Consider the following 64,179-nt stretch of genomic DNA (forward strand, 5'->3'; position numbering starts at 1 on the left):
TGTTGTAACTCAGTAATCCGATTAAGACTATTTACCTTTTAGTTTCTCTAAGGCCTCAGAAAGTAGAGTATGGTTACTCCTTTCTACTTCTTCAATGCGTTCTAGTAAATCATGTTCATGACTTACTAATTTCAACTGTTGCTTCTTCCTCTGTCTGTGAACAGAGTTCTCGAATCTAATTAAGGGATTGATTTTTACGGATAATTCTATGTACCATGAATAAACACAAAATCTTCAGATTTTAGCATAAAGTCTTTAGATTTTTAGCATAAAAAAGCATAAATCCAGTACAAGTATTAAACAATTAAATATTCAAGTTTTGGGATCCTAGGGAGCTATTGCAAATAATCTTATGGGTAGAGAGTTAGGGCAAAGTCAAGTTTGAGTTTGGGAATTTATCACCAATTGGCTCTATAAAAATCCCCACCTTTTATATAATATCAAAAATAAATTAAAAAATAAATTTGTCACCGTACAAGAATTAATCCTGTCCCACTTGACAAGAAGAAGACTTGGGGAGGGATTATGCCAAGTATAACAAACACATCGGATATTGAGATATAATAGTCTTCGAATCAATGAACTCCACATGAAATAATGCGAGGCTATGTAGTTTCAAGCCTTGTGCTACATTTGGAGTAAGCATAGTCCCCATCCAGAGATATTTATAGATGAATGGGATTAATATATTAAGCTAGATTCGAAGAGGAATACATCATATGATATATTTTTTGCGTAATAATTTATTTCCCAATAATAAAAGTGTGAACCAAGTTTAAAATTTTTTAATTGTGTATTTTTTATTTTGTCCTTGATTTGTACACACTTGTTAAATTATGTGAGGATGCATTTGTAAAATCAATTATTATTGTAAAGTCAAAATTGACAAATTGTGTGAATATTAGATAAGGATCAAGTTGCCAAAAAAATTGAAATATCAAAATACTTTAGTTTTTATTTTTTTGTAGATAAATGTGAACATATTTTTTCTACAAAAATATTAATAAAATACTCATCCAGTTTTCTAAAAGATTGAAACACCAAAATAATGTAGTTTTTATTTGTTTGTAAATATAATGAACATATTTTTTCAACAAAAAATCTTATGTATTTAATTTGTGTAAGAACCTAATTGAGCTAAATAATTATAGCATGTGTTCATAAATATATAAAAATATCATAATTTTAAATTTTAGTAATATATATATGTTAACTAAATTACACACCGGTGTTGAAATAAATCAATTCAAGTGAAATCAAGTTTTAATACAAAATAATAAATAAAGAACATGTCAACACACATATCATATATGTAAAAGTTTAATTAAAAAAGTTAACTATTTTTCCTCCTCATAAAAACTAAAATCTATAACAATTATTTTTATGAGATAATACTACAATTAACGAATGAATATTTTTAAAAGAGTTGGAGATGGATAAATCGGTTATCACTTTATGTAACTTAAAAATACATGTTTTGAAGGTAAAGTTTTAAATTTTTGTAAATAAATCTTTACAAAAATTAGTTATGATCATTACTTCTTCTTATAACTAGCTAATGTCTAATAGTAAGAAATGTTCAGTTCAAAACAACAACGACGTTCACAAACCCGTCTTGCATAGAAAAAAAAGCAACAAATATATAATATGAATATCTTTAATTGTTGTTAACAAAACTATAAGATTGATATTATTTCTTTTAATTATTTAAATCTATAAATAAATATATATATATATATTAATCAATCTACTACGGGCTAGGTAATAACTTCGAAAAAAAATCTAGAAGAATTATGGATGACACATCTCACATCAAGTTAAAGATCTTACAAAAAAAAAAATTACCTTCTCAATCAAATTAATAATCTACAAAAAGTACAATATTATTTATTATTTTAATTTATTTTATTATTTCGCGAGCAAAAATTTGAATATTTTATCATTGGAGCAAATATTTTATAAATATATTTATAGAACATGAGATAGAAAATTACAAAATCCGAATTTAATTTGATTTTAATGTATATTACTTATTAATAAATATATAACGAATCATATTGTTGCAAGACATATATACATAAGATTAAAAATAAGGCAAATACATGACACGAAACATGTAAAAATTGCTCAAGATCAATCGGCAAAAAAAAATGAAAAACTCGATCTATAATAACGGGATGAACTTCGATATCAATATTGTGTCAAAGTAAAAATTACATTTAAACATTATATTTATGAGTGTACATAAGTTATTGAAATTTTTTGTCTTAAATTGTTAATGTAAATATAGAAAAATGATGATCATAAATGATGACACTGAAACTACAACAGCTACATTGTTTGAAAAAATTGTAAATATTTTTATTGGTTGCGGTGTTGAATAGGGCATTATCTAGAACCAGATAACTTAGGTATACCGATTCGATCCATCGATCATTAAGGTATATAAATAAATTTTTTTCCTTACAAATACTATATAATAATTAGAAATTATTAATAAAATCTGGTGTATATATATGACTACGACACTTCAATATACCACAAATTTTTAGATACATCAAATAAAGAAGAATATGTATTTACTCTCAAAATAGACAAAACGATTGAAATAAAAGATGAAATGTTAACATTTGTAATTAAATACATTCAAAATTCAATAAAAATTATAGCAACGAAATAATTGCAAGCAAAAAGAGATCAGTAGATTTTGAAAAATAAAAAATAAAAAATAAAAGATAATGTCTAACAAATATATTGATCGTTAGCGATATTGACATACAAGTAATAGAAGATGATAACATATCAGAATGTAGTTCGAAATGATGGAATTATTGTTATTTTTGCAAGAAAATATTTTTAGCATAAAAAAGAGACCGTCCAACAAAAAAATAAAATAAAAACAATAGAAAAATGCAATGATTGTTGGAGATCATCACAAGAAGTGCTATTAAAGATGATTAGAATATTGATTCTTTCATAGAGAATAAAAAACGTATAGTAAATGAAAAATTGTGAAAGAAAGAAAAATTCAAAATATAAAAGAAAAAAAATATTTGACACTATAATTAAATTAAAGTTTATAATGCATTATCTATATTACAATTTTTTCATAAATAAATAGTCATTAAATAAGTAATTAACACATAAGATAGAATATTATAAAATCAATATTTATTTTATTTTAATTAACGTATCTCACTTATTAACAAATACAAAATAAATCATATATGTTTCAAGGCAAACATACATGATATAGAAAATAAAACGAATTACGAAGAATGTCATAATTGTTCAAAATTAATCAACAAAGCAATGGAAAACTCGAGCTGTAATAATTGTATAAGTTTCAATATCAATATTGTATTAAGATAAAACTACATTAAACACTATATTTATAAGCTTACATGAGTTATTGATAGTGTTTTATTCTAAAGTGTTAATAATAATAATAATAATAATAATAATAATAATAATAATAATAAGATGTTGAATTATTGTATAAGTTTCATCCCTTCCCCGATAACTTATTTCAAATTGCATTTCTTTCTCAACAAATTATTGTCCATACTTATTATCTAATTACGTGCGCAAATAAGATTTTTCTTATTAAAAAAAGATGTTGAATTTATATTATGATTTATGAAATCATGCGGAGAGCTTAGGAACCGCGTGCAACCATCTCTAGTATCTCATCCTATATATAAAAAATATCCCTCTTAGACATCATCTTTTAAATTGTCAAAATTACCCTTATTTAATATAAATATTATAATTTTAATTTTATTTGTTTTTTTTGAAATTTTGATATTTCAAATTTCCATATTTTTCTCAACTAAACATTGTAGATAAGATAAATTGATAAAAAAAATTTAAATTTTTTTTATATTATTTTATAAATGTTAAAAAATAAATTTAAATATTATTGAAAAAATAATATTTATATATAACATACAATATTAAATATATTGTATGATTTTATACACACGCAACGCGTGTGCGATTATGCTAGTATATATTAAAAGTTATTCCTACTCTACCCAACAACTGAAAATCAAAATTCCGAAAAGTTCGGTACCAACATACTAGTCGGGAAAATTATTTTTAAAAATAACCAATTTTCTTTTCGTGATATAAATTTAATATAATAAAGTTTAATATGCATTTGTTCATTATTTTTAAATTAGTAAAATGAGGGGGTGTATAATATTTTTTGCATTCCTTTGACTTTCACTCCCAAAAATACTGGTCAATTGACATATAATTAAAGTACTAATAAAAAATTTAAAGTACATCATATAAAGATACTTTTAGTTACCTTTTTTCCTTCAGTGGCGATGAGACGGACAATGGATTCCTTTTTGATTGATTTTTATTATTTTCATTATTTTTTAAATTTCATGTGGAAAATTAAAGGCTGTAATTTCATGAATAAGTTGAGGCAGATAAAAGTGATTGCTACAGTTCAAACATAGAAAAGTGTGACCAGTCCTCCAAAAGGTGCATTCATCCTTTCAATCACTGTTCGAACACATGATCCAGAAAATTTTGTGCGTGGTACAAATTAATATATTTTTTTGTGGGACTACAAATTTAATTTGTTTTAAGAAGTGTTTGTTGATGTTTAAAAAGTGAAATGTTACTATCATAATGTATTAATTAAATGTATTCTTCGAAATAATTATGCTCGACATTCAGTGGTTAAGATTACTATAGAGATCCTCATGGTTTAATTTAAGTAATATTTGAGAGAAGTTTTAGAAAATATTTTTCGCTTTTCTCTTAGCAAATTAAAATTTCAATTTTGAGATGATAAATGCTTTTCAGAAGCTATTTCAAACATTATCTTAGTTCCTCTGATTTATCTCATACCATAACGATACCTCCTTTTGCGATTTTTTTTTATCTGACTTAGGCCCCGTTTGGTTTCAAAAGCTAGGCCAAAAAAACACTTTTTTAAGTGCTTTTCATTTAATAAAATGTTTGGTTGACCAAAAAAGTGCTTAAATAAGCACTTTTTAAAATAAAAATTAGAGCTTTTTCAAAAGCAAAAAATTATAACTTAAAAAAGTGTTTTTTTTTAAAAATGTCTACCAAATCCAAACGGGGCCTTAGTCGTCGTCGTTGTTTATGTGTTAATAGCTCTTTGTTTAATTGCGTTAGATTAACATATTTTATATTTAAATAAATATCTCCGATTTTCGGTGCTTCGGTGACCAATTTCACTAACCCCCAATATATTTGACTTTGCTTTACCTCATTTCACGTTCTTTTTCCCTTTCACCTATTGTTTCTTCTTCTACCCATACTTGCATTTGGAGTGAAATTAGGTTAAAGATACACTAAATTCGGAATTATGTGACCAAAATCGTGTGTTACTAGCAAATCAAAGACGAAAAAGATTAAAAACCATGTAAAAAATCATAAATCGACGGACTTTTTAGTACAAGATTGTAGTGACCCGAAATCCGTTTTACGTGATTAAAGTGGGTAATTATGTTTAATATAACTAAAACATGTTTAAGAGATTTTAATATATATGATAAAATCGAGTGGATAAACAACCTCGGATTGATCAGAAATGGGCCATAGTACAAAGTAGGTTCGGGTGATTCGGAACCACCGAACTTGGAAAAGTATAGATCGGTGGATCCAATCAGATCGGAGGGATCGAGTAAGTTCGGAAGTTGAGGGTCGAGATCGGAACATCCGAAGAGTTAGGTCATGCACACTATCAACGTGTCAAGTGTGTGTAGACACGTGGAAAAACATGCGGATAGGAGCTTCCGAAGTGAGAGTTTAGAGCTTCTGAAGATGATCGGAACTTTCGAAGAAGCAGATCGGAGCTTTCAATCAGAGGAATTTTGATACGTTACAGACATGCAATTCCGGAACTTTCGAACCAGGGATCGGAGATTCCGAACTTGGTCTATAAATAGAAGCCGAGTTCTCACAATAACTGTGTGTTTGAGTGTGTGTATGTGTGTGAGAGAGGGAGAGTCTTGATTCTGTATAATTCTTAGGGTTTTAACTTTATATTCGAGGACTAAGCAATAGCGAGGTGCTACGGAGTTTGTAACGGAGCTAAGCTAGGATCAGGGCCTTGGACACTATCACGCGAGTCACGCTGCAGTATCTCGAATATTTAAAAATAATAATAATAATTGGAGTATCCGGTTACAATTTTGTTATCGGACTCATTTTGCACACTTCCCAAAGCTCCGCAATGGTGGATAACTGGATATTGAGAATGTTCATGGCATGACAACCCAATATTCACAATCGTGGATGCTCTAATAGTTTTAAAAAAATTTCCACTATAAAAGGTGGAACATTTCAACTGGATAAAATTTTATTAATTCGAAATCTAAGAGGAAAACTAGTTAATGAAGTTGGAGTTGCATATAGGTAAACAAAGTTGTCCAAATTTGTTCATCTTAAAACTAACCACAATCTAGCTAGTCACGCGTGTTCACTCACCCGAGTTCGGACATATCAGAGTTACAGATGTTAGAGTAGATGCCCTACAAGCCAACTGTTGGCTAGGGATTTTATTGACTCACGTGTAATAAGCAATCTTTATTTTAATATAATTACTCTTTTATTCAATTTTGGCTTTTACTTTATCTGCATACTCATGCAAGTGCATAGATAAAAACCTTGAATATACTATAGTAAATAAATATGAGGTTGTACATGTGATGACAATCATGAAACACATATTTCAATTACTGTATATTCTAAAGGGAAAATTGCTTTTTTGGTCCTGTATGTTTGTCACTTTGCGATTTTGGTCCTTAATATTTTCAGATTGCAGTTTTAGTCCGCTATCTTTATTTTTTTGGCAATTTTAGTCCTTTTTCCGATGTGGCGCTGACGTGGCACAAATTCAATGCTGATGTGGAGCTGACGTGTACAGTGCCACGCCAGCATTTTCGAAGAAAAAGGACCGAAATTGCCAAAAATCGAAACATACAGGACTAAAACTGAAATGTGAAAACATAAAGGACCAAAATCGCAAAGTGACAAACATACAGGACTAAATTTGCAATTTTCCCTATTCTAAATTAAGTTCCTAGTCGATTGAGCCGTCCAAAATAAGGATAAGGATCGCTCGAGCTCGAGACTAGAATCTGTAATGATGTGTACCACGTTTCATTGGTATGGACATAGAGATGTTCAATCATACAGATTGGTGCTCATACGATGAGTTCACTGAACTACCCTCCCTCGGATTTTCCAAGTGGTTATTATTCATCGAGTGGATAAATCTATGGTTATGGTTGTACACCATTAGTCCTTACGACCCAAGACAACACTGAGGCTCTACATGCTAGGAATGTGCTTTGACTCGTTTACCGACTCCAAGAGGGTCATCAGGTGTCGAGATTGGGTATAGTTACGATACATGTAGGAGCCAGTGCATTGTAGTCGAGAATTCATGGCTCACCTACGGGTGTGGATATCCTATGTGATCTTATGAGATAGTAGTGCATGGAATCTCTGGCCAGAGTATGAAATGTACATTAGGGTAAAGTGGTTCCCTAGTTGCACATGCGATGCCACTATGTATTCTCTTAGATGTATCACATCGTTATCGAACTTTACATGTTTCCTTCGATGAACCAATGGTTGCAGATTCGATCAGGATATATGAGATAAAGGGATCGTATTGTACGATAACCATAATCGATTGGTTTTTATACACACTATCAGTGATACCTAGGGAATCATGGGGAGATATTACTAGACGCTCTTACCATTATTCGATGGGTCCAATCAGAAATGAATTCTGACATTCTTATGATCAAGGAGTTGATGCATAGAATGAGACTAATAAGTGTAAGCTCGTATAAAGGACAATGTCCTGAATCACAAAGAGTTGTGAACCCAGGGCTAGCTGTATCCCTGAACCATTGAGGGTCACACAAGCACTAGTTTTCCTATTCCCGTTGAGATAATAAATTCAAAGAGTTGAATTTATAATAAACAAATTTGATTGGATCAAATGATAAGCTTATAAATGAGTTTATAATGACTTATAGAATTTTTTGAGAGCACAACTGCTAAAAACAGTTAAGGGAGTGCACCTGCTTAATTTGAGTGGAAGTGTTCCAAAATTAGCAGCTGTCTTATTTATGCTTTATTGGTTTCGAAAATTTAAAGTGTGCATCATAATAACGATTAAGTTAAAATTGTCACATCGGTGATATTGGATCATCGATCGGGATTATGATAATATTAATACAATGGGTGCATGAATCATGGGGCTAGTAGGAATACAAGCCCATCATGATAAATTATTAAAGTAGTGGACTTTAATAAATTAATAATATTTTAGTTAGACTAGATTAATAAAGCCCGTTAAGTTGTATTAATACGTGGTATTAATTTGTTTAAGGAAATATTTTTGATACCATAATATATAACTTGCACACAAAGGAAAATATAATGTAATATATATATAATGTAATATATATATATATATATATATATATATATAATATATATAATGTTTCGAGAATAACATTCACAATTTGCAAATGAATTCTCAAAAATCTTAATTATATATATGCAATAATTAAACGTGTTTAAATTATATTTACATATATAATTAAGATATATTTATATATATTAACATATAGACATATATACTAGAAAAGAATCGTTCGAAACCTAATATCTATCATTCAGGCAATTTTCGAAATTGCTCACTCCCTTGTGCTTGAAGAATTCGGCCACCTTAATCAATAAGGTTGGAATTGATTTCTTCTTCTTAATTCAATCTCAACGCAAATTTCTTTTTTTCTCTCTGGTGCGAGTTAGAAGAGGAATAGGCAAACTGCTCGTGGACTTGATTCGGAGATTGAAGGACTTGATTCGGAGATTGAAGAAGGAGATACTCCAGTTGATCGTTCGTATGAAATTACAACAAGATCTATATCCGCTAATCCCGGAATAGTTGGTGTCAAGTGAGATATTCACTAAAGGTATAATTTCGTAAACATCCTATGAATGTCAATTAAACAATACGAGTGTCCAAGCATGTTTTGAATGTCAAGACGAAAAATTTTAAACTTTCGCTGCGTCTTGGGCACGAGAAAAACGGTACACCAACAACAAAAAGCGTAGGGAACGAGTCAAAGAGAGTATAAACGAGTTGAGCTTGAACTCGACTATGGAAAGTAGAGTCTGAGCTCATCAAACTGAAAACACACGAGATTGGGTTCAAATCCTTGTTCATTGGAATGTGAATGTATCAAAGTTTTGCATTTTAACGTTGTTATTCCTTGCTATATCGGAGATTTCACAGTTGAATATAATGGAACGAGTTGCGTGAGTTTTTTTTTTTTTTTTTTTTGTGGGATATTGGTTTTGAATCAGAATAAGGAAAATTTTGAAAGAGAGTTTTACCAAAGAAAAAAACGATTGGGAATGTAGATGAGTTGTGGACTGTGTATTGGTTTACGAAATAATGAAAAATGTCAGGTCAAAAAAATGATAATAATAATAACATAAAATAGCCAAAGTGCCCAAAAAAAAATTTACGTGTCAGTAGCTATGATTTTTATGGTCTGAGTTGAACGTTAATTTTGGACATGAAATTTTTTTGTCCCAAAATTTTAAAAATAATATTATAGAGAGTTTTTCAGCAATAAATATGCAAGATACTGTAAACTGAATTATAATACAAACATATAATGTTAGAAAACTTTATAATGTCATTAAATTATAAAATTAAAATGTTCTAAATAATCACTTAAATAATATTTTGCTATTTTATCAGCAAAAGCATAAATTGTTTCACAATATACGAAACTCAAGAAATGAATGCACCATTTCAAAAAATTTCTTACACCATTAACCTAATTGTGTTCATTAATAAAAATATCACAAACATTCCTAAAAAAAATAAAAAAATTAGGGAAAATAAAAATATCATATACAGTCTAATCGTTAATTAAAGTGAAATTCTTGAAACCTAAGAGCCATTCTTCATTAATTATCATGTGATACGATCGAAACTTCAAATTCGGAGAGAAAAATGACTGATGAAAAGACAAAATGCGGTAATATTTTTTTTTTCCACCAAAATAATGACAATAAAAGAAATTTAATTTATGAAAAACATACACTGATATGATAATAGTTACGTATTTTTTTAGTCATCTCCTAGACCTGAGCCTGAGGTGGTAGACTCGCTCACCTCCAATGTTCTAAAAAACGCTAGGCGGTAGGTGGGCGGCGACCCAGCCTAGCTACATAGGCGGTTTTTTTTAAAGCCTAAATAATAAAATTCACCTTGTTATATTCATAAGTTTTACTATAAAATATAATTTTTATATCTTATGTTTTTTAGTTTTTGTATGAAACTCTTATAAAATTTTAATAATAATAATAATAATTATAACAACAACATAGATATTAATAGATATCACGTCTTCATACGTAGTATGAGATTTAATTTTTTGTTTGGCTTTCTTTTATGCGCTTTTTCGTTTTTTTTGTGTTTGTTAATTAATTTCTTGCGTTGCGTCTCTATTTTTTAGATTTAGATTTTTCAATTTTTTTTATAAAATATAATAACCGCCTAGGCGACGCCCAAGCAGTCTAGGCGGGAGATTAGGTGGGCGACGCCTAGAGACATAGCCTAGCAAAAAAACGAGGCGGTGTGCAACAGCCTACCGATTAGACGGCGCTTAGGCAGGCTTAGGCGTCGCCTTTTAAAACACTGCTAGCCTCATATCAAGTTTGGGTCCGGTTCCAACAAACCATGGTTCAGATCACCATGTTGGATATGGAGCTTGGTTTGTGCTTTAATGGTTTTATACTTTTATTGATTAATATGTTTATGATAAGCTTATATCATAAATTTGGTTAATCTTCATGATCGCAGATCGCGAGTTTAGTCCGTGAGTTTGCATTAATAAACATGTTCATAAAATTTGGCACAACTTGACACTCATGATAAATTGAAATATAAGGATAATATTTTTAACCCCAATTATCTTGAAATCTAAGTCAAACACGTACATGATGATATAAAATGAAATATCGATAAATTTCATATGGACAAGTATTTTAAAAATGTTTTTAGTATTTTATAACTAGAACAGTTAAAACTATTTGTTTCGACAAAAAAATTTTAAAACATTATTGAAAAATATTTTTTAAAAAATGTAATCTATGTATATTATTATTATTATTATTGTTATTATTATTATTATTATTATTATTATTATTATTATTATTATTATTATTATTATATTATATTACCTATCTAAAAGTGTGAATAAAAGATTAAAGTTTTATAATTGTGAATATACAACTTTGTCCTTTTACTCTGCGCAAATTTATGTAAAAATAAATACATATAAGGATATAAATGTAAAAGTTAAATATTGGCTAGGACATAAAAGTGTGAACCATGGTCCAGTGTTATTAAAACCGGACCAGACCGGCCGGTTCGACCAGTTCGACCGGGAACCGGTCGCCGGTCCGGTCCGGTTCTCTCCTAAGAACCGAAAAACCGGTCCAACCGGTCAAAACCGGTCAAAACCGGTCAAGAACCGGTTGGACCGGTCAATAACCGGAAAACCGGTTGAATCGGTTTTTTGATTTTTTTTGATTTTTTTTTTTGAAAATTTAAATTTTTATTTTTAAAACTTTAAATTTAATTTTTTTTATGTATATACATTATTATTTAAAATTTTTACTTCATTAAAAAAATTTATTTTAATAGTTATTGGTTTTTTTAAAATTAAATATTTCATTATTTAAATAATTTATAACTATAATTGATATTTTTAATATATTTACATCTTTATTTAGCTTTCAAATTATGACAAATATATATTTTTTTGTCTATTTAAATATATTTTTTGTTTTTAAAATTCAAAATATATTATTTATTATATTATATTATATAAACAGTTTTCCGATTGGACCGTCCGATTAAAACGGCCCGACCGGTTGGACCATTTTTTTTTAGATAGACCGGTTTGATCACCGGTCCGGTTATGAAAACACTGCCGTGGTCAAAGTTTTTCATTGTGTATTTTCAAATTTGTCTTTGGTTAGTACACACTTGATAAATTTTATGTGGATACTTTTGTAAAATTAATTATTATGATAAGGTCAAAATTGACAATGTGTGCATATTAGATAAGGTTCCAGTTTTCAAAAAGATTAAAATACCAAAATACTTTAGTTTTTATTTTCTTGTAGATAAATTGAACATATTTTTTCCACAAAAATTTTAATTAAATTAAATACCTATACAGTTTTTTAAAAGATTGAAACACCAAAATACTTTAGTTTTTTATTTGCTTGTAGATGAAATGACATATTTTTTGAACAAAAAATCTTATGTATTTTAATTTGCGTAAGGACCTATTGAACTAAATAATTATATCGCGAGTTCATAAATATAACAAAAAATCAGATTTTTAGACGTTATTAATATATATATATATATATATAAATTAAATTACATATCAGTGTTGAAATAAATCAATTCATGTGGACTCAAGTTTTAATCCAAAATAATAAATAAATAACAAACCAACACACAAATATTATATATATATATATATATATATATATATATGACTTGAAATTTTAAAAATTAACTAATTTTCCTCCTCAAAAAATTTAAAAACTATAACAATTATTTTATGAGATGATGTTACAATTAACGAAGGAATATTTTTACAAGAGTAGGAGATGAATATCTTCAATTGTTTTTAGCAAAACTATAAGATTGATATTATTTAAATATTATTAAAGTTTGTAAATATATATATATATATATATATATATATATATATATGTTAATCAATTTACTACGAGTTAATTAATAAATAAAAAAATCTATAAAAATTATGGATGACACGTCTCACATTAAATCAAAGATCCTGTAAAAATTACATTGATTCAAATTTTCAATCAGATGAATAAATAAAGAAAAATATGCAACAAAACGGTTGAGATAAAATATGGAATGTTAACATTTGAAATTAAAGTCATTCAAAATTCAATCAAAAATTTCAGAAATGAGAGTATTGTAAGAAAAAAGAGATCATTATATTTCGAAAAACGAGCAATCAAAAAGAAAAGAGGATGTTCAACAAATACATTGATCGTTAACGATACTGACATACAAGTAATGGAAGACGATAGCATACTAGAATGCAGATGAGAATGATGAAATTATTGTTATTCTTTGCAAGTAAATATTTTTAGCATAAAAAAGAGACCGTCTGATTAAATAATAACCATAGAAAATTTCAAATGATTGATGAAGATGGTATCACAATAATTTTATTAAAGATGATGATAATAATGATTCTTTCATGGAAAATAAAAAACACATGATATGAAAAATCGTTAAAGAGAAAAAAATCCCAAATATAAAATAAAAAATATATTTGATGCAATAATTTAAATTAAGGTTTAGAATGCATTATCAATATTAATTTTTTTTCCTTATAAATCAATAGTGATCAACATATAACATAGAAAATTACAAAATCATATTTAATATAATTTGATTAACATATCTCACTTATTAACAAATAAAGAATAAATCATGCATACACGAGATAGAAAATAAGATATTCATGTTACGAAGCATGTCATAATTTTTTAAGATTAATAAAAAAAATAGAAAACTCGATTGAGCTGTAATAATTACATAAGTTTCAATATCAATATTGTGTTAATATAAAACTACAATAAACGTAACACTTATATTTATAAGCTTACATGAATTATTGACAATGTCTTATTCTAAACTGTTAATGTTGATGTAAAATAATTATGATCGTAAATAATACAAACATTGAAATTGCAAGTGTTAAATTGTTCGAAAATGTTGCAAATTTTTTTATTAGTTTGTTGGGTTTTTGGAATACAAACAATCTTGATTTTGATGATAACAAAACTTGTTACTGTGTTTCTAACATATTTACTCTAGTGTGAAGTTGTCAACTCAAGATGGAAGCCAAAACTCGAAATTAGCTAAACTGAATTTCTTGCGAGCTCCAATGTTTCAATGATATCTTACATCTCAGTGATCCAAATGATTAGCCGCCAAAGAAAATGCAAATAAAATTTAATTTGGAACATATCTTATTTCACGTTAGTTGAGCCAAAACGGATGTTATCTAGATCAAACAGACGTCGCAATACCAAACTGAATCGGATCAGTTTAGCAGAAATACAGAAGCAGTTTACCTCAAGCAGTTCTGGTATATTGGCCATATCTGGCAGCTCAATTATCCGAATGAAACGATTCACCATGCATTGGAAAGATAAGAGAATGATCTACAAATCATATTCACAAGTCAAAGACTAAATCGAATTCTAACGAGATGATAAACTATGTTGAAGTTACTAGTTTGGAAGTGAAATTCTGCAGAGCAGAATTTCTAGAATAGTCTGGTGTATTAAGCATAAATTTCGCATTTGAACTCCGAATTGAGTGATTCTTGATTCCGTGGAAAGATAAGAAAAAGGGCTACAACTTTCATGTTTATCACTTTGCCCAAAAATCAACTAATCAAGAGATATGATACTAAACTGATCGTATGATTACTAAACTACTCCAAAATCAGTTTAGCTCCTAAACTGATTTTGTGCTCAACCGAAATTTTGTGCAGCTCTGGTATTTCGAGCATAACTTTTGCATATGAACTCCAAATTGATTGATTCTGGTAAATTTGGAAAGCTAAGATCAAGGGCTACAACTTTTGTATTCATCACTTTGCTCATAAATCAACGAATCAAGAGATACAGAGCTAGACGGATCACATGTCTCAGAAGTTGCTAAACTACTACCTAAACTGAAGTTGACCCACCCAAACTGAAGATCGCTCAACTGCTACAGCACCCAAACTACTCCAAGTCCAGTTTCGCACCAAATTTCAGTTTAGCAAGATCAGTTTCACTTAAGACCAGTTTAGTGAAATTCAGTTTAGCTCCAGAAAAGGTACAGAAACAGTACAAAAGTATTTTAACGGCTCTATTTCTGTGTCTAACGGCTATATCACTCTTGGAGCCTATAAATACAACATCTTGGAGTTCAAACACAAGCTTTTGAAGGAGATTAAAAGTATGGGCAGCCTACTTGAATAAATCAGCTAGTTAAGAGCAAAGCTTAAGGTGTGAAGAACACATCAAAATTCTTGAGCGTGAAAAGTCAAGTTCTTCACACCCAACTCACTCACATATAAAAGAGAGATGCATTCATAGATTAGTTGAGTGAAAGTCTTTACACAAAGACGTTAAAGATTGTGTTTGTAGTCTTGGCATAAAGACGTAAAACATTATGCGGATTGTGAGGTTGCGGCCTATAATTGAGTGGTGGCTAGGAGTTCTTATTTAGGCAGTGGGTAAATCCTAAACCGGATTGGGTTTGTACAAATGGCTTGTATAAATCAAAGTCTTCTAGTGGATCCTTCCGAGTAGGAAGAAGGGGTGACGTAGGAGTTGTTGAAATCTTCGAACATCCATAAACAAATCCTTGTCTCTTTATTTCTTGCATTTATTCATTGCTACTGTTTTGGATTACATTGTTGAAGCATTTTATGTGTTTGATAAAATACCCAAATGTTGCATTCAAAGTGTTTGATAAAATGCTTCAACTAAACCGTTTTCATTACTTCAACTTGCATCCTTTTAAATTGATTTACAAAATGTTAAATTAGTTTCTACGAAGGATTATTTCGAGTGTCTTCCGCTTGGTTTGAAAACCAAACTCGATTTAATTCATCGGTGCTCAATATTTCAAGAACCGAGCTATTGTAGCTCAAAATGTTTTAAAAGTGTGTATTCACCCCCCTCTACACACCGTATCCGATCCTATCAATTGGTATCAGAGAGGGTTGTTCTTGAAATAGCATTTGAAACTGATTTTGACCTTTAAAATTCGTTTTTCATGATTTTTCTAACATATATATGCATAGTTGAGTTTTTTGACAGCTTGTAGTGACTTTGGGAAAAATGGCATAACTCTCTGCTCAAGTGTCCAAACGACAAACCGCTTTTTGCATTGCAAACTAGACACATAGAGGATCGCAGCGGTGTAAAATTTGCAGCCTGGTGATGCACGAGAAAAATCAGTTTATTCTGTAAAGATTGAACCAGTGTGCTGCCGCAAAAACAGAGCATAGGACATGAGTTGGTGTTTTTGTCAAAAAGCTCAAGGATGTTGCACTCATCGATTGAAGACACTTATTTCCTCGAATAACAGCCATACATCGTCAAGAAAACCTCAGTACACTTATTTTAAAATTTTCTCCTAGAGAGCACTTGAGTTTGACTGTCAATATGATGTTCTATTTATGCTAGCATGTTGTTGAATCAAGCATGTCTAGTCAATTCCCTTACATCAGTAGTTGTGCTTAAATATATAAAAGGTACGCTTAAATAATTTATGAATATTTCAGTTGGCATGTCAATATTGACTTTGTATTGCTTGGTGGTTCGAGTTAATTTTGTCAATTTTTTATGAAGCATGCTAATTGCTCAACTTGATTATTTGTGTTAGATATTTTTGTGCATTTCATATTTTTGGAAAATTTAAAATTTATGAAATGTCATATGCTACAACACTTTTTGTTTGCTCTTTAAAATTATTTTATGATCATATTATAAAGATAGGGAGAGTAATGATTTTTGACTTGCAATCGTATCTTCCATATACTTGAGCTTTATAATTTCAAATATCAAATCCGTTTATTCGAAAAATGATTTGAGTTCCAATGTATTTTCTCTACTTGCATAAGTAATCACTAGTGTTTGTGAAAAAGAGGAGAAATAATATCATTGTGAGATCATTATTTTTCTATGTGAATACCCTCTACATGCTTAAATCTTTTTAGAATCATTCATTAAAGGGACACATCATAAGCTTACTTGTTTTGGGATCACAATGATATTTTACAACTTCTTGATCTACTTATACTTGTTGACTATATATGGTGGCAAAAGTAGAGAAATATGAAAGATAATTTGATCAAGTCAATTTTTAATTATCTCTTGATCTTTGTGAGTGACTAAAATTCATAGCATGTGATATTTTCAAGCACTTTCCTCGATTATTTTTGTTTCGGCATTGTTGTTCGGAAATGCGATCTCTTTTATCAAAATAATCAAGTCGAGATGAAATTTTTTTTGCATACATATTTCATTGAAGTTGTTTTCATGAGTTAGTCACCCCTCTACCTTTATAAAATATAGGGGGAGAGCTAATTATAATTTTAAGGGGGATAATTTTTTATTTTTTTTGGTTTAATTTGTGTCTTTTTGATTCACACAAAAAGGGGGAGAAATATGTTAGTTAAAAATATGATTTTTGCATTACTTGAGTTTAAATGTTCATATTTTTATCCAAGTTTTGTGATCATCAAAAAGGAGGAGATTGTTGGATTTTTGGAATACAAGCAATCTTGATTTTGATGATAACAAAACTTGTTACTGTGTTTCTAACATATTTACTCTAGTGTGAAGTTGTCAACTCAAGAAGAAAGCCAAAACTCGAAATTAGCTAAACTGAATTTCTTGCGAGCTCCAGTGTTTCAATGATATCTTACATCTCAGTAATCCAAATGATTAGCCGCCAAAGAAAATGTAAATAAAACTTAATTTGGAACATATCTTATTTCACGTCAGTTCAGCCAAAACGGATGTTATCTAGATCAAACTGACGTCGCAATACCAAACTAAATCAGATTAGTTTAGCAGAAATACAGAAGCAGTTTACCTCAAGCAGTTCTGGTATATTAGCCATATCTTGCAGCTCAATTATCCGAATGGAACGATTCACCCTGCGTTGGAAATATAAGAGAATGATCTACAAATCATATTTACAAGTCAAAGACTAAATCTAATTTTAAGGAGATGATAAACTGCGTTGAAGTTACTAGTTTGGAAGTGAAATTCTGCAGAGCAGAATTTCTAGAACAGTCTGGTGTATTAAGCATAACTTTCGCATTTGAACTCCGAATTGAGTGATTTTTGATTCCGTGGAAAGCTAAGAGAAAGAGCTACAACTTTCATGTTTATCACTTTGCCCAAAAATCAACGAATCAAGAGATATGATACTAAACTTATCGTATGATTACTAAACTGCTCCAAAATCAGTTTAGCTCCTAAACTGATTTTGTGCTCAACCGAAATTTTGTGCAGCTCTGGTATTTCGAGCATAACTTTTGCATATGAACTCCAAATTGATTGATTCTAGTAACGTTTGAAAGCTAAGATCAAGGGCTACAACTTTTGTATTCATCACTTTGCCCATAAATCAACGAATCAAGAGATACAGAGCTAGACTGATCACATGTCTCGAAAGTTGCTAAACTACTACCTAAACTCAAGTTGACCAAGAGTAGTTTACCCACCCAAACTGAAGATCGCTCAACTGCTACAGTACCCAAACTACTCCAAGTCCAGTTTCGCACCAAAGTTCAGTTTAGCAAGACCAGTTTCGCTTAAGACCAGTTTAGTGAAATTCAGTTTAGCTCCAGAAAAGGTACAGAAACAGTAAAAAAGTATTTTAACGACTCTATTTCTGTGTCTAACGGCTATATCACTCTTGGAGCCTATAAATACAACATCTTGGAGTTCAAACACAAGCTTTTGAAGGAGATTAAAAGTATGGGCAGCCTACTTGAATAAATCAGCTAGTTGAGAGCAAAGCCTAAGGTGTGAAGAACATCAAAATTCTTGAGCGTGAAAAGTCAAGTTCTTCACACCCAACTCACTCACATATAAAAGAGAGATGCATTCATAGATTAGTTGAGTGAAAGTCTTTACACAAAGACGTTAAATATTGTGTTTGTAGTCTTGGCATAAAGACGTAAAACATTATACGGATTGTGAGGTTGCGGCCTACAATTGAGTGGTGGCTAGGAGTTCTTGTTTAGGCAGTGGGTAAATCCTAAACCGGATTGGATTTGTACAAATGGCTTGTATAAATCAAAGTCTTCTAGTGGATCCTTTCGAGGAGGAAGAATGGGTGACGTAGGAGTTGTTGAAATCTCCGAACATCCATAAACAAATCCTTGTCTCTTTATTTCTTGCATTTATTCATTGCTACTATTTTGGATTACATTGTTGAAGCATTTTATGTGTTTGATAAAATACCCAAATGTTGCATTCAAAGTGTTTGATAAAATGCTTCAACTAAACCGTTTTCATTACTTAAACTTGCATCCTTTTAAATTGATTTACAAAATGTTAAATTAGTTTCTACGAAGGATTATTTCGAGTGTCTTCCGCTTGGTTTAAAAACCAAACTCGATTTAATTCATCGGTGCTCAATATTTCAAGAACCGAGCTATTATAGCTCAAAATATTTTTAAAGTGTGTATTCATCCCCCTCTACACACCGTATCCGATCCTATCATAGTTGCAATGTCAAAGATTATATTGATGACATCTAAGACATGTAATAGGTTTTTTTTTTCAAAATTATATATTATTACCATGAAAATATTTTATTAACTGCGTGTTAATATCTTTTCATCTCAATTAATTTATTTAACAACGTTTATTGACAACAAAAGATGTTCCCACGTGCATCGCACATGACTTTTACTAGTAGTTTTAAAAGAGCAATCGACAAGTATTTTTTTTTTTTAAGAATTGAAGGTAATGATATAAATAAAACATATTAGTTTTTAATTTATAATTTTTATAGAATAGTTATTTAAACATTCTTAAAATATTTTTAAAAAAATTTGTATATAAAAACATTTTATATGTACGTGCTCAAATACAGTCGCAGTTACTAAAATTTTAATATAATATTAGTTCGGGCCTGTGCTCAAATTTTTTTTGACGTAAATTGAAATCATTGGGAGATAACATGGTGACGCTACAACTAATGGTTGAGGTGAAGCCCAATAATGGTTATACAAGAACAGGTGAAGGCCCAAGAAAGTTAATAATGGACATTAAATTAATAAATTATTACTACTTTCGATGAAGTCAATTCCAATATCATTTTACACGTACACAAACAAAAAATAAAAATAAAAAATACATCTTAAGTTTTACTCACGAGCCTCGAATCTCGATCGACAAATGATGTTGCTCATTTTGCTTCATTTGTTTCTTCCTCTCATCTATCTTTTATTTGTGTGACGAGTTTTCACATTGACCAGTAGAGCTTACTGTTAAAATAATTACAAACTTGAAATTTTGCGCTTAAAGAGTATTTTCAGGAATAATATTCATAAAACGAAGAGCAAATGAAGTCAGTATATTCAAATCATCCTCTATACATCATTTTTAAGAAATAAGAAACATGGATTACTTAATATATAAATTATCTTATTAGTATTTAATATAATGCAGGATTGGTTTTTTTTATAACGAACCTGAAGCTGCTATACCATCAATTTATACCGGGTAAACCCCTTATATTCTGTAGGTCTAGTAATTTTTTCATCCATAAAATGGATCAAAAATCAACTATTTAGGTAATCTTATTTGCCATGCGTTAAAAAAAATCAAAGGATTTTGATCATATTCGACACTTGATAACAGTTCATTTCCAATTCTCTCTATCAAATTCAAACTCAACCTTGTAGTTTGTAACGGTAAATTAATTCCGAAGACAAAAAAAGAAACATGTAAACTTTGAAGGAGTTTCTTTTGGATTCGAGAAACATGATATTTTATTACAATTGAATTTCGAACACAACACAAAAATCGTCTCAAACTCGAAATGTTCGTGTCAAATATGAAATAACTACAACTCATCGACATTTGCGAGAATTTTAAATGTCACAAACAAAACTATAAGTTTTCGCCCCACAGAATATGAAAGTAAAAAAAGGTAATTATCTCTTGGTCATATATATAATATATGTGTGTGATTCAGAAGGTTTCCATTGGTGAGGCCTCATTTAATGTGAAGACCAAAATTTTGGTTCAAGTAAAGTCTCATTTCACGCAAAATAAATAGTTGGAACCAGACAGTGACGTATACCAACCAGGGGCCTCTTAATTACAGTTCTAAATTATTTAATTTTTGAACATATATTTTAAGTAAATATGGAAAAATGTCTCCATTCATGGGAATTATAATTTACCTTACTACATGTAGGCGTAGAATGTGATGGTTAAGTATAATCCCACTGTAGCACACATGTACCTACAACATGTATACACTGGTGAATACAGTATAAATTTATTTACATAATTTAATATTTTGATATTTTTTTAACCTAAATGAAAATGAGGAGACATATTTTTTTGAAGCATATGTATTATAAAGAAAAGTAAAATAAATAAATAAATTATTTATTTCAAATAATTTTAAAAAACAAATAATTATCTTTTCTGCTTTAGATTAAGGATTAATAGTGAACGTTAAACGAATGGTGGTCATTTTAGGGGGGAAATAAAGAAAAGAAGTGGAAATCCTTTCACCAACAAGGATCTCTTGCTTCTTAATAATAATAATAATAATAAAATGTAATATAAACTAACAGTCGACACACGTTATATATATAAATAATACATAAATATATTTATATGTTTGATGAGCATTTATTTTAAATTAATATTTAATGTAGTTAAGTTATTCACAAAATCATCGACACATAATTAATTGAAATTGAGAGGGAAGTGTCATGGAATTAAATGATTTTTACAGGGGGAAAGTATAAGTATGAAAGTTCTTACATGTATGATGTATCCATCTAATTTTCCTCGATAACTGAAATTGGTTTAGAAATAAATATTGAATAGTAATAAATTGCTGGAAAAGTATCGAGGAAGTTTAGAGATTGTATTTTTTTATATTTTGAAAAGAGCTTAATTCACCACCATACCGACATAGTAAATACATTAACCTAACTTTAATACGCAGCATATATGTAGACCCATACATAACAAGTGACACGGAGAGCTTAATTTACCATCAAAATATTTTCTTAAAGCAACTAGCCAACTATCCAACTATCTATATAAATTTTATATATCTTTCCTTATATATAACGAATTTGTCTATTAAACATTTTTTTTTAAACCAAAATTGTTCTTATGTGATATTACATTTTTATTTTCTTTTGTTTTTTTTAAAATTTGACATTTCAAATTGCATTTTAGTCTCTCGATAATTTTTACAGTTATAATATTTTTCTTATTTGAATAAATCAAATTAATTACAAAAATATTATATCAGTATACTAGTATAGATTAAAAATATGTACCCTTGCATATTTGATTATAAAATTAAGGGAAAATTGTATATATCACCCATGTGAAATCTCGAGTTTGCTAATAACTTCCTATGAAATTGTTTTAAGCTAATAACCCTTGTGATTCAAAATTTGCAGCATACACACCATTTTCAGTTAAAAATTGACAAAAATACCCTTACTTAAATAAATAATTAAATTAATTTTGTTTTATAATTTTATATTTAATTGAATAAAATAATCAAATTTTATTTAAATAACTATGAAAATTATATATAATTATTTTATCATAATATTTATCATACACGAAATATATTTTAATATTAAATTGTATTATAACATTAAGGGCATTTTAGTTATTTTTTTAGCGTGTATGCTACAGATTTAGAATCAAAAGGGCTTCTAGCTCAAAAAATTTTCATATGGGGTTATCAGCAAACACACGATTTCACATGAGTGATATATGCAATTTTTCCTAAAATTAATAATATTTTTGGTAAATCTATTGTAATTGGAATGTGCATGGAAGTATTCTTTTTCAAAAAAAAATTTACTCATGAAAATAATAGAAAGAATCGTGATTTAGTTTTCCAAGAGAAAAAAAAAAAAATCATCTATGGCTAGCTAGTCACATTTTTTCCAGACAAACGGTCGGGTATTTTAAGGTTTGAGAATTTTTTTTAATGGGGAGAAGTTAACATTGAGAAAAGTTTTTCCGAGGTTTTCAAGGCATTCAAGATGTGATTTTCAAGAGAGAATTAGGAAGACTCCGTGCTACAATTCTGAGATTCTGTTAATTTCGAGTTTTATTCACTTTTTTTTTTTTGTGTGGAATGGAATAATACTTTATTTTTTATTTTGAATTTATAGAGTTGTTGGTTTCATTAAATAGATTTTTTTTTTTTTTTTGAATTTATTCAGAATTCCCACCCTGAAATAAACGTCGTCTTTGGATTTGATTATTCGGATTTCGGATGTAGTGACGAATAGAGTACGGCATTGAGATGTGTAGTAGGCTTGTGGATCAGCGTGATATGTTGATATCAGTTTTGGTGTAACAAATAGATCGAATGAGTTCTAAAAATCTCATTCGATTTTATCGCTTTGTTCAATATTTTCATAAGATCATCGGCTCGACAAATTCTACGTATACAAGTCATATATTCGATTAAAGAGCTTCTATCGATCAACTCTCGGATCTCAAGACGTTAGGGATAAACTCCGAAAAGTTATTTATATGTTTGTCATATTTTTGTAATATTTAAGATACACAAGAATATAGTATGTTGATGATTATATTAAATCTACGTAAGAGACGGTTACGATAAAAGACAAAAAAAATTGTTGTATCGAGGACATACAACGTTATAATTAGTGCTAATCAAACAAAAGAATAAGAGTTCATCAAACAAAAGAATGTCGTTGGATATCTGTACAGAACCGTGTTTGAAATGTTCATGCCCATTGGATTTTATGTTCTATAAAATATGAAGTGAAGGCTTCGTTAATGTCACTTAAATATTGCAGCATTAGTCATTCACCATTAAATTTCACATTTAAAACTCTTCATTTACTGCTCATTCATTGAGATTTTTTTTGTGTACAAAAAGAAAAAAAAAAGAAATGAATAAATATCGTTTGAGACACTGCTTCAAGTTTCCATCATATTTGTTCAAAGAGATCATAATTTCTGAAGCTACAGTTGCATTTACTGCACTGTTTGTCTTGTTTCTCTTCACGCCAATAGCTTACGATTTTGATTTGTTAAGTTCTGAAGTATACTGTACTCTCTCCGTCCCAACTATATGTTTACGTTTTTTTGTTTGTCTCAAATATATAATCATATATCATATTTAGTAATATTTTTTTACACTTTTTTACTAATATACATAATACTCCTATTAACTACACTTTGAAAATTGTGCAATAATTTTTTAATATGTTAAATAGGAATAAAATAAGAAGTTTATATAAAATTTGTTTTTTCAATAATTTTTTCTTAATTTATGTGAAAAACAAAATAAGATTATGTAATAAGACGGTTGGAAAAGTGAGTCGAGAATTTTCATGAACAAATTCTCGTGTTTATTTTGTATTTTGCTCTCAATTCGATTTATTACATCATTTATGCATTCATCTGTACACACAGGTATTTGGCATGCCCTTCAATTGACACGCAAACATATTCAATTCATCTAATCAAACATTTTCAGCACTTGGAACATTTATAGGTCGCTCAAACGATCAATTTTGTTTGAGAAAAATACCTATTTTTAACACGGGTTTTAGTTGTTTAAAAGACGGTTTGATTCTGTCAACTTCTTTATTTTGTCTTAGACAAATAAAATTTAATATATGTTAGCATAAATCTAAACACATCCAAATACAACATCAGTTGATCTTGTTAGAGAAAGTGGGGGATACAATTCATATTTTCAAATTCACAAAGATGTTGATTATTTCTTCCTGGTTTTTATGTAATTTAGTTTCTTACCTTTTGTATGTGTTAGCGCCGGAAAATGCTGGATGAGTATATTATATTGTTCACTTGGCTTTTTCACAAGCACAAAGTATATAGATAGATCCATATATTGAAATTATTAGTCATCAATATCCCTTTTTTTCGTGAGACGTCAAACAAAAAATTATATATATATATATATATTGAAATTATTAGTCATCAATATCCGTTTTTTTTGAGACCGTCAAACAAAAAATTATTTATATATATATATATATATATTCACATTTACATTTATTGTAACAGGCGTAGAGTAGAGATTTCATCACAAAAGGCTGATGGCGAAACGTGTACCGATTAAAATTTTTAGCAGCAATCAATTCAATCCATTATTATGTGGTTTTTATGTCTGAATTTTTTTTTATTTTAAAACAAATGTGGCTTTTATGTTTTTCTTTTCAATAAAAAATTAAATTAAATTAAATTGTTTTATTTATTTATTTATATACGGGGCAAAAAAAAAATGAAAATGAAAATGAAAAAGGAAAAGAATCTTGAAATCTTTCATCTGTTCACCACATACAGACACAGGATACGATATTGCTTTCGCTTCTCTTCTTGTTTTCTTCTGTAGCTTTTTTACTTTTTCACTTATTCTCTCCATCTCCGAGAGGGAAGGGAGAGAATTATTGAGGACCCTTCATTTCAGGCGGATAACACGCCGCGTTTTCGTAGATCCAAGTGTACGAGGAAAGAAGATAAGGTAATGTTCTCTCTCATGTCCGCTTTTTTTCGTTGTTTTTGGTGTAATGAGACATTTTTTCTTTGATAATTTTGTTTGCGCTGCATGTAAATCTAATGTGTTCTGTTAATTTGTGTTAGCTGCCTCTTCAAATTGGTTTCTTGGTTGTCCTTTTGCGTTTGCTGAGGTAAATTTCATTTGTCATTTGCGTGGAAGAAGAAAGTTGGGATTTTTAGCTTCTATTCGTTCTGTGAGTTGGATGGTAGCTGTGTTTTTGCCATCTAGCTTTGTTGATCTAAACATTTCTTGGTTCTCAGTGCGGTATATAACGTAGGCCAGTTTTATTTTGCCGTTTTTAGCTTAATCGTGCTGTAAATCTTGTCCATTTCCGATTTGGGTAACTTTTCTGTGTTTAAAAATTGCAAAGAAATGGGTGCCAATGCTTGGATTTGTTGCAAATTGGTGGGTTTCTTTCGATGTGGTCTAGACAAATGTGTGTTTTATAATTTTCTCCCACTTTCTATGCCTTTTCACCATTGATTTTGTCGTTCTGCTTTTCAACTTTTTTTTTTGTTCCTGGAGAAATTTAAAGGTTTCAACTTTCATGATCCAAAGTCATTTTTTAAAAGATAAAAATAAAAATTGGAGACTGTTTCTTTTGAAAATGGTGTAATGCTTTTGTTGTACTAGTGTCGGGGGATAATGGAGGAAATTTATTTAAGGGTTATGTGTCCTGCAACCTGAGCTTTATGTTTGGAGTTAAAGATACTTCCTTTCAAGGTTCAAAGTGCATTTTCATTGAATCTTAACAGTTCGCTTGTACAACATTTCTCGATGTTGCTGAATAGAGTTTTGATATCCAATTATTCTTATTAGGTTATTTACTTGGTGACGTTAAAATTGAAGATAAATGGACGAGGAAGCTGATTTCCGAAAATGGGATGAATTAATACCCGATGCACTTGGTCTGATATTCAAGAATCTTTCACTTCACGAGGTGCTTACGGTGGCACCGAGGGTTTGCAAGTCATGGAGAAGAGCAGTGTCGGGGCCTTATTGTTGGCAAGAGATAGACATTGAGGAATGGAGCAGAAATTCTAAGACCGAAATTGTTGACAGAATGCTTCGAATGTTGATCACTAGAAGCGGTGGTTCCCTCCGAAAACTTAGCATTTCTGGTCTTGCCAGTGATCAAAGCATCTTGTTCATAGCAAATCAGTAAGTGTCGCGTTTTAAATATGATTCTGATCACCACTTTCCATTTCTCTTGTTTCTAGTTTCCATTTTGTTTAGAATTATGAGAACCTAGGGGCTCTTCTTGCCACATATATATATTGGCAGAAATAATATACCTGTAGTAATGCTTGATTGGTATTTATATGTGTCAATGGTGTCAGTGTTTTTTAGGTTTGGAGTTAAGTTTCTCAAAAGGGATAGACTTTGGTGTGCGAGTACTAATTGTTAGTGTTCCAATTTCTTTCATGTGAATTATTCCTAATTGATTCATCTTGGTTTCAAGTGCACAAGCTCTCGGAACTTTACGATTGCCAAGATGTGAAATAAACAACACAATAATGGAGAAAGCTGCCGCAAAGTTATCACTTATCACGGTTTTAGATTTGAGCTACTGCATCAACATTGGAGCTCGAGCCCTCGAAGCGATAGGGAAGCACTGTAAATTTCTTACTAGTTTGCGGAGAATAATGCACCCATTGGAGGTGATCGACAAGCTTTCACAAGATGACGAAGCCCTTGCCATCGCGTCCACAATGCCAAGACTCAAGAATCTCGAGATTGCCTACTTGCTCGTCGATACATCCAGTGTAATCGAGGTTATCAAGAACTGCAAGAATCTTGAGTTACTCGACGTCCGGGGGTGCTGGAATGTAAATTTGGAAGAGAAGTTTGTGAAAAAATTTCCTAAACTTAAGGTGGTCGGACCCCTTGTAGTAGACTGTTACGATATGAATGGGTGGGATAATTGCTCTGACTACTCGGGCTCGTCCGGTTATTTGGCATGGGATTTTGTGGCTGGAGATATGGACGACGATTATGCGGAGATGTTGGATGATTTTTCGGAAGACGAAAACCCGATCGATGATGTTGAAATGTGGTTTTATGATGATGTTAATGCTGTAGATGCAGGATATGATTGGCCTCAATCTCCTTAAGGTATTGTGGTTATGAAGTACTAAGTATATCATGTGCGTATGGCTAGCTTTTCAAGATATATGTATGGGATTTGACTTGTATGTTGTGAATGCTACTATATACTTGCTAATGATTTGCTATAATGGAATAAATTATGGTTCATAACTTCTTGCCTTTTATCTTTAAAGCTTGTAATCTTTAATAATTGACCTCAACTTTTTCTCATCTTTTGCACTTTCTAAAACCTACCTTGAATTAAACCGAAGTAGATAATATTTTTGATGATTTTTTCTCGAAGTTTTATTACAAAACCTTCCGTTTTGAAGGAATTTGAGATACAATCTGCAAAGGAGTATGTTTTGCTACTCGAAGTTCGTTTCGCCATACAAAATCACCATTTTCGTCGAAATAACGAAGAATCCTTCTCAAAATGACTCCTTGTAGAATCAAATACCTCAACTCAAGTCCCGTCTGGTTGGCTAGAACTAATAAAAATCCACCTCAAATCATACTAATCTTTCTTACATTACGCCATCTTTTCTTGATGTTACTGTTTGCCATCACAAAAGATGTCAGCTTGCGGTTATGTCTATAATTTCAAACCATCCATAAAGGACCAATGTTTGGTACAACTCAGCAACCAAACCATATCCGATTTGTGGGAACCAAATCAGATTGAGTGCACTAGACTCTTCAACCGTTGCCGAAAAGATAGAATCACACCAACTTTCATTCCAGAAATGAAGTGCAACTTATGGAGTACAGGTAGAAATTGCAGTTCGATACCGAGCCTCATCTTCAATCACTGGTGGTATATGCCATGTTCCAAGAGGAGGACCACAAGTCTTCCCACCTGAAGAATTGAAACGAATACAGCGTAAGATTGCAGGGAAAAACGTCGGATGGAATTGGACTTGGGGAAATGCTTTCACCCATGCTTGAGGTGGTGTTGCAACTTTGTTTCCTACATTTCTGGAAGAATCAATTTGTCTCAACATCGAAATGGTGGACTGTTACGGGACAAATACTTATAAGCCCATGTACTGATAATAGAAGCCCAACAATACAAGCCCAACAAGATAGGGTAGTTTGTTATGCATGTGCAGGGTATAAAAGGGAGGATGAGAGATGTAGTGAGGCAGAATGTTGGTTGTTACGTGAGTCTAGCATTGCTAGGGCAAGAGGGATCTTCTTTCCCTCTTGAGTGGAGTAGTAGGATAGTCATTTCTCTTTGTTCCTTTCTTATTCTGCAAGTTTTCTGGAATTAAGATAATTGTTAAATTGTTATCTTCATTATACCGTGTATTTGTGAGATAGAACTCTTGGGGTCTATCATGGACAAAATGTGATATGGTGCATACAAAACACAGAAATATTCTGATCATTCACTGCTGGAATGAACAGTGAAACCAGTTACCGTAGAATAGAAAGTTCTACACCCCTTGAAGGATGAAAAACCTTCAATTTCTGAATTTCACTTAATGATGTGTAATTTATACAATGGAGCTTGGTAGGCAAAATCAAAAGGTTGAAACCAAGTTCAGTGGGTCTTTAGCTTATACCTTCTTTGGTAGCTTCTTCGCATCTTTTCTGGTACTTCATGCACAGTTCAGAACCCAATGCTTTTAACAACTGATCATATTTCTCTTCTACCTCCGTTACAAATTTTGCCTATGGAAATTTCTTTTAGCACAATGTTTATATCAATCGTTTATCAAGATAAGAAAAACTCAATGTCAACATCATGACATCGAATAGATAAGCAAATTAATAGCACTCACCAGCTTGATTGGTGCAGCAGAAGCCCCATAATATCTGACATACATTCGCAGAATGTTGAAATTATTCTCGGCTACATCATCCTATACAGAAAACAAATGGATATACTACCTTTTAGAGACACAATTTTCATGGTGAAAACAAGAAAAGGAAAGGCCAGATAAGCAAAACAGAAAGCTGGACTCACCTCATAATCAAACCTGCGGCAGTTTTCTTATCCATCATGAAAAAGGAAATTTATGCTTCCCACATGCATAATTAAATCACAGACATTATCTTAGATATAAAATAACGTAGCTAGGAAGAAATCACTTACAGGTCATCTGATATCTCCACAAGCAATTCGGAAACTGAAAGAAATTCCATATGTGCTTCATTTACCTACAAAGCTTCAAAGAAAAATCCTAGTGAATCACACGAGGTTCGAAAGAGGTAGAATCAAAGTGTTCAAAGAATAGACTCGGTTTGCGCAGCAATGTCACCAAATAATATATGATTTACTAAAAATCTTGTGTTTTCCATGGTTTCTACTAAATTCAGGTAAATCGGAAGGCCTAGTTTGCAAGCGCATGTTCAGAAGATAGCATAGCAGAAAATAGCAGGAAAATTGTCGTATAGCCAAATAACAATTTGATTGCAAATAGGCACTTGCAGTAGTGAAATCGAGATACCATTGCCCCTCTTAACTGATACAATAGAAGGTTCAGCACTCGATAATCGAAGGATTTTAGATGGATTGCTCTAGTGACGTCTTCAATACATATCTGTAAAAAATTATGTCCAGTCAGAACCATATACAACAGTATAACACTCACACAAGTTGAACATAACTAATTTTGAACATAAATATTCTGTTGGAGACGTCCAATCTACACACTTCAATACACAATCTACTTTTGCTGATGAATTTGTTTTGCAAAAGGAAGAAATAATGATAGAACCCCAAGAGTTCTATCTCACAAATACACGGTATAATGAAGATAACAATTTAACAATTATCTTAATTCCAGAAAACTTGCAGAATAAGAAAGGAACAAAGAGAAATGACTCTCCTACTACTCCACTCAAGAGGGAAAGAAGATCCCTCTTGCCCTAGCAATGCTAGACTCACGTAACAACCAACATTCTGCCTCACTACATCTCTCATCCTCCCTTTTATACCCTGCACATGCATAACAAACTACCCTATCTTGTTGGGCTTGTATTGTTGGGCTTCTATTATCAGTACATGGGCTTATAAGTATTTGTCCCGTAACAAATAACGTCAGACATACTTTCTTGTTGCTCACCAGGGCACCACAAAGCTTTCTTTCAAGAGCCCAATATTCTTCTCCGCACCTCAACTCTTCATTAATTCTTGATTATACATGGAGAAAATTACAATGCAGATTCAGATGACTCGCTTCAAAAGCTAAATGTTCCACTTAAAGAGAAAATAAAAACGAAAAAATGAAACTAGATGACAAGAGAAATGCTGAACCTTTTTGTCAAAAGCTTATGCCGTTCGAGTACAAGACAGAGTGGTCTAAAAGGTTCCTTATGAAACCTTCTTATTATAGATTTCTCACCATCCAGGTTTTGACAAAGTTCCTAAACTTCAACAAACAAGTGGTCAGGTCAAGAAGTACTGATTTGGAGCTTAAGATAGTTCTACACAATATTCTTTCAAGCTCTAGCAAGCACTCACCTCAAAATCTGTGCCCGTTATTGGAACTTCGTGATTTGACAACAGCAGCAATTTCTCATTTAAACCATCCAACTGTATCACAAATACCATTAGAAAATTAGGACACCAAAATGAAATAAAAGACCATAACTTATCCTCCATCACAGAAGGAATTACTGATGTTATACAAGTTTTAACCATCCATCTGTATCACAAATACAGTTCGAAAATTTGGACACCAGAATGAAATAAAAGACCATAACTAATCCTCCATCACAGAAGGACTTGCTGATGTCATACAAATTACCTATTTAATAAAAATTACCTAGAGTCTTGTTTGTCAGTAATACAGGCTAACCGACAAACTGGATAACTCACCTGATAAATATAACTTTCTGTGAATGAAAGAAAAGGTAAGTATTTGAATATTGATTGCGGCTCATTTGCTTCCATTGCGTGAAACATAAAATATGACCTGCACTGTTGACTTTAAACAATTAAACATGAACGCTGCAGTAATTTTCCTGGACATAGGTTTAGCGACATAGATTTATATATAAATTATAATGAATTTGATCATAAGATCCTATATCCATCTATGAGTACAAAGGAGAGCATAAATAATAATATTTATCAAAATTTTGACACCTGCATTTTGCTTACATCTAGATCATTGTTCTAACAGCACAACAAAATGGCCAAACAATGAGAATTGCAACTTAGTTAAGAAAAGATAACCAACAAAAATTTCCACAGAAGAACAAGGCTGGGACAAGAAACATCAATCACCCAGATTATTCAAAATAGTTACTCACAAAATCTTCTAGAGAAGAATTTGAACGTTTCATTGCATCCAGCCCAATCATAGCAACATCATCATAGGCGCTCAACAAGGAGCACTGATTTGTTTTATCATCATGATAAAATCGTACAGCATTCTCAATTTGGCGGCCACCTGAAAAACTTCAATGTTAGAAGAACATTGACTCAAAATTGTAAAATATGTTTCTAATCTTAGAATAATCCATCTCCAAGTAACTCAACATCTGAAATCTGCACATAACCAGGCAACGAAAATGACTTAGATAACGATTCAGATTGCATGCCAACGTTTTATGCTCCAAAGGCTTTCTTTTTTTTTTATAAAAAAGATCAATAATGAATTTATGGAGAACCAGTTAGTCTATCACGTGATTCTAAAACTTCCACAGGGGAAGCAGAGGAAAACATTAATTTATGAATTTGCCCCAACCAGAATGAGCAGGTGGTGGCAATAACACAAGGACGGCACAAGGAATCAAAGCTTCATCAGAATTTCCAGTTATTAACTAGTCAGATGTCACCTGCTCCATTCAGTGGTCGGGGAGGTTTAGTTTTCATAAGAAGTAGCATAAACCATTTCTCATTTAATGAAGAGGATTGTTAGAAGTTATTTGTGAATTCGAACGCAAGATAACAATTATGAAAATAACAGACTTAAAAAGATCAAATCATTAAAACCATGAGTAAAATCCTAACATACAATTTGAACATTAAATCTATCAGCTCAATATTGCAACTAAAAGATATCATGAGCAAGTTTTGTTGAAGAAACTTAAGCCTTTGTAAAAAAGGTAATTCATCAAGTACCAAACCAATTCTTTAACTTTGTAGGACAACTGATAATATGGATTTGCCATGTATCATGTATGCAGTAATTTCACATGTAAAATATGACAAAACACTTAATTATGTGAATGTGATTCCATATGCACTTCACATCATTAATCATGGGCACTCATGTAATCCAATCCAAGAACACTTTGCATCCACAACAAGAATCAAAATCAGTATATGAGCAACTAGAGAAACAGAAAACATGCAATTCACTTGACAGCAGGAAAACAATGAAAATCAGTGGTTCCAGAGAATACATGCAAGGTACCTTCTCCTCCAGATAATGCAGCAGATATCTGGGATAAAAGAATAACAATAAAAAGAAAAGGAAGAAAAACGTCACTTTCCCCACCTCGTGAATTGCTAGGAAAAAAAAGAAGAATGAACAACAATTTGCAAACCTTTGACAAGTTCTCAGAAATCAACTGGCACTTGGAGGTAACGTCCAGTCCACCATAATTTTCCAACTTCAGCAGATTGGAACCAAATCAAAGAGATGGAGAGAGCAATAAACAAAATCATACAAATAAACTAAAAATGCTCAACTTATAAACAAAACTTGACAGGAAAAAAAACACCACAATATAATCAAAATCCCAGTATCCCGCCTTTCATATGAAAATTCATCAAAGACGCAGAGGAACAAATGAACAAGAAAAACAAAATCTTTAACTTGATTCGGAATAATGGCGTACAGTCGGTAAACATATGAATTCAAAATGCTTTCTACGATTAAGGGTGATTACAAGAAGGAGCGCAAAATCAGCGAGGAATCGGAGGGGGGCGGGGTCCGCATCGGAGATCCCAATCGATCGCAGCAAATGTATGGCCTTCTGCACTTTCTCCAGCTTTTCCAGCCCTTCCATTGTTGATTCTTGTAATTGTAATACAAGAAGGTTTATTTCATTCCAACTTCGTTTTATGCTCTAATTCCGTATTTAGATTGGGATAAACCATGAACAACCTTAAAATTTAAGATTATAATAAGATCTTTTTTTGTTATTTTATATTTTTATTTGCACATGATAAATGTTATAATATTAAATTTTTTGTCGTTGACATAGAAAAGTTTTGTATTTTAGCTTTTTAAGATAAATCAAAATTTTATGATATAAAGAAAGTTAATCATAATGATAAATTGATAATGTTGTAACTTTGTAATAACTTTTTGGCTCATAAATTAATATACTTGAACACAATATTGATTACATAACAATTTTTTTTTTGGTAGGTCTCTAGTTAATAAAACAAAAACGAGTAATCAATCAATGTTTAACCTTTCGCTTTAAACAGGAAATAATGTTAAATATTATTAACGGAGTTAAATAACTAACGATCAAATTATAGTACAACTATATTAATAACGGATTTGGTATTTATCTATACTATACTATATTAATAAGTTTGAGATTTTTTATTGTCATGGTCCGTCATTTATCAGTCAAAATTATCATAATTTAATTTAACATATCATATTAAACATGAATGAAACTTTGGTACATTGATATGCCCAATACTTTTTCTAGATGATAACTATTTAATTACGAAAATATCACATTTACTTTTGTTTTTGTCATTTGGTACATATTTATATACGAAAACTTCATTTTTGCATTTTTAATTTCATTATTTATTTATTATTTTTGTTTTTCATTAAAAAAAAATATATTATACAAACACGTAACGCGTACATCCGATTACTAATTTTATTTTGAAACTTCAAACCAAACCAATTTTCTTTCAGTTTGATTATTTTAGAAAACGATGTAAACCGTAATTAACTGAAAATCAATTCATACCATGCATCAGGTTGTAAATCCCAACATCTTTCTCGCCTGTAGCATTCAAGAAATTGAAGCTTTCCTACAATGGAGTTCTGGCCAGGGCACTCTTTTGTCTAAAACTAATCACCTCTACCTCTTGCACTCAAATCCGAACAGGGAGTCACCAGCTCCTTGAACAACTACTCAGTAACACCCGTCTCAAAAAAACCGTGGCAAACTGAAACCACCGGCTTCAACTCATACCCCTATGGATTAGGGGTGCAAACGAACTGAACTTGTTCGTAAGCTTTATAAGCCCGCTCGATAAATATTTGATTCGTATTCGAGTTTATCGAACTCGAGCCGAATTCGAACATATTCAAACTTTTTTTCGAGCCGAGCTCGAGCCAAAATTATTCTGTTCGATAATTCGCGAGCATTAATATTTAATTAATATAATATAATAATATAATAAATATATACACATTTCGAACTTTTTCGAACATTTCGAGCTTTTCGAACCATAATATCTGAATAGTTCACGAATAGGTTCGAATATTTCGAGCCGAACTCGAACTTCATTTCGAGCCGAGCTCGAGCCAAAATATTTGAAATTATCGAACTTCGAATCGAGCTCGAACTCGAATATACTCTTATCGAGCCGAATTCGAGCTTTAAAATTTTACCATTATTTGACTCGATTCGATTCGTTTGCACCCCTACTATGGATCACCACACTTCTCATAACACCACGCTACACGATACACACATTCAGTAAATTGATATGAACCCTGAGAACCATTAAAGAAAAACATGTTATTGATACAAAGAGTGTGTATTTTTTTTTTTTCAAGTATTGGGAACAAAACAATGTCACTCCTCGCTTTCCCTCTTCCACAATGTGCTGTTCTAAGAATCATGTCAACGTGGCCAAGAAATCGGAGTAAGCAGATCATGTAGAGACCAGCGAGCCATGAAAAGGACACGATTGAGTCCCTCATCAAACACGTCTGGAGGGCAAGCCACGGGATTAATGAAATTTATGGTTTGTCATTGTTAGCTTCTGTCTGTAATGACATGGCCTCAACTTGGTTGATTTCCAAATTTGGGAATCTGTCTACCTTTGGTTTAGAAGCCTCGGTTGAATTCCTGTCTTGAATAGTTGCTTGTTTGGTCTCCAATAACTTTCCAGTCTTCCCGATTGCAAGAATGAGCTCAAACTGTTTTTGCTGTTGCTCCTGAAGAAGTTGATATATATCACATAAACTGAACGAAATGCAAAGAAAGAGAAATTGAGAAATATGCATCAAGTTGTAAAAGTTTCAGGCCACAAGCTGGTTGACGACACCTTTGAACCGTTCTAACAAATATATTTGGAAAAAATAAGGCGTCGATGTACAATATTAAGCCAGACAAAAGAAATATAATGAAACTTGGATGGCAGCCACTCCAATTCAAAAGTAGTGTCGTCATTTAAGCCCGTTTTAGAAGCAAATCGAACTCAATGTGAATGAAACATTAAAATGTGTAAATGAATTTATATTTGATTAGTAGAGCCTTGCATAGGTCAGTAAAAATGTTCGAGATACAACGTCACTTCCACCGACCATATTTGATGGTCATTTTGGCGGAAGAATTGTGCTCTACACCCTCGTATTATTATCACTTAAAAGCACAAATACCCTCCATGTAATATTTATTGTCTTATTAGCCCCTATGTTTCTCAATTAGGTGCGTATGTTCCCCCTTTTAATCCAGATTATATTTTAAAGGGTCATATAACTAAAATATCCACAATATATATAATTTAAGTGCGAAACTAATACATTCATAATAATAATTAATAAGAGACAGTCGGAAATTTAATCTTCGAGAGGCTTCGTGTTCTTAATGTGACCCATGCTAAAGGACTTCAATAAAACATACGAGAAGTATCTGAAATGGCTGATTAAAGTTAAACTATGCGGTGAAGGATAATTTGATCAAGAAGAGTGAGAAATATAAAAAGGAAATACTTTAATACGCACATTTCATGCGCGTTAAAAAAGAATAAGTTAGTTGCATGAAAGGATTCTTTTTACCACAATATATTTAATTGTAATAAATGGAATATTAATGGGGCGTCCTAAACACAAACTGGAACATCAAAATTGGGAGTGAGGGAGTATATATCTCCACAACTTTGCAACTCGCCATTATTTTGATGTAGTTATAACAACCAAGACAAAGTTTCAAATCCATTTGCTACTCAAATTATAGGCAATGTAGAATTGTCCAAAAAAAGTTGCATATTCTATCAAGTGGAACTAATGTAATCTTCAACTAACGATTCAAGTGGAACTTAATTTTTCTTACATCGGCTTAATTTCTAAGAAGATTGGAAGATAAACCAATCTATAAATCTGTAGACATGAAACACATTAGCTGGAATTTCTGAACAGCAAAAATTAGGGCCACTTGTCGTACAAGAATGCTTTGTAAGTATGTAACAACTTAAAAAATTCCCTGAAATCCTCCAAAGTGAAGTTACCCTAACCTATGTATTTACTATTACATTTTAAAAGTATAAATGGAAAAAGGAAAAAAGTTACATGATTCACGAGTTTTATCCAGTTACACTAGGTAGCAAAAAGATATGCATGTGTCATTTGGAGCTATAGTAAAAACTTTCATCCTAAGTTTTGTAAAAGAATTTACAAATTTAAGTACATAAAATGCCAAATTTCTGTTTCAAGCAATGTGCAGCAATCATATTTTCTCAGCGTAGAATATAATATTCAATATATACCTGCATAGCAAGGAGAACCTTTTGAATTTCACCAAGCTCCTTCTCCAGCATGTCTTCTTGCTCTGCCAATGCTCGGGTTGCCTCAGAATTCTTCTGGACCAAAGCTGCAGTCTGAAAGAAGTGAATAAAGGGAAGAGTAGTCAATTTGAAGTTCCGCAAAAGCACTGCCTAATAACCTAATCTAGCTCCACAATTTAGGGCTGGGGGAAATCGAGCTATCTTACCAGCTTGACGAATTCTTTTCGTATAATTTCACTATTTGTGCTTCAGTCTATTGAGTGGATCCTAAACCAAATTGCACTTGCTTGATGAAGCAAATGAAGACTTGCAAATGGAGATATTAATTTTCTGTTTAATGTTTATACGTTAGTTTGTCCCATAGAGTTATAGACAAGTTATTCCTATTATTGCTGATATACAATATTTCACTAATGAATTAGAAAATTTTCAAACCGTAGAACTCTAAACATTTCAAGATTAAGATACTATTCATGGTCAGCTACTTCTTTCCTTACTTCTCCACTCACTCCACTATCAACTACCATCAGCAGTGCCTCCACTTGTAATGGGTTTTTAAGGGGGCCAGCTTACGGGTCAGGCCTCTCTCTGACCTGATAACTAGTATCGCCTCCACGCCCAGTTCTATCAACAGGCCCTTTCTTTTGCAAGACTTAAAAAAGTCTCTCATGGCCCAATTATTATTACAGCGTTCTGTACCATAGAATTCGGCCTTCGGGGTCAACACGGCGGCTTCTATGAGGAAGGCGGCGCAAAGGAGGCTCGAGGGTTTGTTAAGTAAGGCGGCAAGGGCCGACGAAGGAGGGAAAATGAAAGGCGTTTTCTGGTCCCCCCTGAGCCGGGGGGTGCTTGGGGGTGGGGGGTGGCGAAACTGCATAGCATGTGTAGGCTTCTCCTCATCAATAGGTACCGAAGCCGACCGAAAGACTTCTCCCAGCTATTGCCACCAGTCTATAGTAACTACAATTCCCATATTTTTCTAGAAGCCATGACACGGAGAGACAGGTTTACGAATTGTTTCTGGCTAAAATTTAAACTAGTACATTCCCAAGAAATATCATTCGGACGAGAAAGTGTTTCTGCAGATGGGTGGCTGTACGAATTTAGTGCGGTTTAGCTGATTCCCCCAAAGCGTTTCCACAGGTGGGCGGCCCGAACCTGAGATGACATTCGGATGAGAAACTGTCCCAAGTGATATTGGGAATATCATGCTCCAGTTTGACGAACCACAATTGGGCTTCCCCGTCCAGGTGAGGTGGTACGGGGCAAGGCCTACCTTTTCCATCTCCGCTGTTTGTTGGTGGCAAAAGAAATGCTCGCATCGACTTAACCATGCGAGTGGATCTGCCTCTCTGTTGTAACACGGAAAATCCAATTTAGAAAATCTCGGGCCAAGGAAGAGGTCTCAGTTGAATCCTTTATGACATGCTTGTTAGTATTCTGATGTGGGCCCCGATGGTTGTTGCACACACTGCCCTTTTTGTAAGAAATGTGGTTTTCTCTCATCTTCTAATAGTGAGAGGCAGCATGAGTCAGAAACTGACCCAACAGGCACTTGGACTTCAATATTCTACTTGCGGTTGTCAGACACTAAAGTCGAATTGCAGCCACCCACAAGGAACCCACTATCCATAGATAATAGATATCTGAATGATTTTGGTAATTGTCACATTGTCTAAGTTTTAAACAAGCCAAGCACAATCTCTAGTTCGACCTCAATTTCCAACTGAATTATACATCAAGTATTAAAAAGCGGACTTGAGTTTTATAGTCTGCCATCTGAATCCAATCAGATGTTTTCAATCGTCTTATGAGCCAAAAACATTTCTTCAATCCCCAGACAGCAAGCATCTACCCAATTCACTCTTTTCCCCACCCCATCCTTCCCTAACAAAGTGCAGCAGAGGAACATATTTTAATCCATAAAATTTTTGGGAAGAATATGCATAGCGCCACAACCTTGAGAGGCACTTCCTTGCAATTTATGATTAACACAAGAATCCTTTCCAAGAAAAGGTTATACCACATTTTCAAATTTAAATGGCCACGTAAGTTCACTTTTAGAACGAAAAGGATGAAGTGTAAATTAATCATTCATGGTGATTAGTGGCTGTATGTCAAGAGAGAGCTCAACAGTTCTCAGTCGTCGCCCATTGCAACGAGAGAAACATTTTCCATCACCTCATTATACTTCCATTGGTGAATTGAAACAAGAATTACGTTAATGATATTACCTCCGCAATGGGTTCCTTCAGAGCCTTCCGGGTGAGCCGGAATCGCATCCCCAGCTTCTCAAGTTGCCGCGACAAAACCCGAATTATAGTAGCTGAGCTACGAAGATCCTCCTCCAATTTCTCCACCCTCTCCAACAAATTAGACCCAGGGGAAGCCAATCCTCTCGAAAACCCAGGTCCAGAAAATCTCCTCCATTGCCGCCGCCTTATGACAGCCCCAAGCACCACACCACTCAACAAACCCGCAAACTGCCAAGCCAAAATCTTGCTCCCCACCCACTTCAAAATCTCCGCCTTTTGCAATCCACTGCTTACCACCACGTAAACACAAATCACGGCGGAGGAAGCGAGGGTGATGAATTCGAGAATCGACAGGAAACCATCGAAATCTAACTCAGCGGAGGCAGCCCTCTCGCCATTAGCTCGTGGCCGTGAATTTCCGTAAGACTTCCGGAAAGATTCACTGATTCTTTTGACTGGCGTAAGGCAATCGTTGGATGTCAAAATCCCGTAATTGCGGAACTGGGTCTTCGAATTCAGGGGCGAAAACGGCAAATTCGAGGATTTCAAGAAATGGGTTCTGGGCAGAGAGAGATAGAGGATTGTGGGATTCTGGTTGATGAAGATGGCTTGAAGTGCAAGTGACATCATCTCATGCTGAACGCAAAGGCTGATTGTGATCGATGTTAGGGATTAAGCACTCGGATTTGAGTGGTAGATTGCTGGATTGTGGAGCTTTTTCGCACGGATTTCGAGGTTTTCTTCGAAAATTTGGGGATTCGGAGAGTTGTGTGCACAATACCGAAGCGGACGTTGCCAGAAACACTTTTTAATTTTTATTTTTCCCGAGGGAAAGCTAAGATTGCTAGATTACTGTGCTGCGCAGTGAATTCAACCTGAAACTTCACCAGTTAAAATTTATGTGTCTGTCCGATTTGTAAAACAATCTCATGTTTTCGATCCGTATCTGAATTTTAGGTCATGTTTGGAAGGAAGAATTTCAGTTTCATATATTTCGATTGTATTTTGTAACCGAAAAAATATATCAAATCTTAAATTTGTACAGATGATGAGATAAATAATATATAGATAAAAAATGTATTGTAATAAAAAATAAAGGGGAAATTATGAATAAGTTGGCAAACTTAACTTGCTTCTCAGTCCCCATTTCAGAAATTATGTGTTTACACTACCTGACAAAAGCCTGACATGTGTTTGAACTCCCCAATTGATGCTAAATTACGAAATTGTCCTCAACTTTACATGAAACCAAATAATACCAATTGAAATTCTAGAATGATTATGCAGACGTTGGTTTTATTTTTTTAGTCTTATTGTATTGATTGTGATTATTTTTTTTGTCTAAATTTTTATTTATTTTCTTTTATTAATTGTTTGAAATTCTTGAATGATTATGCAAACGTTCGTTTTACTTGAAATATTTCAATAATATTTTAAGGTTCATAAATTATTTTTTTTAGTTATTTATTTTCATGTATTTATCACTATTTTTATGTTTTTGTTCTTGAATTTGTTATGTGGTTTTTTTTTATATTGTTGGTCGTTTCTGTTGAATAATTATTCATTGAGTAACACTCTTGTGAGAGGTCTCATTCGTGAGACGAGTCAACTCTACCCATATTTATAATAATAAGTAATAATTTTGGCAAAAAATGTAATACTTTTTAATGGATAACCCATATAAGAAACCCGTATCAAAAAAATGACCCTTGAGACTGTCTCATATGAGTTTTTGTCTTATTCATTTGAAATGATTGAGTGACGATCATTTATTTTGTTTTTCAAATTTTTTTTAAGCTGCTTGTTAATTCATTTTGTAATTTCATTGGAGTATCCCGTTACAAATAAAAAGACAGTGAAGATAGACACTAATCAAGCTTGTGTTGTTGCGAGTATATATTATGAAAAACTGAGTATATCATCTGATGAACATGGATCGCTGGAAAAACAAGTTTGAATGATTTTTATTGTATGGTTATGCTTTTAAGTTTGTTGTAAGTACGAAATTATTAATTATTAGGTAGACATTTTGTAAACTCAATGTAGTTCAATATGTTATTTAAGTTTAAGGGAAACCAATTTTTATGCGTGTTCTGTATTTTGTACAAAAGTTTAAGGTAATAGTACATAACTTGTATAATTCTTCGTCTTTCCAGATTGATAAATTGTTTTACTAAGATTGAATATATATGTCAACCAGCTAAAATAAATTAGGTTCGAATTCTTCTGAATTCAGAATAAATCCAAAATAATTTGGAACAATCTCAGATGAATCGTGATCCAATTCATGAATTTTGGTCATCTTATGTCGTGTATTATTTGGAAAATATATAAGTGAATACATCGTAATGAGATCACGTGTAATTGTGGGTGACAAAGATCGACCTTGACAAATGAAATTAAATTTGATTTGAATTGTCCCTGATTCTGAATAATTCCAAATATATTTGGAATAATATTCGAAATTTATCGCACAAGTACATATGAAATAGGAATGATGGACTCATTCTTTGCACACCGACAAATATGTTATGATTTGGTACATAATACACATCGTGATCTTTATTAGCAAAATTTTTTAACAGAATGGTGCTCTCATTGGGTCATTATCAATGTCTTCATCTTACACCTTAGACAAGAGTGAGACAAGACACATTACTAGACAAATACTTGGATGATGTTTCTACCAATCTCTAGGGATTGAAAACTCATATCCACTTGTGGTATGCAGTGTATTATAGGATATTGGTGCATGTTAACATGGTCATGCCTTCTTGTTTTGCAAATCAAAAAGAATATTCTGCATAATTTTGAGATTGTTCCTAATATATGCAATTTTGATCCAAAGTCACTTTTACTAGTAGAGTGTGATCTTTGTGGCCCAGAATGTTTGTACTACAATCGGAACACATTGTTTTCGATTCAGTAATATTTATCTCGTCTCTACGTACTAGTTGTGCTCGATCTCGCACGCACATGTTCTGAAAGATGAGCGTTATTAGAGTAAATGATATTTCTAAAAAATGAGAAAAAATCATATTAAACAAGTTACGAGTTTGGATTTTGGAACAATCTTTTTGATTTGCGGAACAAAAAGGCATGCCTATGTTAAAATGCACCAATATCCTATAATACACTGCATTACATAAGTGGAGAGGAGTTTTGAATCCCTAGATATTGGTAGAAACATCACCCCAAGTATTTTTCTAGTAGTGTGTCTTGCCCCACTCTTGTCTAAGGTGTAGGAAGAAGACATTGATCATGACCCAATGGGTGCACCATTTGTGAATGTTGATTGCCACTCAATGTAGACAATAGGAGTATATTTTTCTAAATCCAAACTCGTAACTTGTTTAATATGATGTTTTCTCATTTTTTATAACTATCATTTATTCTAATAACGCTCATCTTTCAGAACATGTGCGTGCGAGATCGAGCCAACTGGTACGTAGAGACGAGATAAATATTACTGAATCGAGAACAATGTGTTTCGATTGTAGGACAAACATTGTGGGCCACAAAGATCACACTCTACTAGTGAAAGTGACTTTGGATCAAAATGTCATGTATTAGGAACAATCTCAAAATTATGCAGAATAATCTTTTTGAATTGAGGAACAAAAAGGCACGCCCATGTTAACATGCACCAATATCCTATAATACACTGCATGACACAAGTGAAGAGGAGTTTTCAATCCCTAGAGATTGGTAAAAACATCACCAAAGTATTTGTCTAGTAGTGTGTCTTACCCCCCCACTCTTGTCTAAGGTGTAGGAGGAAGACATTGATCATGACCCAATGAGAGCACCATTTGTGAATGTTGATTGCCACTCAATATAGATAATAGGGGTATATTTTTCAAAATCCAAACTCGTAACTTGTTTAATATGATGTTTTCTCATTTTTTATAACTATCATTTACTCTAATAACGCCCATCTTTCAGAATATGTGCGTGCGAGATCGAGCACAACTAGTACATAGAGACGAGATAAATATTACTGAATCGAGAACAATGTGTTCCGATTGTAGGACAAACATTTTGGGTCACAAAGATCACACTCTAATAGTGAAAGTGACTTTGGATCAAAATGGGATGTATTAGGAACAATCTCAAAATTATGCAGAATAATCTTTTTGATTTGCGGAACAAGAAGGCATGCCCATGTTAACATGCACCAATATCCTATAATTCACTGCATAACACAATTGGAGATGAGTTTATAATCCCTAGAGATTGGTAAAAACATCACCCAAGTGTTTGTCTAGTAATGTGTCTTGCCCCACTCTTGTCTAAGGTGTAGGAAGAAGACATTGATCATGACCCAATGGGAGCACCATTTGTGCATGTTGATTGCCACTCAATGTAGACAATAGGGGTATATTTTTCAAAATCCAAACTCGTAACTTGTTTAATATGGTGTTTTCTTATTTTTTTATAACTATCATTTATTCTAATAACGTTCATCTTTCAAAACATGTGCGTGCAAGATCGAGCACAACTAGTATGTAGAGACGAGATAAATATTACTGAATCGAGAACAATGTGTTCCGATTGTAGGATAAACATTGTGGGTCACAAAGATCACACTCTACTAGTGAAAGTGACTTTGGATCAAAATGACATGTATTAGGAACAATCTTAAAATTATACAGAATATTAATCTTTTTGATTTGCGGAACAAGAAGGCATGCCCATGTTAACATGCACCAATATCCTATAATTCACTGCATAACACAAGTGGAGATGAGTTTTCAATCACTAGAGATTGGTAAAAACATCACCCAAGTGTTTGTCTAGTAATGTGTCTTGCCCCACTATTGTCTAAGGTGTAGGAAGAAGACATTGATCATGATCCAATGGGAGCACCATTTGTGGATGTTGATTGCCACTCAATGTAGAAAATAGGGGTATATTTTTCAAAATCCAAACTCGTAACTTGTTTAATATGATGTTTTCTCATTTTTTATAACTATCATTTATTCTAATAACGCTCATCTTTCAGAACATGTGCGTGCGAGATCGAGCACAACCAGTACGTAGAGACGAGATAAATATTACTGAATCGAAAACAATGTGCTCCGATTATAGGACAAATATTGTGGGCCAGAAAGATCACAATCTAATAGTGAAAGTGACTTTGGATCAAAATGTCATGTATTAGGAACAATCTCAAAATTATGCAGAATAATCTTTTTGATTTGCGGAACAAAAAGGCATGTTCATGTTAACATGCACCAATATCCTATAATTCATTGCATAACACAAGTGAAGATGACTTTTCAATCCCTAGAGATTGGTAAAAACATCACCCAAGTATTTGTCTAGTAATGTGTCTTGGCCCACTCTTGTCTAAGGTGTAGGATGAAGACATTGATAATGACCCAATGAGAGCACCATTCTGTTAAAAATTTTTGCTAATAAAGATCACGATGTGTATAATGTACCAAATCATAACATATTTGTAGGTGTGCAAAGAATGAGTCCATCATTCCTATTTCATATATACTTGTGCGATAAATTTCGAATATTATTCCAAATATATTTGGAATTATTCAAAATCAGGGACAATTCAAATCAAATTTAATTTCGTTTGTCAAGGCCGATCTTTGTCACCCACATTTACACCTGATCTCATTACGATGTATTCACTTATATATTTTCCAAATAATACACATGACATAAGATGACCAAAATTCATGAATTGGATCACGATTCATCTGAGATTGTTTCAAATTATTTTGGATTTATTCTGAATTCAGAAGAATTCGTACCTAATTTATTTTAGCTGGTTGACATATATATTCAATATTAGTAAAACAATTTAACAATCTGGAAAGACGAAGAATTATACTAAATTATACTAGTTATGTACTATTACCTTAAATTTTTGTACAAAATACAGAGCACGCATAAAAATTGGTTTCGCTTAAGCTTAAATAACAGATTGAACTACATTGAGTTTACAAAATGTCTTCCTAATAATTAATAATTATGTACTTACAACAAACTCAAAAGCATAACCATACAATAAAAATTATTCAAACTTGTTTTTCCAGCGATTCTTGTTCATCAGATGATATACTCAGTTCTTCAGAATATATACTCGCAGCAACACAAGCTCGATTAGTGTCCATCGTCACTGTTTTTTTATTTGTAACGGGATACTCCAATGAAATTACAAAATGAATTAACAAGCAGCTTAAAAAACAATTCAAAAAACAAAATAAATGATCGTCACTCAATCATTTCAAATGAATAAGATAAAAACTCATATGAGACAGTCTCAAGGGTCATTTTTTTGATACGGATCTCTTATATGGGTTATCCATTAAAAAGTATTACATTTTTTGCCAAAAGTATTACTTATTATTATAAACATGGGTAGGGTTGACCCGTCTCACGAATGAGACCTCTCACAATAGTGTTACTCAATTAATAATGATTCAACTGAAACGACCAATAATATAAACAAAAACCACATAACAAATTCAAAAACAAACACATAAAAATAGTGATAAATACATGAAAATAAATAACTAAAAAAATAATTTATGAACTTTAAAATATTATTGAAGGATTTCAAGTAAAACGAACATCTGCATAATCATTCAAGAATTTCAAACAATTAATAAAAGAAAATAAATAAAAAATTTAGACAAAAAAATAATCACAATCAATACAATAAGACTAAAAAAATAAAACGAACGATCTCCATAATCATTCAATAATTTGAATTGATATTATTTGGTTTCATGAAAAGTTGAGGGCAATTTCGTAATTTAGCATCAATTGGGGAGTTCAAACACATGTCAGGCTTTTGTCAGGTAGTGGAAACACATAATTTCTGAAATGGAGACTGAGAAACAAGTTAAGTTTGCCAACGGGGATTTATTCACAATTTCCCGAAAAATAAATAAGAAATGATAGTGAATAAAATTTTTGATTTGATTGATAGATTATTGTTGATTTGATTTGATTTGATTGATTAAATTTTATATAAAAATTATAAATTACTATTTATCCTTTTAAAAAATAAATAAAATATAAATAATATTATTTATAGAGGGTAATATAGTAATTTAAATTCAATGATTTGATTGATGTATGATAAATAATTAATGATTTGATTGATGTAAAACTATAATTAATAGATGAATAAATAATATGATGAGAAGAACGTAGGATTAGAAAGGATAAATTTGTACATGGATTATTAATAAGGCTACCAAACATAGCCTAATTATAAATAGAATTGATTTCAAAAGGAAATTCTACTTCAAACTATAAACTTAACTATATGAATCTAATATTCTATATAAAATAATAAATAAGAATTTTAATTGTGTATTTATCCTCAATATTTTTTTTAATTCTCGAAATTGTCAATTCGGATAATTTCAACCCAATCCATTGTGTTCCAAATTTACTTAAATACAAAATTACTTAATATGAAATACATTGTCGAGAAGTATTCTAAATTTAGGATACGGATTGTTATTATTATTATTAGTATTAAAAAACGTTAATAGCTTGAATTAATTTCGATAATATTCATTAAAATATAAGTACATAGATTAATTTTTTTTCATTGTTATCTTAATTGAATATTAATTTATAATTGTTGCTAATCCATCATTTAATTATTATATTATGCATTATTTTATCTGTTAAGTAATTAATATTTATCTTATAAAATTTAAAATAATATTAATTTTTAACATGATAATTAAGGTAATATTTAAGGTTATTATCATGACTCATTTACATAAAAAAAAAAATTATGAGTAATTGGTTCCAAAATAAAAAAAGTATGAATTCTGTATTGGGAGAGTATTAATCTCACTTTGCGACGTTGATAATCCACCCTTTAATTATTGTATCGTGTATTATTAATTTTAACATGATAAGATAAGATTTAAATTTATTATCATGACTTGTCTACGTAACAATTGTGATTTGTTAATCATTGGTTCCAAAATAAAAAAAATATGAATTATGTATGAGAGAATATTAATCTCACATTTCTATTAATATCTATTAATATATAGACCAAAATTTAGAGATCATTTGACAAATCCAATATCATACATGCTCCACATACTGGTATAAAAAAGTGGATTTGAAAATTTACGATGTTATTATCTAAACAATAAAAAAACATCTTAAGTCAAAATTTGAGTAATCAATTGAAATATTCGATAAATAATTATATTTTTACAATATATTTTCACACATTTAATTTTTAATTAATACAATCATAACAAAACATAAACAAAATAATTCAAATTAAAGCTGTGATAATGTATTCTATATAATAGAGTTTAGTTGTACGTGTTGCATATTTATACAGTTATTATGATTATTTATATAATGTTTATTATTTTAAATAATGGTTTTTTCATATTTTTAAAATTAGGAGTGATATGTAAAAATTTGATAATATAGATAGTAAAATATTTTGAACGTGAATAAGATATATGTTTGATTGAGATTATAAGTTACAAATTCACTAAAATATTTTTTTTCAATATTTTTAATTAAATTATAATTTAAATTTTTATAATTTGATAAGAGTATTTTCAATATTTAAAAATGTTACATCGAAGACATAAAAAACTATTATTCTAGCTAATACTCTGATGCTTTTTAAGATAGTATAACATACATATTAGTATTAAACCATAATAAGTTATTTTTATATGAAAAAATCCTAATGGGTCGGGCCCGGATTGTAAATGGGCTATCTAAAATTTTAATCCCGTCTCTAATGTATCTTAGACGACTTTATAAGATTTTATAACGAATAATTAAATCACAAAAACTATTCTTAGATGATCTCACGGGTTAATTTAGTGAGACGAATTTTTTTGGGGGGTCACGCATTAATAAAAATATTATTTTTGATGTCAAAAGTATTAGTTTTTATTGTAAATGTGAGTTTGGTTGACCGGTCTCACGTATCAGTCCCACAAAAAACCTACTCTAACTAATTAAATTGCAAGAGATAATATCGCGAATCATGTTTGATCCAATTTTGTGTAATTTAAACAGATATTGTTCAATGAAAATGATATGATATTAAGCAAAATCTATAAAGAAGTGGATTGATGGGTTTAATGTACTCAATTTATGTGGTCAATGGGTTTAATATATTCAATTAATTAATTCTGCTTAACGAATTTGCCAGGTGAATGAAAAATTAATCAACAAAATAATAGACTAGGGAAGGTGAACTTTCATGGTCTCACTTGTAGAAAAATTTAGAAAAATGTATCTATACATTTTTATACCATTTTTGAAGGCATTAAGGTGTAGATAAGTACATTCCGCAAGTCTTCTGATTCAAGCTAAGCACGCAGAAACCGCATTCGATTCAAGTCACCATGGCTGGTTAGTGAGTCTTCTGGCTGCATGTACCGATAACATCTCCGCGAAAAGATATATAGAACTCCTTGAACTATGGAAATGTTGAATTCAAGTCATTTATGTGCCATGGTTTTAAAATATGCTACTCGTCGCAAATCCCGTTTTTTGTTGTTGTGCGTAGACTTGAAACATAATGATCGAGTTTGCATGTTGGCAGTAGGCTGAGAAGTTCAACATGTTTTGATCTGGAATGATATTGTTTCGATCGAATTAAAATTCTGGTTTTGTTGATTAATGTGAGGCCATATGTATGAACTGCAGAAAATGGCTTGCATGCATGCATGGGATGTGTCCAGGTTTTGCTCGTGGAAATCAGAGAGAACTTTTAAATGTTAATTTGTGTTGGCTTGAAATTGGCTTTGCAATCAAGTCTTTTTTGTTAGAATTGAGCAAGTTATGCTCGATGTACCAAAACTTGTTCGATATATAGTGTAAGCAGTTGCTATCTTCTTTTTTTGAGTTTGGTAAGGATCCTGAAAATAATCTCAAAATATACGTTGTTCATACGAAAATTGTAGAGCCTTTTTTTCATCTTCAAAACGACACCAAAAATAATAAATTTGGTTTAGAACTGAGTGAGTTATATATGTTCAAAGTACAGAAACTGGTTCAGGATGAGATGCGTATGTATATATGTGGCTGAGCAAAATGCTGTGTTCCTGGAAATTTGCCTATAAATGCCTTGTTGCGCGATAGCTTGAATGCATTGAAAATTAAGCAGGGCAAATTTAACTCTTTTCATTTCAAATTACACATACGAAACACAGTGAGGTCGGTGTTAGTTCTTATCACATCCCGGCCCAAGCTCACACAAGCATAACTGCATGCACATGATGAGCTTTTATAGCAACTATTTCGTATTCTTCGTATCTTTAAAAAAAATTGACTATCTTCACCACTGATTCATATGCATTTATATATATGTGCATTCATGACTAGCATTGATGTTAAAGCATAGGATTAAAGAATAGCTCCTCCTTCATATAAAATGAAATTATTTTCAAAATATATTGGAACATTTTGCTAAAGAACTAACACTGGTTTCCACAGTTTATTGTTATCATTTGTTTGGGATCCATTTGTTGCCTCATTCTTTGTTACCATTCATGCATTACATTTACGTCTGCATTGAGGTATTGTTTAATTGGTAGAAGTTCTAAAAAAACACTTTTCAGCTTTCTTTCACAAAATTTCACCAAAATTCAAAATTTTGTAAAGAAAAAGTTGAAAAGTGTTTCCTAACTAGAAGTTCTTCCAAACATTATCGTAATAGGCATCATGCAATACACGTTTTTCTTATATTTGTTATATTATTTTCGGTTTATTGTATTGGGGACTCATCCCCAAATGAGGGATTGCTGTGGTTTGTTTTGTCACCAAGACAAGTTTTACAGGTTAAGCAAGATAGACTGAGCGAAGCATCGACTAGTGGAACTGATAAGTGAGCTAGTGTGTTTGGGTCGGTATTGTCCCATATATTTAGCATGTTTATGGAGTTCTATACATTTGCGGGATATGCATATCCCTATATATTTTTAGTATGCATTAGTATTGTCTACTTCAATGTGGAGATTCAATGTTATTACATGTTATGTGGTTGGTTTGTGCTTAGACCACACAAAAATCTCTCGGTTTACTTTTCTGCTCAATGACTCGAGCTGTTTGGAAAGAAGAAGATCTGTATGGACATACCTCAACTGTCATCGACGGGGGTTATTATCTGCGATCACATTGGTCAGATTGTTGCTGCTGCCTCATCTACCAATATTCGGAATCCTGGTTCGGTTCTTGGAGGAGAAGAACTCACGGCAAAACTGAATGGAATATTTTTATGCAAGCAATATGATCTGTCTCATTGCTCTGTATTTTCGGATTCGTTGGGAGCAGTCCAAAAATGATTGAGTCAATGGATTCCCTCTGCACTCAAGGTATCCTAATTAATCAGATTGAGGACTTGTTGGGGAGCAGTGTTTTTTCGGGTTTTCACCACATGCGTCGTCTTGCTAATTCGACAGCTCATATTTTGGCAAAACATGGTTTATCTTTTTCTCAGGCGATGACTTATTAGAATAGAAGTTCTGATCTTATTCCTTCTTGGTTATCTTTTAAATTGTAAGTACTTGCACGAGACACGTACATATAGGTGCAATGTAAATCAATGAAACTGCTTCTTTTATTAAGACATGCTCCTTAAGAATTCGCCAAACAAAGAATTTATTTCCAAAATAGTTCAGAACATGCTCTATAAGATACAAATATAATGTTACACGAAATAAATACATGAAATGCAGACTTATAATAAGAGAGATTATTCTCCAAAGACTCCATCCAAGAAACTTGTTAAAAGCATTGAGCTTTAAACCTTGAAACCCCCGTTCGCGTTTCTATAAATAATAATCTAGAAATATCGACTGATTGGAGACACCCCGCGACTCGTGAAGCCACGTCTCGAATCAAGAAAGCACACGTTGAGACGCCATCCTCTTTTTCCTCAACCTCTCGGCAACGATGAAGGCAAGTTCGAGAGATTGGGAAGCATTTAGTCTTGGATCGCAATGTGTGTGATAGCGAGAGCTCAAATCATCGTAGGTCACGGTTCTTGATCCTCCAATACATTCGGTCACGTTCTGACCGGTCATTTCCAGATGGATTCCACCCGGGTGACTTCCTTCTTGATCATGCACGTCAAAGAAAGCTCTCACCTCGGCCTGCAAATCACAGGTTCCATTTGCGTGTCATGTAAAAGCTCATTTACTTCCGCATTCCAAAGGGAAGGAATCATCTCATCAATCAAGCCTTTAAAGAAAGGGAATGTTTTTTCTCGAAAAAAACATCAAATATTTCATTAACCAGGGGCAAGTCATCGTGTAATGCGTCTACTACATAATACGTAATATGGAGTGTGGATAATGGAACAAGGCATATACGTTCCAAGTGAAAACAGATAATCGACAAGAAGTCATTAAAAAGTCTTGCACATATAATATAACATGCAACATGTTATATAATCGACAAGATTTGAGAGGATTTTAATTGGCTGAAAGTGAACGCAACATGTGACTACCATGTGAAAAGTAATAAATCAGGAGGGCAAGTGCTTAAATGATTAACATGCACCTACTTCCATAGTTGAACCTACAACCACCATTTGCAAGAACTGAATTGTTTTAAGATCCATAAATATTTGTCATTGAAATAATATCTTGTCGATACCATTCGCAAATCGACAAATTTGTGGCTAGTGTTTCTTAAAGTAACACTACAAGAGTTAAGCAAGAGAGCATTCAAAGAAATTGCTATAAGAAGGTGAGAAAAAGAGCATACATACCAAGATGGCATCGAAAGCACGTGTTTTGAGCCCACAAGGTGCCTTGATAGTGTTACCGTGCATTGGATCACAAACCCAAGTAACAATTTGCCCAGCTCTTCGAACAGCCCTGATCAAATGAGGAAGTTTCACTCTCATGTTCTCTGCACCCATTCTTACAATTACTGTGATTCTCCCCGGCTTGTTATCGGCATTAAGGATCTCAATGAGTTTAACAAGTTCATTCGGATCCATCTTTTGGCTCACCTGGAATGTCATTTTACCACAAAAGTCGGTCAGAGACGAGAAAATTCGAGGCGAAATTAGAATCCACTCAGCGGAAAATTTATACATTGCAATATTTAAACAAGATGGATACCTTGATACCGAGAGGATTAGCTACTCCTCTCAAAAACTCAACATGTGCACCGTCTAGTTGCCTTGTGCGTTCCCCGACCCAAAGCATGTGAGCCGAGCAACCATAATGGAGACCAGAAGTAGAGTCCTTTCTGGTGAGTGCTTGCTCATAAGGTAACAGCAAGCATTCATGGGACGTCCAGAATTCAGTTGTGGACATGACAGGATGGTCTATTGTAAGTCCAGCAGCCTCCATAAATCCCAAGGCTTCGTCAACCCTGTGCGCAAGTTCTTGATACCTGTTGGACCAATCGATCGTAAAGACATTAAGTAACATAAATCCCCCATTCTAAAAGTCAAGAAAATGAACAAGATAAGCTAAGCATGATTGGTTTCCACAAAGGCAATAATGACTATGAATTTTTTATTTTCAATGGATCCATGTGTAATCAAACATGTTCATGGATAGAAGTATTTCATATCAATAGATTTCAAATGCATTTTTTGTTGTTTACAGAAGTTGCACCGCAAACAATAATTAAAATGGATTTTAATTTCATCCAATAAAATGGTGATTTAGAATCCTTTTTAATCCATCTAAGTAATTTGTAAATAATTAAGCTAGGATTTGAGATTTCTTTATGTTTCATAGTTAACACTAAAATTATAATTTCAAATACTTCAATCCAAGCTAGGATTTGAGATTTCTTTATGTTTCATAGTTAACACTAAAATTATAATTTCAAATACTTCAATCCAAACGCAACCTTACGGTCATCACAACATCGTCCAAGAATTACTATTATTAATAGAGACTAGACACACCTGTCTCCCTGCTCACTGTGCTCAACAAAATCAAGATTCCATTGTGACACCCTCTGCATTGCAGCATAACCTCCCGTGGCGAAGGCCCGGAGAAGGTTAAGGGTCGAAGCGGCCTGGCAATAGGCCCGAACCATCCTCTCAGGATCCGGGATTCTTGATTTCTCATCAAAGGCATCACCATTTATGTTATCTCCCTTGTAACTTGGCAGCTTCACTCCATCCTTCTCCTCGTACTGATCTGATCTTGGCTTGGCGAACTGGCCAGCCATTCTTCCAACCTATTTATTACACATAATCCAAAATCTCAACTTCACAAAATTTGGATTTATGTTGTTTTTCTCCGGAGTTTAATAGAGTCAAAAATATTTCCTCAAAAACATAATCTAAAACAATAGGTTTCGAAAACAAATAAAATTGGACCATTTAGTACATGTGCTTTTGCAAACAAACACGGAAGCCTACAGATCAGTTGATCCTTAATTAAAACAACCAAGTATATGCATCTCATTTGAAAACGTAGGGTCCATTTTTCTTGGGATTAATCTCTTTTTTCGCTGCTCTTCTTTTAAAGGCGTATATTGACCTTTTTCTTTCCACAATTATTATTTGTCTCAAACCTTTCATTGTTTCTCCAATATTAACAAACATTTATCATAAAACATTAACATATCAAAGCAATCAACAAACAACTAATCCACAAATCATTGCCAAAAGTTCTCCTTTTTTTCTTCCACTTTCACAGTAGTTCTAAGAAACTGTAACATACGAGGCAATCTCCAAACCTTCTACTTGCCTACAGAAATGGCGTGACATACTATTCCATTTTAAAAATTAGGTATTCGGAAACAGAGGCTTTGCCCCACAAACGTTTTCTGGTTTAAAGCCTTACATCAAATTGATTATATATACAGAAAAATGGAAAATCTTCCAATTAAGTATATGAAATATCACTTGGAGATGTTCAGATCCTCCACCTAAGAGAAGTAGATAAGTGAAAGACAACCTCACAATCACATATAGGATTTCAAATACATAACCAATCAATCAACTAATCAATGATGGTGCAAAAAATGCAGCGGAAAAAAAAATCGATCTTTTACCTTGAAAACCGGCAACTGCCCACCGAAAGATAGAACCACACTCATCTGAAGCAGAATCCTGAAAGTGTCACGGATATTATTAGCACTGAACTCCTTGAAGCTCTCAGCACAATCCCCTCCTTGCAACAGGAAGGCTCTGCCCAATGCCGCCTCCGCCAGCCGCTCCTCCAGGCTCCTCACCTCTCCGGCGAACACCAATGGAGGATATGCCTCCATGGTGCTCAAAACAGACTGCAGATGCGCTTCATCTGGGTACTCCGGGAGCTGCAGCGCTTTCTTGGTTTTCCACGTGTCCGGTGCCCACTTGTCTGCAGACGTCGGAGGCGCTGGGGATAGGACGGTGGGTTTGTTGTTCGTGATGACGGGTGTTTTCGCAGGCTCCGCCGCGTGCACGGCGGAGATGTGGCGGCGGGCAGCCGGGTTATAAGCCAATGAAGCGGATTTATGGTGGGTTTGAGAGGATGGGAAGAAAACCTCGGGTTGAACAACGGATTTGGAAGACAGAGCAGCAGAGTTGGTGATCGCCATTATTCTTGAATGAGATTGAATTCCTCTCAAATCTTCGATCTCTTTGATTCAAGAAATGTTGAATGAAAGAGAGAAGAAAGAAGAATGGCAGATGGACTGACTCTACGCAAGAAGAATGCAGCGATAAATATATTATTTATACACAAAACACAAAGGCCATGTTTGGTGGCCGCTTTTCATTCAACTACTTCTGCTAGGTTTTAATGTCATGTCATTTTTTTTTCCCTCTTTTTTCCTTTTTCCTTAACCAAAAATATATAAATAATAGAAAAAAAAATTTTCTTTTTTTTTAATCAAACTACTAACGTCTAGCCAAGAATTCACCTATTCCAACAACTTGGACACCCTTGGAAGGAAATAATTTTTTTCCCTCCTATGATATCTATGTTATTTTATAATAGTTTTAGAGACTTATAAAAACTGTGAGAACACCATCTATTCTTTTTAGAGGTGTCAAAATGGGCTAGGCCCGTCGGGTTGGCCCGTCCCGCCATACAAAATAGGTAGGTTGGGTTGGAGATTTTTCAATCCGCCTAAAGTTGGGCCGGCCCGCCCCACCCCGCCAAATGGTGGGTTGTGATGGGTTGCGGGTTGCCCGCAAAAACCCGCCAAATTACACGTAGGCCCGCCCGCCCCGGCCCGCCTAATGGTGAGTTGCGACGGGTTGTGGGTCGGCCCGCCCCGCTGGCCCGTTTTGACACCTCTAATTCTTTGGATTTTTCTCTTTTCTTTCGCAATTAATTTTCTATTTTCTTTAATATTTTATTCATCTCTTCTACTCCATGTCTCAAGAAAACTGCTTCACGTTTTATCTCTTACTCAACTCATGGTTTCTCTTCCCAAAATGCTCATGCTTAGATACTGAACATATAAGTTTGTGAATATATTTCTCTCAATCTGTGGTCGCTTCGAATTTACGATTATGTTGCGTGTACTTCGATGACTAGTTTAAATTAATCATCATGAACATAATTTGATTATTATAAATTTTCTAATTTAATGCTTGCTATATTTTTATTCTTGAAATCAATTTTGAATTGTTTTGATAAAAAACGATAAATCACATTCAGCTATCTTTGAAACATCACTTATCTAATCAAATTTTTGTCACAGCTCAAATTCCTTCGTCCAAAGTTCCAAACCTCAGCATCGGAGAAAAGTAAATATATATATATATATATATATATAATTTTAAGCTCGATTATTTTATTTTAAATCAAAAACATATATTGCTTGAAAGTAACAAACATTAGAACTGGAAGCATGTGCGTGTGATTTAAAATATCTTAGGATTCATATGATATCTTAGGCACCGTTTGGTTTGAGTGATATGATAAGTAATCCATAGATAAGCAATATAATATAAATTAAAAATAAATAAGAAAAAATAGTTAATACGTTATTTGATTTGATGGATAAATTATAATTTATTTGATTTAATTGATGTAAAATTATTAATTAAAAAATAAATAAATAATATGACGAAAATAAGGCGAAATTGATTGGGATAAGTTATACATAGATTAATAATACATCAAACCAATCTATGCCTTACAATATTACGAATGCAATTTCCCTCATTTTTAGTCTATAGAATGAATGAGTTTTCTTGTTTTTCATTTTTTAGAAAATAAAAATTCTTGATTTCACTACTTACACGGAATATTTTTGGATGTTTCGAAATAAATAATAAATAAATTTAGAGAATTTCTGATTTTTTTATCAATTTATTTTTAAATATTGTGATTCTGTACAACAAATTAAAAAAATGCTCCACCTACTACGTTAGCTAAAATGTGTACGTAGCTCAAAACCAATTAAGTTAATGTCCAATGTTTATATTTCTAGTAAATGATAAAATATGTGCAATTATTGACCATGACCAACAGTTCAATAAACCACATCAATAAGAATATTAATGAGATAATTTAAAGTTTGAATGACTTACTTATTTTATTGATTAAAAATTTAAAAATGAATAGGGGAGATTAAATGATGCTTGTAACTAAACAAAAATAAAAATTATTTTAATTATTAGAATTAAATTAAATTTTTTATATATGAAAAAATAAGTGTTTTAATAAATATTATATTTTAAAAATATATATGATGACTAAATTGGGAATAAAATCATTAAATACAATTGAGAATAAGTAGGTGCAACATGCGGTTTGGTGAGGCAAATGCCAAGATCGATCACGTGTCAATGTTGGCTCTATGAGGTAGTTGATGCCATTTGACTCTGAAAACATAATGATTTCCCACGTTTTAATCTGTAATTTATTTTTTTAAAAAAATATATTATTATAAAGCTAAATGATAAATACCATAACAAGAAGTTTTTAAGTTGATAACTATATTATTATTGTTGTTGTTATTATCAGATAGGGGCATATACCATATGTAAAGATAAGATAGCCACAATTTTTGAATTGAACAAGAAGCTTTGAATTTTCAACACGTAGATCAGTAGTAACATTATCACCGGTCGAACTGATCATATACACAATGATGAATAATATTTTTAACATAAAAAAATAATTTTAAATTTTTGTAAAAATTAAACTTGGACCTAACTCAACTCAAAAGCTAGTTCAAGAGGTAAGATTTGTCTTTGTTCATATAAAGAGCTCCAGGTTTTTAGCCAACTTATGTGAGACGCAAATCAATACACCAACACACGCCCCTCACGAACAGAAATGAAATGGCTGGAGCGTAGATATATTAATGGATGGTCAACTATGGGATGAGTGAGGTCAACTATGGGCCGTCCAACGGAAACACGGGCTCTAATACCATGTTAATTAGAAATGAAACTTGAATCTAACTCACATCTTGAACTGATTTTTGAGGTGAATGAGGTCCAAGTTTCAATTCTAACATTTTTTAACCTGAAATCTCAAATCAAATTTAAGATTGTGTGTCAGATAGAACTATAAGAATTGCCTTATTGGTATAACATATTTACTATAGTTATTCCGTCAACATCATGTATTTCAGTGAAACAGGTAAAAAAATACAAATACAAATACTCATCGTACATAAAATTACACGTAATTCCAGTGTTAATATATATATATATAACATGATTTTAATATCTTCGACGTTGCAGAAGTTGGATCTAATCAACAGGACGTGGGTGGGGGGGCTTTTAGTGGTTAGAGATGTTCTGGTTGTCAGATAGATTATAATTTAAATTAAATAAATGAAGTAGGTATGACGAATTTTATACAACCACCACTCCATTTTTCAAGAGATTGCATGTATGAAATAATTATAATTATAATTATAATAAGATGTTAAACAAAAAAACATATGATAATATCTTAGAGATTTGAGTTGATCTCGAGAATATTCATAAAAAAGATTCCAATGCACTCGCAATAATTTTTGTGGACGGTGGTCGATTGACTTCTGGGTTACTTCTTTCGTATATGTTATATAGTTTACTCGATTGGTTCACGCGACACGTGTTATACTGTTATATCATAATCTTATTTATGTAAATACATATATATATAGACTTATATTGTTAAATTTAATAATTTTTGTTTTATAGAATTTTGATTTAGTTAACCTGTTAATAACTAGCTACTTCAATATGGATCAAAATAAAATATTTAATAATTCAAGAAATCGGATGATGTTAATTAAAGATATGAAGGGTTATAGAAGAAATTAAGAGTGTGTTTAGTTGGAGAAGCCAACCAATGAAAAATACTTGGAAAATGTTATATGTACATGGAGGGTTACACATTACATTTGAAATTATCAAATTATTCTTTCATTTTAATTGGATAGTTATATAATTCCAAGTGCAATGTATAACTCATTATGTATTTCTTCGTGTACATGTAGCATCGCCCAAAATATTTTTTCATATTCTTATAGAAAATGGCTTTTCTAAAAAATTAGTTTTTTAAAAATATATTATTTGTTTATAAAAATGGTTTTTTAAAAAACACTTTTATTAGTGCTTTTGTTTAGAAGTTCGAATTTTTTAGTTTTTTTCTACTTCTATTTAAAATTCAATGCAATATTTTCAAAATTTATCTAAACGTCAAAATTACTCTCACTTTTTTAACAAAAATATTTTAAACCTGGACTTGTTATTTTTTTAAACTACAACGCCAGACTCAACATTTATAAAGTTTCACCAAATTAATTGCAAATCTTAATAGTAAATGTCATTTAATTAATAAATTTCAAATAATTAGTGAGACTTAAAATACAATTACGATTATATCATAACTTAATTTACTACAAAATCAAAATTATTAAAAAAATTAGTCAATTAATATGACTTTATCTTTTGTCAATCATTACAAGTTTTCTTATTTTATCAAAATGACATTAACTTTGTGACTTTGTTGTTTTTTTATTTACGAAAATGTCACTGACTTATAAAATCGATATATTAGATGCGTTTTAGTAACTATTTATTTATAAAAACACGATATTTTTTTAAAAAAATTACAATTTCTTTTTGTTTTTTTCTTAAAAAAATACGAATTTTACAAGCACGGAATATGTGCACGATTGTAATAAGTTAGCTATTTAAGGGTGAGAGGAACTAACGGATTTTTTTTTCTTGCAAATATTCATTTTTTTTTTTGTATTAAATGATTAGGTCTCTTGTGAAATGGCCTCACAAATTTTTTGATATAAAATTAATATTTTTTACGAGTGACCCAAATAAAAAACCCATCTTACGAAATTAACTCGTGAAACTATTAAAGCTTTTTGTGATATTAAATACTTTAGAGATGATTTCGTTCCATGAAATTTGACTTTGAATGTACTTTAGAGATGATTTTGTTAAATTGTGATGTTTTAATGTAATTATTAATTGTATGCTGGATTATTAACTCTCTTTACTCTATTTTTCAAAAAATAAAAAAATAAAATTGGGTTTAATATTTTACATGAATGTTCTCTTGTGTTGTTGAAAAGTTGGAATAAAAATGAAATAACGAGTGCTGTCTTGTATTTTATGATGATTCATATAAAAACTATCATGAGACTGTGAGACGTATATCTAGAGGTGATCACGATGTGGCTTGAACGATTTTTTTCCAAAATCAAACCGAATTGTCATGTACGATTTGATTTGCATTATTTTTGTAATTACAGTTTTTAAGTTAAACTTAATGCACGATTTCGACCGATTATGCGATTTTTTTTTATAAAAAAAATAAGTAAACTCTAATATGTAATAAATTCTATCTTCAAAACATAAAAAGCAATATCTCAAATTGTAAATACGACATTTATTAATATTATTTAAAAATAATAGTATAAATGAAAGTGTAAAAGTGTTGATGCTTAAGAAAAAATATATAATTAAACAATACGATTATAAAAGCATGAAACGAGTTATTAATTAGAAAATCACGTGCGGCTAGATTTAAATTCTTACTCACATTTCATTTTCATGTATAACAACAGAGTAAATGAGACTTATCTTTGTTTATAGAATTAAGGTCCTAAATAATTTTTGCAAAACATGAGAAAATTTGAGAATTTGAGAATATAAGAAACAACGACTAATAAAAGAATCAGTAATAATGTGAAAGTGGGTTATTTTACTGACTTATATCTTTTTTTTGAAAAAAAATATTAACTTAGATTTACACTAAATATAAAATGAAAATTAGTGTATCACTATTAATAAATAAATATATATATATATATATATATACATTTATCAAATTATGTGGTGCGATCGGACGATTTTTACAGACTGTCGCCACGTCATTATATGCGTTGTGATTTGAGAATTTTTTTTAAACTGCGGTTTATTTAAATTTTTTGAATATAACAATACGGTTCGATTTGATTTAGTCAGTTAGGGTGTATGGAGAAAATATGATCATCTCGGTATATCTTATCAGATCGAAAATTATCATTTTTTTTATATCGATCGGAATTATACATTCAATAATTCAAAGATATAGAACCATGAAACCATCTCATGAAAAACTTAGTCTTAGAAATTTTTCTGCTCAAATGTGGCTACTACTTTGAGTTATTTATTATTGTTTAGAATTTATCTACCAAATTCAAATCAAATTAATCAATCCAAAAGTAATATTAGAACTTCGTCTTTATAAAATTCGTTACTTCTGCAAAAATACTCTTATCAACCTTTTAAAAATATTTTTTTATTAATAAAATACCATAAAAATTATATCTTGCCACTTTCTAGTAAATTGATTATTATACAAAAACTTTTATGAAATAATATTATGAGTCAATTTTATAAGATAAATTCATATTAATTCGATTCATGATTTATTTTTATTTTTCATTGTGAATTTAATTTGATTTCACTCGTTTTGTAAGTAATAGATCAATGAAATCATGTTACATGGATCTACTCTTATATTAAAATATTCTTATATGCTTCGCCACTTTTATGGCTTTTCATCGGTGGTCCCTAACTCCCGATCATACACGCTTTCGAGAAAACATCGTTATTTATTTATATATATATTTAAGGAATTATATACTTTTATTTGATTACAATATTTTGATTGTTAAGAATCAATCCGAAATTTGGTTATCGATAATTCACCAAGCAAACGAAACACACAGATAAGAACAATAATCTCAGAAAACAGATAAAATCAACGCACACAGATCAATCAACCAACTAACGCGAAAACGATTAAACGACGCAAGTATTTACGTGGTTCAGCAATGAATTTGCCTACGTCCACGGGAGAGCAACACAATACTTTTATTAATCCCCAACAGAACAACCCAAGCTCAAGAACAGAGCTTATTACAGAGATGGACTCATACAAACTATCAAGCTAGATACAGATACGATTCAAGCTATTGATACTTGAATCTTCCCGTCACAATCTACGCTTAGTTTTCTCCTCCGAAATCTCTCCTTCTTCTCTCTCAATATATTCTGAAGAATTTTGATTTTCTGTTATTCTTTGTTATCTTCGTTGCGGCCAGCTTCCATCTGCTTATATAGAGAATTAGACCAACTTTCATCTTGGGCTTTAGGTCAACAGTAACTTACGACCCAAATATAAAGTCAACCTGGTCCAGCCCAATAAACCTTCATTCATCAGTCTGATATGCCCTCGTATTTTTCGATCTGCATCGATCTGCCTGCAAGCGTATAGCTTCTCGGACACTTCATCTGACTTCTAACCAAGTCACAATACTCGAGCAATCTATCTGCATGAACTCATCCGAAGACTCATCTGACCATCACATCGATCTGATCCCAGTATACGATCTGGGTCATGAACTCATCTGAACACCGAGCTCATCTGATCTGTACTATTCGATCCGATCTCTTTTCTATTTCCATTCAATCTGATAGAAGCATACTTCAACAATCTCCACCTTGATTCTTTCAGGTTGAATGTTGCTCTCCATCCTAGCCTCCTTGGCTAATTTCCAATCACCGCATTAACTAAATCCAAACATTTCTTGAACTTAGCATACGGTAGTGACTTCATCATAGCATCTGCAGGGTTTTCTTCTGATGCTATCTTCACAAGGATCACATCTCCTTTTTCAATCACATCTCTCACGAAATGCATCTTCACATCTATGTGTTTCGATCGTTCATGATAGACTTGATGTTTCGTCAAGTGTATTGCACTTTGGTTGTCACAGTGTACTACAACTTGATCTTATTTTACACCCAACTCTGCTATCATCCCTTTTAACCCAATCCTCCCTTTATGGCCTCGGTGACAGCTATGAATTCTGCCTCAGTGGTAGAAAGAGAAACCACTGACTGTAGATTTGACTTCCAGGTGATCGCTGTGCCATAAAAGGTAAACACATAACCAGTCAACGACTTTCTCGTGTCTAAGTTCCCAGCAAAATCTGAATCCACATATCCAACTATCGGATCAATCCCATCTTGTTGTTTTTCAAACTTCAACCCCAACTCAGTAGTATTTATGAGATATCGGAGAATCCACTTCAGAGCTTCCTAATGATATGTTCCCGGATTAGCCATAAATCTCGACACCACACTGATTGCGTATGCCAGATCAGGCCTACTACACACCATTCCATATATGAGACTCCCCACTCCACTAGCATATGGAATACCAGCCATCTTCATCTTGTCTTCCTCATATTCAGGTGACTGATTCGCAGATAGCTTCAAATGCTGTCCCAGAGGGGTCAAGACAGATTTTGCTTGATTCATGTTATACCGCAGAACAACCTTCTTCAAATAGTTCTTCTGACTCAGATGAATCTCCTGCCTTTTCCTGTTTCTCACCATGTCCATGCCCAGAATTCTCTTCGCTTCACCCAGATCTTTCATCTCAAACTCTGTGTTGAGTTGTTGTTTCAAGGATGATATCTTTGTCCTACTTTTACTTGCAATCAATATATCATCAACGTAAATCAGTAGGTACAAGATAACCTGCCTTTCATCCTTCTTCAGATAGACACATCTGTCATATTGGCTTCTCACAAAACCAATACCAATCATGAACTCATCAAACCTCTTGTTCCACTGCCTCAAACTTTGCTTTAGCCCATACAATGATTTTCTCAGTAAGCAGACTTTGTTCTGGGTTTTCTGATGTATGAAGCCCTTTGGTTGTTCCATATAAATAGTTTCTTCCAGGTCATCGTGTAGAAATGCAGTTTTCACATCCATCTGCTCAAGCTCCAAGTTGAGCCGGTTCACCAATGCTAACATAATCTGGATGGAACAATGATTGACCACTGGAGAATAGACCTCATTAAAATCTATCCCTTCTACTTGACCAAAACCCTTTGCAACCAATCTTGCTTTATACTTGATCTGATCTGTACCAGGATTTCCTTCCTTCTGTTTATAGATCCACTTGCATCCCAATGCCTTTTGATGCTTCGGTCTGTCTACTAGCTTTCAGGTTTGATTTTTCTCGAGTGAGTTCATCTCTTCATTCGTAGCTTCAATCCACTTGTTTTTCTGCTTACTCGCCATAGCTTCATCATAATTATTCGGCTCTGAATGCTCCACCTCCTCAGCTACTGTAAGTACATACCAAGCCAGATCAGCTTCACCAAACCTCTTAGGAGCTCTGATCTCCCTTCTGGTTCTGTCCCTTGCAAGAGTGTAAGTGCTCAAATCCTCTGTTTGATCTCTTGCTGTCACA

At 32.1% G+C, this 64,179-nt stretch overlaps 4 protein-coding genes across 7 annotated transcripts; 1 reads left to right on the top strand and 3 right to left on the bottom strand.

Moving 5' to 3' along the window:
- Positions 1-25,243: 25,243 nt before the first annotated feature.
- On the top strand, positions 25,244-27,732 carry LOC140860652 (F-box protein FBW2). 3 transcript variants are annotated; one of them, XM_073263657.1, is made up of 4 exons: positions 25,244-25,438; positions 25,558-25,604; positions 26,294-26,635; positions 26,937-27,732. In XM_073263657.1, the coding sequence occupies exons 3-4, from the start codon at positions 26,328-26,330 to the stop codon at positions 27,586-27,588; spliced, it is 960 nt and encodes a 319-aa protein (XP_073119758.1). In that variant the 5' UTR covers positions 25,244-25,438; positions 25,558-25,604; positions 26,294-26,327; the 3' UTR covers positions 27,589-27,732. The 3 variants fall into 3 exon arrangements, with proteins under 3 accessions (XP_073119758.1, XP_073119757.1, XP_073119759.1); XM_073263656.1 differs by lacking the exon at positions 25,558-25,604 and having other exon boundaries at positions 25,245-25,438; XM_073263658.1 differs by lacking the exons at positions 25,244-25,438; positions 25,558-25,604 and adding an exon at positions 25,625-26,197.
- A 135-nt stretch (positions 27,733-27,867) lies between these two features.
- On the bottom strand, positions 27,868-33,637 carry LOC140860651 (uncharacterized). Of its 2 annotated transcripts, none has more exons than XM_073263655.1 (14): positions 33,416-33,637; positions 33,071-33,136; positions 32,938-32,965; positions 31,829-31,968; positions 31,392-31,493; positions 31,035-31,106; positions 30,828-30,937; positions 30,637-30,703; positions 30,019-30,111; positions 29,664-29,728; positions 29,535-29,547; positions 29,350-29,430; positions 29,131-29,239; positions 27,868-28,421 (listed from the first exon to the last, which is right to left on the bottom strand). In XM_073263655.1, exons 1-14 carry the CDS (start codon positions 33,533-33,535, stop codon positions 28,321-28,323), a joined length of 1,167 nt encoding a protein of 388 aa, XP_073119756.1. In that variant the 5' UTR covers positions 33,536-33,637; the 3' UTR covers positions 27,868-28,320. The 2 variants fall into 2 exon arrangements, with proteins under 2 accessions (XP_073119756.1, XP_073119755.1); XM_073263654.1 differs by having other exon boundaries at positions 27,869-28,421; positions 30,622-30,703; positions 33,416-33,636.
- A 1,577-nt stretch (positions 33,638-35,214) lies between these two features.
- On the bottom strand, positions 35,215-40,394 carry LOC140863678 (uncharacterized). The gene is made up of 3 exons (XM_073267273.1): positions 39,473-40,394; positions 37,221-37,331; positions 35,215-35,670 (listed from the first exon to the last, which is right to left on the bottom strand). The coding sequence occupies exons 1-3, from the start codon at positions 40,121-40,123 to the stop codon at positions 35,473-35,475; spliced, it is 960 nt and encodes a 319-aa protein (XP_073123374.1). The 5' UTR covers positions 40,124-40,394; the 3' UTR covers positions 35,215-35,472.
- Positions 40,395-51,112: 10,718 nt separating this feature from the next.
- LOC140861507 (phospho-2-dehydro-3-deoxyheptonate aldolase 2, chloroplastic) lies at positions 51,113-55,155 on the bottom strand. The gene is made up of 5 exons (XM_073264529.1): positions 54,512-55,155; positions 53,412-53,689; positions 52,609-52,885; positions 52,251-52,496; positions 51,113-51,630 (listed from the first exon to the last, which is right to left on the bottom strand). Exons 1-5 carry the CDS (start codon positions 55,037-55,039, stop codon positions 51,376-51,378), a joined length of 1,584 nt encoding a protein of 527 aa, XP_073120630.1. The 5' UTR covers positions 55,040-55,155; the 3' UTR covers positions 51,113-51,375.
- Between the last annotated feature and the right edge of the window lie 9,024 nt (positions 55,156-64,179).

Source organism: Henckelia pumila, chromosome 4 (assembly GCF_033568475.1).
Source record: "Henckelia pumila isolate YLH828 chromosome 4, ASM3356847v2, whole genome shotgun sequence".
In the NCBI taxonomy this organism is placed as follows: domain Eukaryota; kingdom Viridiplantae; phylum Streptophyta; class Magnoliopsida; order Lamiales; family Gesneriaceae; genus Henckelia; species Henckelia pumila.

What these genes read in the sequence shown, in the direction of transcription:
- LOC140863678 (XM_073267273.1), bottom strand. Translation starts at nt 40,123, where the DNA reads ATGATGTCACTTGCACTTCAAGCCATCTTCATCAACCAGAATCCCACA. An exon ending in TGAAGGAACCCATTGCGGAG is followed by an intron (nt 37,332 to 39,472) that starts GTAATATCATTA and finishes CACTTCTTTCAG; the next exon opens with ACTGCAGCTTTGGTCCAGAA. An exon ending in AGGTTCTCCTTGCTATGCAG is followed by an intron (nt 35,671 to 37,220) that starts GTATATATTGAA and finishes CAACTTCTTCAG; the next exon opens with GAGCAACAGCAAAAACAGTT.
- LOC140860651 (XM_073263654.1), bottom strand. Translation starts at nt 33,535, where the DNA reads ATGGAAGGGCTGGAAAAGCTGGAGAAAGTGCAGAAGGCCATACATTTG. An exon ending in CCCTGGTGAGCAACAAGAAA is followed by an intron (nt 30,112 to 30,621) that starts GTATGTCTGACG and finishes AATTTTTTACAG; the next exon opens with ATATGTATTGAAGACGTCAC. An exon ending in ATCAGTTAAGAGGGGCAATG is followed by an intron (nt 29,729 to 30,018) that starts GTATCTCGATTT and finishes GAAGCTTTGTAG; the next exon opens with GTAAATGAAGCACATATGGA.
- LOC140860652 (XM_073263657.1), top strand. Translation starts at nt 26,328, where the DNA reads ATGGACGAGGAAGCTGATTTCCGAAAATGGGATGAATTAATACCCGAT. An exon ending in ATCTTGTTCATAGCAAATCA is followed by an intron (nt 26,636 to 26,936) that starts GTAAGTGTCGCG and finishes CTTGGTTTCAAG; the next exon opens with TGCACAAGCTCTCGGAACTT.
- LOC140861507 (XM_073264529.1), bottom strand. Translation starts at nt 55,039, where the DNA reads ATGGCGATCACCAACTCTGCTGCTCTGTCTTCCAAATCCGTTGTTCAA. An exon ending in CACAGTGAGCAGGGAGACAG is followed by an intron (nt 52,886 to 53,411) that starts GTGTGTCTAGTC and finishes TTGGTCCAACAG; the next exon opens with GTATCAAGAACTTGCGCACA. An exon ending in CTAATCCTCTCGGTATCAAG is followed by an intron (nt 52,497 to 52,608) that starts GTATCCATCTTG and finishes ATGACATTCCAG; the next exon opens with GTGAGCCAAAAGATGGATCC.